Source organism: Suncus etruscus, chromosome 1 (assembly GCF_024139225.1).
Source record: "Suncus etruscus isolate mSunEtr1 chromosome 1, mSunEtr1.pri.cur, whole genome shotgun sequence".
NCBI lineage: Eukaryota > Metazoa > Chordata > Mammalia > Eulipotyphla > Soricidae > Suncus > Suncus etruscus.
Genome location: NC_064848.1, coordinates 188,886,326 through 188,955,491, shown reverse-complemented (window position 1 = coordinate 188,955,491; position 69,166 = coordinate 188,886,326). Strand labels below are relative to the sequence as shown.

General features: G+C 52.0%; 3 protein-coding genes across 3 annotated transcripts; all 3 read left to right on the top strand.

Annotated features, from left to right (window-relative positions):
• Positions 1 to 28,766: 28,766 nt before the first annotated feature.
• Positions 28,767 to 37,005, top strand: LOC126018218 (keratin, type I cytoskeletal 42). Its single transcript, XM_049780367.1, has 8 exons — positions 28,767 to 29,231; positions 32,254 to 32,336; positions 32,461 to 32,617; positions 34,000 to 34,161; positions 35,087 to 35,212; positions 35,404 to 35,624; positions 36,783 to 36,820; positions 36,903 to 37,005. The coding sequence occupies exons 1-8, from the start codon at positions 28,767 to 28,769 to the stop codon at positions 36,998 to 37,000; spliced, it is 1,350 nt and encodes a 449-aa protein (XP_049636324.1). The 3' UTR covers positions 37,001 to 37,005.
• A 1,630-nt stretch (positions 37,006 to 38,635) lies between these two features.
• Positions 38,636 to 43,603, top strand: KRT17 (keratin 17). The gene is made up of 8 exons (XM_049780434.1): positions 38,636 to 39,085; positions 40,183 to 40,265; positions 40,657 to 40,813; positions 41,507 to 41,668; positions 42,199 to 42,324; positions 42,416 to 42,636; positions 42,731 to 42,756; positions 43,509 to 43,603. The coding sequence occupies exons 1-8, from the start codon at positions 38,636 to 38,638 to the stop codon at positions 43,601 to 43,603; spliced, it is 1,320 nt and encodes a 439-aa protein (XP_049636391.1).
• Positions 43,604 to 50,174: 6,571 nt separating this feature from the next.
• KRT16 (keratin 16) lies at positions 50,175 to 52,736 on the top strand. Its single transcript, XM_049780034.1, has 8 exons — positions 50,175 to 50,687; positions 51,050 to 51,132; positions 51,260 to 51,416; positions 51,528 to 51,689; positions 51,789 to 51,914; positions 52,162 to 52,382; positions 52,479 to 52,534; positions 52,636 to 52,736. Exons 1-8 carry the CDS (start codon positions 50,175 to 50,177, stop codon positions 52,734 to 52,736), a joined length of 1,419 nt encoding a protein of 472 aa, XP_049635991.1.
• Positions 52,737 to 69,166: the final 16,430 nt, after the last annotated feature.

The following is a 69,166-nucleotide window of genomic DNA, read 5'->3' as shown; positions in this document are numbered from 1 at the left end:
TCCTCTATCCCAGATAACTTTTTGTTCTCCCTGGGCCAGATGGCTCGAAGATTGCAGTGAGTGTGTTCGTGCCTTTTATGAACTTTTCCTTCTCCACTCCTCTCTGCCCCCCAATCTATTCACTCAGTGGTGATTTTTTCCAGGAAATCTGGTTGGTGGAAGGGGCACTGGGCAGAGAGTTGGCAATTGAGGCTTTTTGTTTCATGCCGCAAATGGCATTTGTGTCCCAGGACAGGGCCAGCAATGCTCTTCATGTCCATCATGCTGTCCTCCTTGCCCAGATCCTTGCAAGTATGACCCGAGAGTCACCACACACTCTCCCTTTCTGAGATTCTGTGTGACTCCTCCATGAGGGTTTTCTGGGGGCTTTTCAGAATCAGGACAAGGATGAGAGGTAGGTGCCAAACTCCCAGTTCTCGGTCTTTGTGGCCATAGCCTTATGTTTAACTCTTCCCTGGGGGCTGCACTTGCCTGTTGGTGGGGTGGAGTCGCACCCCTCAAAGTTGGAAGGTTGTACTTGTACTTGTACAGCCCTGGCAAATGGATGCTGTGACGTGATCGTCTTTATTATGCAGTAATAGTAACCACCATCGACCTCATGGTGGCAGCATAGACTAGGCTTCGAGAGACAGAGCACCTGATGATGCATGTTTCATAAATTTAGAAAGAAAAAGGCCAGACAGTGCTTCTCAAATAGTGGGGCGTGTCCCCCCGGGGTGGGGCACAAGGCTCTGTAAAGGGGAGCGCGTTTGACCTCGGCAAACACTGTCCTAACAAGCTAAGCCCCGTGTTTATGTCTCTGTATGTCTCTGGAGCAGAGTTGCTGTGTCCTGCTTCCAACCCCGCTTTCGAAAAGCTATGCATTGCAAAACGTGCTCATTGCAGCCATGAATCCAGACATCACCTCTAATTAAAAAACCAGCTCAAATTATTTTATATATTTTTGTTTTGCAGGTTAAAGGTTTTTTTTTTTTTTTTAGTAAAGATACTATTTACAGTTGCGTGGGGGGCTTGAAAAATGTTTTCTTCTTCCTATGGGGGCATTACAGAAAATAATAGAGAAGCACTGGGCCAGAGCAATAGCACAGCGGTAGGGCGTTTGCCTCGCACGTGGCCAACATGGAATGGACCCGGGTTCAATCCCCGGCATCTCATATGGTCCCCTAAACCTGCCAGGAGCGATTTCTGAGCACAGAGCCAGGAGTAACCCCTGAATGCCACTGGGTGTGGCCCCAAAACAAGCAAATTAAACAAACACCAAAAAAACCACCAAACCTAGAAAGAAAATGCCTCTTCCTGGAGGCAACCAGGCTAAACTGAGACCACGGCAGCAGGCAGCAGTGGGTGCATGTGCCTCTTGGGATGCTTGATGCAAGGGAGTAGAGAAGGCAGGCTGAACTGAGCCTGGCAGAGACAGAGATAGACGTCTTCTGGAACTTTCCTATTCTAGATGTGAAAGCAAGGTAGGGGAATGCAGTGAAGGGTGAACCTCTCCCGAGTAAGGGGTAGGCCAAGACCCCCCTGCACGACCTTGTGTGTGCAGAAATGAGCAGAGGTGCACCACCAGCAGAGGGCGCCATGAGCTCACATGGTTCAACTTGAATAGCGATGGTGGTGATACAGCCCCAATACAATTGTGGGTTTGTCTGTAATCACAACGGTGATAGTTCATTTTTTGTAACTAATACCAAAAATCAGGCAAAGGAGGAAGAAGGGTCTTTGTAGAGGGAAGCCCCTCTAATAACATCCAGGTACTAGGGGGAGCCCCTCTAATCACAACTCTTTGTTTTCTTTCTTTGGGGGGTGGCATACCTGTGGTACTCAGGGCTTACTTCTGAATCTATGCTCAGGAATCAATCACTCCTGTTAGGCTCAGGGGACCAAATGGAGTACGAAGGATCGGATTCTGACTAGTTGCCTGCCAGGCAAGCACCTTTCCCACTGTGCTATCGCTCTGGCCCCTCCTATATGTTCATAAACTTTGTGCACAGAGGAAAGAAGTTAGGTTTAGTGAGGTTAATAGGCCCAAGGCCACACGTCTTGGATGTAGATGAACTGGTTCCTTAGTGTCCTTCGTCTGCCACTAGCCTGTCTTTTTCAGGCACTAGCCAGTGAGTCTGGAACAGGTTAGAGCTGTCTTGGGGTGATACCCCTGTGTAGCTCCAGAGGACCCTGTGTTCAGGAAGGTGATGGAGAGGTTAACATCTTTCCATCAATGAGAGATGTCCAGACACAAAATGGGTGGCTTTAAGGGGGTAAAAGGTGATTCTCATGGCTTCTGGGGGACTTGGTTTTGCCAGCAGTACTTGCCTTGTCCTCACCAGATTCCCTTGCTCCCCACTACCCATTATCTCCATGATTCTACCTTTCAGACCACTTTCAGTAACATAACTGAATGATTTGTTGGGCAGAATCTTGGTCACTAGCGTGGCACACAGCATGGCACATACATGCACACACGGATAAACACACATGTTTACATACATACGCACACATGCTCTCCCTCTCCATCTGGAGAACCCTTTAAGAAACATGGGTTCCCTCTGTCATGGTTCTCTCCAATGGTTCATGGGCTCTCAGTCCTTGAGGATTGGAAAAACAGAGTCAACTGACATTAGTTAAGCAACTTCCCAGGCTGCCCATTTTCACATGAATTCTCATGCATCAAATAATAAGCCGGGACAAAGTGAAACATTTTCAGGGGACACTAGCTTGGAGGCTCTTTTGCTTCTCTGCAAAGACCCTGCTCTCCCTCTCCCACCCTTGGACCGCTGTGATTCCAGGGAAGGTCACTAGGTGGCAGCAGAGAGTAGAACTCAAGACTCAGAGGGCAGCCTTGACCGCCGGCAGGGGGCGCTGCTGCTCTGCCAGGTACTCATGGCCTGGGCTGGGTTTTGCTGCTGATTGAGGGAGGTTGGGTGTCCGCCCCCCTTTTCTGTAAAGATCCTTCTGTAAAGGATCTGAAACATATTCAAATTTTGCTGGCCCTTTGGACTTGGACCCAAATGCTCAACTCTGTTCTATTCCATGGAACTTGATATGTTCAATTTGTTTTTATTTACCAAAAAATACAACTACTTAAAAATCTAAAAACTCCTTGTTTTTTGCATGTGGTGACTTCTGATCCAAGAAAAGTCTAGGGGCCGGAGAGATAGCATGGAGGTAAGGCGTTTGCCTTTCATGCAGAAGGACAGTGGTTCTAATCCTGGCGTCCATATGGTCCCCAGAGCCTGCCAGGAGCGATTTCTGAGCGTAAAGCCAGGAGTAACCCCTGAGCGCTGCCGGATGTGATAAAAACAAAAAACAAAAAACAGAGGACATGGAGCAGGAGCTGGTGGGATTAGCCATCCCAGACAGCCATGGGGGCACATTGAAGCCATGACAGCTATCTCCTAAATTCTGGTTGCATCACCTCAATCTTACTAAACCCCTGATTTTTATTTTCCACAGCCACATCTCCTGGGGCTCTTCACAAAAATCTAGATTTATCTGGGCACAGAGTTTCTCAGATATTTTACAAGCAGAGTTTATACATTTTGGCCAAACTACACACCCAAGAACCCCCATCAAGATGGGGAACAACTCCTTGGCTTAAAATAAGTCTCCTCAGGCCAGAGAAATAGTACAGGGACAGGCACTTGCCTTATACATGACTAAACATAGGATTTGACCTCTGGCATCCCCATGGTCTTCTGACCTTAACCAGGAATGAACTCTGAGCACAGAACTGGGAGTAAGCCCTGAGCATAGTTGTGTGTAGCTCACAAAACAAAACAAATAAAAAAAAGGTCCCACTCTCAGGTACTTGCATGTCCCTGTGAAGTTTTGGGGACCTGGGAGGTTGAGGATTGTGTAGGAGCCCCTGAGTCTTTCTGCCATTATGAGTTGAAAAGCGGAGCTGGTGTTTGATCTTCTCTAACAAGCCCCAATTGACCTCTTCCCTCCTCTCGTTCCAGCCCTTCCCAGGTCATTTGGTTCCCAGGGGAGCCCATCAACTCCTGCCTGTGGCCTGGGACTGTCTTTTGGGGAGCTGGGCAGATGCATCCTCTCAGTCAGATCCCTTATTGGGTCCCCAATAAAAGTCCAGATCATCTGACCGCTGACAAATGCTGTCCTGAGTTCGATGCCCAGCTGTGTCCCTGTTCCAGATGATCTGAGCCTTCAGGGGCCCACATAAGGCTCCCCTAATCTCCCCTTGTGCAGAGGAGCAGCAAAGCATTCTTTTTTTTTTTTTTTGGTTTTTAGGCCACACCTGGCAGTGCTCAGGGGTTACTCTCGGCTGTCTGCTCAGAAATAGCTCCTGGCAGGCACGGGGAACCATATGGGACACTGGGATTCGAACCAACCACCTTTGGTCCTGGATTGGCTGCTTGCAAGGCAAATGCCGCTGTGCTATCTCTCCGGCCCCGCAAAGCATTCTTTATCTGGGGTGGGGGTTCAGGGCTGAATCTCTCTGGAGTAGTGTGAGGACTGGCCCTGTTGGAGCAGATGCTGCAAAATAGGTTTAGTTGCATATATTTGCATATACCAGCACACATTATCATCCCCCTCCAGGGGTTCTTAATGTTCTTTTCTCATTAAGCAAATTTCCAGGAAACAGGGCCAGAGCCATAGAAGGTACAGCAGATTAGTCATTCACCTTGCACAAGGCTGACCCAAATTTGATTCACAGTATCCCATAGTTCCTCTGAGACCCCAGGAATAACCCCTGAGCACCAATGGGTGTAGCCCCAAAACAAAAAAATTATATTTTTTAATAATTAGCTGATCAGGTACTTTGCTTTGCACGTGGCTCACTCCTGTTCCATCCCAGACCCCAAAACTTTCAGGTGTGGCCCAAAATCCAAGAATAAATTTTTTTTTTTGGTTTTTGGGTCACACCCAGCAGCACTCAGGGGTTACTCCAGGCTCTACGCCAGAAATCGCCCCTGGCAGGCATGGGGGACCATATGGAATGCCAGGATTTGAACCACCGTCCTTCTGCATGGAAGGCAAATGCCCTACCTCCATGCTATCTTGCAGGCCCCCAAGAATACATTTTTTTATCTCTTCCTTTCTCTTCCCTTTGTCACTGCATGATCAGGTCACATACATGGACTGGAGTGCATCAGCAATCCCCATCCCCTTCATGGGGCAAACAGCATCATGTGGGATCACAGTCAGCCTTGGGGTGGTGCTAGGGACCCAACTTGAAGCCTCATGTCTGCTGAGGCAGATGCTCAGCTCGAAGTCATCCCCAGCCTTTCTGCTGCTTGTTGTTTGGTAGAATTTGGGTTTCGGGACCATCGCCTGTGTGGCTCAGGGGCTGCTCCCAGCTTCGTGGTTGGGGATTGTTAAGTGGATTTGGGCCCTCTATAGGCCAAGCCTGTTCTCAGCCTTCTGAGCTCTTTCTTGGCTTTGAATTTTGCTTTGTTTCATTTTGGGGCCACACCCAATGGTGCTCAGGGTTTACTCCTGACTCTATGCTCTAGAGAGCTCCTGGCTGGGCTCTAGGGTGCTGGGGGATCAAACCTGGCTAGGCATATACAAGACAGACTTTTCTCTCTACTGTCTCTCCAGACCCCTGGAGCTTGTTTTACATAGGAGGGTCAGGCTAGATTTGGGGAGCAGATAGGATAGAACACTAGGTTCTGGGATGGCTTCGGGGATTTAAGAGGCTTGGATACAAGCAGATCTATGGGGAAGGCACGGACTTCTGTGTGGGCTTGTGGGGCTTTGAAGCCCTGGACACAGGACCCAGACTGTACTGGACTCTTTCCTGCACCCTACTTCCTGTCATACTCCCCTGCAAGGAGCCCGGTCTACACAGAAGGATCCAGACTCAACACCCCACTCAAGTGTGTCTACACAGTGGGTTTTGAGGTCATCACCCCATGTGTATCCACACAGCAGGCTCCAGACCCAGTTCCCACCCATGTCTGCACACAGGAGACTTGGGGATGGTGGGGACTCTGAAGGGTGCTGTTGACCAGTCCCTGAGGAGGAACCACTCTGACCCCTGCTGAAGGGTCACCAAGGGAGTCCAGACATTAGACCCTTCTCAGTGAGATGCCCAGTCATGTGGTGGTAGGTGGACAGCCACGCACCCCTGCAAATCCAGGGTGCAGTGATGGGCGTGTCTGCTATCCCACCAGAGCTAATGACAGAGGCACTCCCCGGGGTGCCTCCTCCCTGCCCTGGACTGTGGCTGTCTGAGGGGGCCCAGGCTCAGAGCTAGTGATTCCTTAGTGTCTCCTCTCCTATCTGCCCCTTGAAGCCAGTGTTAACACCTAGGCTAAGTGTGAACCAGAGTGGGCTTTGGGACCCCACAAATGCTCAGGGAAAGGGACTCAGGCCTGATGGGCTGAGGACGAGGATTAGGATCTTTAGCACCTCAGTCATGCACATGCCAGCTGGGCTTCCGACAGTGAGTAGGGGCCCATTAGTGGGCACAGTGGCTGTCTGGAGGGGCCAGGGGAGCTCCCGGGTCTGGCCTGTTAAGCTGCACATTCTCCCTGTCATGGAGGAAAGGACAATACCAATCCCTGATAAGTTGGGGGTGTAGGGGCTGTAGGACACACAAGATGGGGATCAAAAGCCTTCAGGGAGGGGGTGTCCAGTAAGGACCTATGCCCCCCTTCAATAGGGCTGGGGTCTGCTCACAGAGGATAAGGGGGTGCTAGGGGAGCTGAGGGGAGAGTGGGGACCTGTCTGCTGGGCCATCTTCACCCCTTGTCAGGGGATCCCTCATTTGGGACCTCTCCCCTGTTCCATGTGAGATCTGGGGTGTTTCTGCCTGGATCAGCTCTTCTGTGTTAACAAGCAGGCTAGCCGCTAGGTGACCTCACTTATAGGCAGTAGAGCCCGAAGCAACCTGCTGAGACCCTCAATCCAGATCCCTGGCTACCCCATCCCTCCACACCCCCTCCCTGGCTGGTACACACAGTCCTTTCTCTGTTCTTCTGCCAGCGCTGACTCGAAAGAGCATGAGCTCATGTGTTTATGCCACAGAGACCCGGCCTGGGATTTCCGGGGTATGTGCAAGCCTCTTTGCAGGGAGAGGGACCCCCATTCCAGGCTGCTTGCGAGGGTCTTGGAGCTCTGACCTGTCTGCTGGGGCTCTGGTTTCACTTTTGGACCCCCCAAATCCCTCACTGTGTTTTTTTTTATGGCACCGCCTGAGCCCCTTCAAAGTTCTTAATAGCCCCCCAAGACTCAGCCTTTTTCTGGGCCCCAGTGGTGTCTCCGAGTTGTGGCCTTCACAGAGTCACACTTGGGACTTAGGGGGTGTGAATGAGTGAATGAAGCAGGGGGCTTGTGACCAGGACGAAGGCATTGGGGAGGTGGTGGGTCCCCTCTAACCTTTCCAGTTCTCTGGCCTCAACCATACTTGAGCACTCCTGAGTGCCAGCCCCCCGCCAGTCCGGCCTCAGGTGCCTCCTTCTTCTGGGTTCTGACTGCAAGCACAAACCAGGGATGCCCCCTTACTGGGTCAGCACCCCGCACTAAACAGATGGTGAGCTTGGGATGAGGGTTGGTGCTGTTACTCGGGGTTGGGAGCCTGTCCTGGGGAGCCTGAGTTAGTCTGTGACATACAGTGGTCCTGGGGCTAGATTGTGGAAGACCCCTACCCCGCACCCCACCTGGCCTTCTTTTTCCCCGGAGCCAGCAGAAAGAAAGGGAGGTACCAGGAGCAAGTCTGAATGGGCCTGGGCAGAGGCGAGTCCTGGCCGGTCCTCCCTGCCCGCAGGCGTAGGGAGCAGGAACCAGGGCGTCACACCCCAAATCCTCTGCCCGCCCTCCCCACCCACGCATCCTGCCTGGGGCCCAAACATGGCAGGGAGCCAACTCTGCCCTGCTTGGTTACTGGGCACAACACCCCACACTGGAAACTGTTTGTCCTGCCAACGCCGCACCCCAGCCCCAGCCTGGCTTGCCCGGGGTGCTGACACCATCCCCCACCTTTTGACAATTCTCCCAGCTACTCTGGCCTGTGGTCCCTGCTAGCCCCTGTCCCCAAAGCTGTCCCTAGGAGAGAAGCACTGTCTGGGCCACAGGACTAGCTGTGGGAGCTATGGAGGCTGTGGGGAGGGTTTGGGGACTCAGAGGTGAAAGGGTCTGTGAGGTCTTGTAGCCCGCTGGGTGCTACAAGGCTTGAGGTTGGAGGTTGGGTTGTGGGGTGCTGAGTGTGGCTTCTAGGGCCTTGAATTGTGGGGGATAGAGAGATACGGGGGGGTGTCTCTGTACCCAGGTAAGTGGGAGTTGGGTCCTGTCTCAGTCCTGTGTGAAGGAGATACAGGGACTCTCAGTCCCTGTATGAGGAGGACATGAGAACTTTCTGAGTCCCTATGTGAGGTACACTAGGCCTGTCTTAGTCCCTGTTTGAGAAGGATATGGGAATTTTCTGAGTTCTTTTGTGAGAGATGTGGAACCTGTCTCAGTCCTGTTTGAGGGACCTGGGTCTTCTCTTAGTCCCTGCTAGAGAGGGACAAAGGCCTGTTTCAGTCTGGTGGGAAGGAACATGGAACCTGTTTCAGTCTCTGTGTGAAGGACCCAGGGCCTCTCTCAATTCCTCTGTAAGGGGGACATGAGGTTTTGTCTTCAAGAAGCTGTTGTCTTGGGCCCGGAGAGATAGCACAGCGGCATTTGCCTTGCAAGCAGCCAATCCAGGACCAAAGGTGGTTGGTTCGAATCCTGGTGTCCCATATGGTCCCCCGTGCCTGCCAGGAGCTATTTCTGAGCAGACAGCCAGGAGTAACCCCTGAGCACTGCTGATGTGACCCAAAAAAACCCAAAACCCAAACCCCCCCCCAAAAAAAAGAAGCTGTTGTCTGAGTGGGGAGACCCAACTCCTATTTTTGGAAGCTGGGGACTGTTCTGCAGATGACTGAAGGGAACTGGGAGATGTTTGGTTTTATGGAAATCAGAAATCACAGGGTCTGAAGGTAGGGTGTCATAGGGCCTGAGAGAATCACAGGACCTGAGGGGAGGTAATTGGGTCTGAGGGGGCAGTAATAGGGTTAGAGTGGGGTAACAGGTTCTGAGAGGGTTATAGGCTCTGAGGCGGATAACAGGGCCTAAGGAGGGTAACAGGGCCTAATGAGGGCTCACAGAACCTGAGGAGTGTCATAGAGCCAGAAGGAGTCACAGGGCCCTAGACTCTGTGCTTCTCTTTTCTCAGGATCTTTGTCCTAGGGCTCTGGTCCCCGGTTCCAGGCCTGGCTGGACTCTATGGGGTGACATTACAGCACAGCTGCTTCCGGTCACAGGCCTCAACCCTAGCTGTGGGGTTACCACATGGGCCCACTTCTTGGGAAGAGGAGACAGGCCCCAAGAGGCTCAGGCCAGAGGGCTTGGGTTACCAGGGTGAGACCAGCCTAACATTTGGGCATTGCTGGCTATGGAGGTGTCCTAGGTAGAACAGGAGAAGGGCAGTGACCATGTGTGCCCCCAGACCTGAAGCCCCTCTTTCCTGTCCTTGCTCTGATCCCTACACCCAGGACAGGTGTCGGGTGGGGCAGGGCGGGCGGCTGAATCCGCTGAGACTGCAGCTTCCCGGCCCACCCAGGCTGAGTCAGGCCGGGCGGGAGCCAAGGGGGGGCCGCGTTCCCAGGGCCAGTCCCAGCAGCACCCACATTCCTCACCAGTGGGTGTGCCACTTCGGCTGGGGGCCCCAGGTGGATGGAGCCGCCCTGCCTGCCACCACTCAGCACCTTGGCAGGCAGCAGAGCCAGAGGTTAGGGCGTGGGAACTGCTGGCCAAGCACCTATGCAGAGTGGGGGTGCAGGCTGGGGGGCTGTTCTGAGAGCAGCGGGGTGGGGGAGCCCCACTGGCCCAGCAGGACACTCACTTTGGTGGTAGCCCCCCAGTTTGTGGGCTGTCTGCACTTGTCCTGGGGCTGGATGAGGAGGTTTGAATGTGGGGGTCAGTCGAGGTGTGACCCTTCTCCCTCACTCTCACCCAGGGCCTCTCTGGACCATACATTCTCCCCTGGAGACCATCAGGGCCTGCCCTGGCCAGTCCCCAAGTCTCTCTGGGATCTGCAATGGGATATTTGGGTAACCCACTCCCCATCTCCCAGGTCAGGGGACCCTTGGCCCAGCCCACGATAGCTCTGTAGCTTCAAGTCTGGGATTGGGGATCCTGCTTTCTCTGAGGAATGTTGGGGGGCTTGAGAGGGGGTACCCCTTGAGTCTTGGCCACTTAGTTTTGCAGCCTCAGCAACTTCGTCTGAGCTCATGGAACAGGTCTGGTTCCCAGATCAAGCTCCTGTGTCCTAGGCCTGGAGCTGAGGCTGTGGTGGGAATTCTGGGGTGGGTGTGGGAATTCTGGTGGCAGCAGGAGGTCACAGAGGGGACAGCAGGAGACAGCGGGGGGACAGCCAGGGACAGCGGGGCTGTGGCTGAGACAGGAGAGGCTGAGGCAGCAGTGAGCTGTTGGTCCTGCCTAGGTAGGAGAACCTAGCTGAGGAGTAGGGGGCATAAGGGTGGGTCTGGCTGCACCAGCTCGAGAGAGGCCCATAGTTTTGGGCTTCCCTCAGCACCCCTCACTTTGGCTTTCTTTGGGGTGAGCCGATCTGTTGTGAGCCTGTACCCAGGGGTCCCTCCTTTCCCTTCCCAGGCCAGGACTTTGTAGATGGAAATGCCAAGAGCCTCTCTCTGGCTGGTTGCAGGTGTGAATGTGGTCCTGAGGGTGCATGGTAGGGGGGCAGCTGTCCCACGGAACTGGATTTGGGACACCCAGGCTGGGCGCCCTGTGTTGAGACTGTAAGCCCCGGAGGATTCTGGGAGATGGCATGGAGAGCTGGGCGCAGGGCAGCCTGGGAAATGGTGCGGCCAAGCCTGGGCAGCAGGGTGTGGCCAGCTGGAATGTGTGGGCTGGCCCGCTCCACCCGAGCACATGCAGGCACCACATGCAGTCACTGGCCCAGCTAGGAACCTCCTGCCCCCTGCTCTGCTCCTCCAGACTTGTCCCTGTTCCCTCTACCCTCCTTGCTGTGGGACACCCCCACCTCTTCTCCCAAGAAGCTGCACAGGTCCTGAAGGTCTTGTGTTTGCTGCATTTTTCTGTCCTGTGAGGAGACCAGTTGCTCCTGGGCCCTGTCTCTGTGCTGAGCTGAGTCCAAAGGTCCTGGGACCAGCGGGGGTCATCTCTGTTCCAGGATGGGGTGTTGGGCTTGTCATGGGCCCATGCTTCCTGTCGGGCATGGAGCAACTCTCTTGCAGGCCTCTGCCAGCCTAAGTGCCTCCCAGCTCCCTGTAACTGGCTCATGGAGTCTTTGAGAGTGCCAGTCCCTGGGCATCCAGGCCTTCATGCCTGCCAGTGCCGGGCCTTGGGCCCTGACCCTTTGCATTGAGAAATGTCCTGGGCACTCCAGCTACCACCAACCTGGTGGCCTGTTCAGTCCACTTCTGAGGTCCCCTGGAGATGGCTCCTTGAGATCCAAGCCTGGGCCTGCTCATCTGGCTCCTGGGCAGCTCAGGGAGTGAGAACAAAGACTTTTGGGGGCACAGAAAGTTTGGGGAAGCCCTGAGGGCTGCATATTGCAAAGGGCTTATACAGGAGCTGGAGGGTGTGTGGGGCCTGTAGTCTGGGGAGAAACAGCTCCACTGCAAGGGATTGCTCAGTGGAGATGCCAGACATCTCTCTTGAAATTGAGGGGTTCAGGCTCCTCCTTCCCCTGTGGGGTACAGTTAATGGGCCTGTATGGAGATTGAGTGTGGGTATGGGGCAGTCTGAAATGTGGGTGCGGGGGAGGTGGTGCAGGGACCAGGTCTGTGGGGTGTGCCAGAGAACGGGTGTCAGCAGGGGAGTCTTTCTGGGTTCAGCTGCTGTGTGAGTGTGGTTTTGGGTGTGTGTGTGTGGGAGCTTGTGCATTTAGGGCTGTGTGAGCAGGTCACCTGCACACGTGTGTGTGTGTGTGTGTGTGTGTGTGTGTGTGAGATACGAATTGTGAAGCTTACTGTGAGAGTGTGGGTATCTAAATATTGGAATCTAGGTGCATGGCTTGTGGGTAAGAGTCCTAGAATGAATGGCAGTGTGTAAAGGTGCATGTGAACGAGTGGAAATTGTGTGTGTTATTCACAGTGGGTGATGTTGGTGTCCGTGAGTAAGTACTGTGTGTGGTCGGCATGGCTGTGTGTGTGTGTGTGTGTGTGTGTGTGTGTGAGTCTGGTCATGTGAGTGCATGTGAGTTGTATGTGAGTGTCAGTCTGGAAGTGTGTGGATATGTGTCAACTGTGTGACAATGTGTGTATAAATCTGTTTGCGGGAGCCAAATAGAAACACATGAGTTTGTGAGTATCGATGTGTGGGAATCTGTGTGGAAATGTATGAATGTGAATCTATTTTTTTCCCCCCATATCTTGCAGTCTTCAGGGCTTACTCCTTCTGGTTTTGTTCTCAGGGAGTAATCCTGGCAATCTTGGGGGACCATATTGGGTGCTGAGGATAGAACCCAGGTTGGTTAGCTGCAAGACAAAGCGCCCTACCCACTGTACTATTGTCCCAATTCTGAATATGTGTGAATTTGTGTGTGTATGTGTGTAAAGCTGTGTGAAAGTGCATGAATGGTGTCCGTTTGTGTGTGCTCATAAATGTGAACTTCATGGAAACACATGAATGTGTGTGTATATCCCCGTGTGAGAGGTTAGGGACAGTGTGTGTATCTGTGTTTGAGCTGTGCGAAAATGCAGGAGTATTCATGTAGGGTGTGTCTCTGTGTGTTTGTGTGCGAGTGAGCTGAGTGGGGATATGGGGGGGGAATGTGTGTGGGTGTGGACATGCTGTATATAAAAGTGGCTTATCCCCAGGGGACTGGCAGGGACCCAGGGCTGTAAGAACAGTTGGACGCTGCATGCGGGGAAACCTAGGACCTGCCAGGAGTTCTGGGGGGAGATTTCAGGAGTTCAGACTCGTTTGTCCCTGGATATTACTTGTGTGTGTCTATATGTGTGTGTGTGTTTGTATTGCATACACACGTGGCCATTTCCTGTCCCAGAGAAAGCTTGGAAGTTTTTTTTTTTAAATTTGTTTCATTTTGTGGCCATTTTTTTTTGGGTTTTTTGGGCCACACCCGTTTGATGCTCAGGGATTACTCCTGGCTAAGCGCTCAGAAATCGCCCCTGGCTTGGGGAGACCATATGGGATGCCAGGGGATTGAACCGAGGTCTTTCTTTGGCTAGCACTTGGAAGGCAGACACCTTACCTCTAGCGCCACCTCGCCGGCCCCAATTTGTTTCATTTTGTTTAGTTTTTGATTGTGCTCAGGGTTACTTCTGGCTCTGAACTCAGGAATTACTCCTGAGTGTTTGGGAATGCTGGAGATGGAACCCTGGTCAGCCATGTGCAAGGCAAGTGCCCTCCTGGTACTATCACCCAGGCCCTGGAAGTAAATATTTTTTTTTTGGGGGGGGCCACACCTGGCAGTGCTCAGGGGTAATTCCCTGAGCTTCTGGGAAGGCTCAGGGTCCTACTGGCAGGCTTGGGGGACCATATGAGATGCTGGGGATTGAACCTGGGTACGACCTCGGTTAGCTGCATACAAGGCAAATGCCCTACCGCTGTGCTATCGCTCCAGTCTCTGGAAGTAATTTTATTTATTTATTTATTTATTTATTTATTTATTTATTTGTTTTTTGGGTCACACCCTGCAGCGCTTATGGGTTACTCCTGGCTCTATGCTCAGAAATAGCTCCTGACATGCTCGGGGGACTATATGGGATGCTGGGATTCAAACCACTGTTTTTCTGCATGCAAAGCAAACACCCTACCTCCATGCTATCTCTCTGGTCCCTGGTAGTAATTTTTTATGCTAAAAAAATAGTTTCATTGAAGAGAGAAGATACCCATAAAGCTTTTGCCTCACATGCAACTGACAAAAGTTTCTTCCCCCGGCACCTCATATGATTCCATGAGTCCAGAACCAGGAGTAAGACCCGAGCACCACTGGCTTACCCCTCCCCTAAAAAGCAAAAACAGAAAACAAACCAAAACCCAGAATAAAAATAAACATCAGAAATAACATTTACAAGATTTATGTAATGTTTAAGAACACTGGGGCAGGGAAATAAATAGCTCAAAATGTTGGGATCCAGGCTTTGCACCAAAAGTCCTGGGCTCTAGTCCCAACACTTGCATGGCCTCTGAGCATTTCCATGAGTGATCCCTGAACATTGTACTCTGCCTGTGTGGCCCCAAATAAAGCAAAGCAAAAACAAACAAAACAAAACAAAACAAAAAATACAACGAAAGAATGAACACATAATAATGGGCTAGAGATGTGACTCACATGGTGAAGCCAGGGCCTAACAAGGGCCAGGCGGCGTGTTGGCTCTTGGGAGAGGCATCCCCTTCTCCCCATCATCACTGGGTACAGCCCTGGTGGTACCCAGCACTACCTGTTTTGTTAGGAACCATCCAGTGCTAGAGCCCTCAGTCCCCCGCAGTGGAGGACCAGCAGGTTGGGGTGTGGAAACCCTGGCTTAGGCCGCCAGCAGGACACAGACTTGTGGCTGGGCCGGGACAGCTCAGTGCTGCCCTCTGGTGGTGCAGGACGTGGCCACCTCCACTCCTTGTAGCCGCAGTTTTGTTTTGTTTTTGGTTTTTGGGTCACACCCAGCAGCACTCAGGGGTTCCTCCTGGCTCTACGCTCAGAAATCGCTCCTGGCAGGCACAGGGGACCATATGGGATGCCGGGATTCGAACCACCGTCCTTCTGCATGCAAGGCAAATGCCTTACCTCCATGCTATCTCTCTGGCCCCATAGCCGCAGTTTTGTACTGAGTTCCATGAGCATCTCCATGCTGGACCTTTCAGCGGGCACCCTCTTTCTGTGCACACACACAAGCACCCTTTTCGTGTGCCCTGGTACCCACCAAACTATGCACAGGGATGAATACTCCCATTGCCAAGGGAGTGGAAAAAGTCTCTGGCTGCCAGAGACACCAGCCAACAGGAAGGGGTGGTCGGTGCCTTGGACTTAATCGCACCTTAGGGTCTAGGGGAGCTGATTTTGGGGACTTCAGAATGGCTTGCGTGGTTACTTGAGTGGGGAGAGGAATCTTGGCAAGGACAGGCAGGTTATATGAGATGAAGAATTGGGGGTGCAAAGATGCTTAATGCACAGTCTTAGAAAGACTGAGTCCATTGGATTGGAGGCAGGGAATGGCCACAAGGGCCTGCCTGGGACACTACTATGATGGGGCTCGTGATTCTGGTGGGAGACAGGCCCCTGAGCGGCCCCCCCCCCCACCCCATCCTACTCAACCAGCCTCTCCCGGGCCTGCAGGGCTGAGGCGCGACCCAGAGTGGCCAGCAGAGGGTGCTCCCAGTACGCGTTTGTGGCTCCCGCCAGCTGGCAGCAACGTTTCTCCAGGGATTTTAGGTTCTTAGAAAGCGCCCAAACTTGCAATGGGCTCAGAAGATAATCCTCGGGGACTACCAAGCACAGGAGGGATGAGTTCCTGAAGTGGAACTCCCAGAGTTTCTTTCTCTCTGTCCCTTGCTCCGAGCTCATGCTGGCTGGTTCCTCTTTTCACCCCCTTGTATTCATGAAGGCCCCACAGAAATAGAATTGTGGGGTCTGGAGATATAGCACAGCTGGTAGGGCATTTGCTTTGCTTATGGCCTACCCAGGTTTGATCCTCGTCATCCCATATGGTTCCCTGAGCACCACCACGAATGATTCCCGAATGTAGAGCCTAGAATAACTCCTGAGCACCCCAGGGGTGGTCCCAAAACAAAACAAACAAAAATTAGGACCACTCTGCAAGACCTGCCATGGAGATGCTCCCCTAAGCCGACTGGCCTTCTAGAACCTTCTGGTGCTTCAGCTCCAGGCTCTGTTTCCCCAGGGTAGAGGACTTTCTGGAGGCTCAGATTGCTGAGTCTGGAGTTCCCAGGGCCCGGAGCCAGCCCAGATTCTTCTTTTACTTCATTCCTCTCAGGCAAAATCCCTTCTTGGGGACGCTGCTGCTTGCCTCACCTAGGCTGGGACTCCCCTTTCTCATTCAAAAGCATCCAGGGGCTCCTTCCCTCCCTCCCTTTCCGCATGCCCCACCCTGCCCAGAGGAATGATAAGGGCGAGAATGTGAACAGTTTTCTTTACACTGGAATCTGCTTGTCCCTCTATCTTATCTGTCCCAGACAGCAGCAGAAGGACACACCCTCTTGCTACACCAACGCAGCCAGGGCTGGGAGAGGGCTCAGAGCTGAGGGTGGGAGATCCCAGGGTCCCATCTTGCACCATTAGGCGTGCCCCTGCCCTATTCTGTGTCTAGCCCCAGGGGCATTTCCCATGGTGAAGTCCTTCTTTACAGATAAATGCCCAGATGCATAAAAGACACAATGAGGGTTGGGGAGCAAGCGTAGAAAAGCTGATGCAGGGCTGAAGAGATAGTATAGTAGGTAGGGCCTTGCATGCCTTGCATGGTGCTGATCTGGGTTCGATCCTTGGCATCCCATACGGTCTCCTGAGCACTACTAGGAGTAATTCCTGAGTGGTTTGAGAAAGAAACACACTAAACAAAGCAAAACAAAGCTGTTCTAAAGAAAGTTGCAAGATCAATGGCCCCCGGAGAGATAGCACAGCGGTGTTTGCCTTGCAAGCAGCCGATCCAGGACCAAAGGTGGTTGGTTCGAATCCCGGTGTCCCATATGGTCCCCCATGCCTGCCAGGAGCTATTTCTGAGCAGACAGCCAGGAGTAACCCCTGAACACTGCCGGTGTGACCCAAAAAACCAAAAAAAAAAAAAAAAATCATGGCCCCACAGGGTAGCCCTTCTTCCCTGCTTCTGTAGCTCATAGTCAAGAAGGAAAAATCCCAGAGGGCCAAGATCAGGAATGATAGTGAGTTCATGGACTGAGAAGGGAAACAGGAAGGACTGGCCTCAGGGATGGATGCCTCATCTCCTCCTGGCCCAAGCAATGGACCCAATGATCCCAAACAGCTGAGAGATGATCTTCAGGTACAAGCAACCCCCACAATAGACAAGACTGCAAACCTTTAAAAATAATAAATTTGGGGGCCGGAGAGATAGCATGGAGGTAGGGCATTTGCCTTGCACGCAGAGGATGGTGGTTTGAATCCCGGCATCCCATATGGTCCCCCTAGCCTGTCAGGAGCAATTTATGAGTGTAGAGCCAGGAGTAATCCCTGAGTGCTGCCAGGTGTGACCCCCCAAACAACCCCCCCAAAAAAAACCCCAAAAAGAAACAAAACAAAACAGAGAAATAGACACATATACACAGAGAGAGACAGAGACACAGAGAGATACAGAGAGACACACAGAGAGACAGGGACAGAGAGACACAGAGAGAGATGGAGAGAGAGAAAGTATGTGGGGTATTGATGGGAGGAAAGTTGTTTGCAGCCTGGAGGTGGTAGGAGCAAATATTGATAAGACTTTTCAAGAAGATCATTAAATAGAAAAAAAAAAAAACAAAACACATAAAACTGTGGACCACTGCTAGTTCCCCCAAAGTCAAAAAAAAAAAAAAAAGTCCAAAAGAAATAAAAGAACTTGCACAGAGTTGAGAGAAGCCTGTAAGCACCCCAAATGTGGATGAAAGACAAGCAAAGAGACTCTCCAGGGATGACTCAGGAGTCAGCCATGCATAGGGCAGAAAGCGGTGGCACAAGTGGTAGGGTGTTTGCTAACCACGCGCTAACCTAGGACGAACTGCGGTTTGATCCCCCAGCATTCCATATGGTACCCCAAGCCAGGAGCGATTTCTGAGCACATAGCAATGAGTAACCCCTGAGCAGCGATTTCTGAGCACATAACAAAGGGGGCTGGAGAGATAGCATGGAGGTAAGGTGTTTGCCTTTCATGCAGAAGGTCATTGGTTCGAATCCCGGCATCCAAGATGGTCCCCCGAGCCTGCCAGGAGCGATTTCTGAGTGTGGAGCCAGGAATAACCCCTGAGCACTGCCGGGTGTGATCCCAAAACAAACAAACAAACAAACAAACAAGAACAGAGAGATAGAACAGGGGTTAAGGCAATTTTGCCTTGAACATGGCTGACTCTGGTTTGATCCCTGGGATCACATATGCTTTCCTAGCCCTGGCAGGAGTGATCCCTGAGCACAGTCAGGGGTCAGTTCTGAGCAGTATTGAGTGTGCCTTCTTCAATGCCAAAAAAAGTCTAAAGAAGAACTAAGTAAATTCTTGTGCCCTCCTGAATAGGGCATGTTTTTAGAGAACTGTAGTTTCCTCATTCTCAAAGAAAATTTGACAAAAGGCCTTAAAGAGAAAGGCTTTAATCTAGGGGTCTGCACTGTGACCCTCAATCTGCAGAAATTCTGGGACCTTTAGGAACTGAGAGGCCCAAACTCTGTGTGAAGAAACATTCCCCCTCTCCCAACAGAACAGAGGAAACAGTCCTAGAGGGGAAGGGAGGAGCAGGGCCCCCAGGGATTAAGAAGGACTGTGGTGGGTCTCCAAGAGCTGTTATTAGTTATTAGCAGGTACTGAGGCAGATCACAGCTTTCTTGGTAGAAAGTCTCCATTGTGATGTTAAACCAAAACAAAGCATCATAGTGAGGTGTGAGTGGGTGGCTGTTATTATAGGACCCTGGGACTCCCTTACAGTGGCCTTCCTGTTCCCATCATCCCACCCACTTAGAGGTACTCAAGCTACATCCCCCTGGATCCTCCTGGATGTGGCCACAGGGGAGAATCCATCGTGGAACCTTCAGCCTGACACCCTCCCTGGAAGGACACAAGGGTTTCATCCATGGTCTGGCTGCCCTGGCTCCAATGAGTGGTCTAGTTTGTGTCCCAGGAAGGCTCAGCTCCCTGCCCTGTGCATGGCTGACTCCTGAGTCATCCCTGAAGAGTCTGCTTCTTTTGCACCAACACTTGGGTGCTTAATTCTGTGCAAGTTGTGTCTTGGAGGGACTTTGTGTTGCTGGGGTTGAACCCTGGCATCTCATGCAAAGTTTGTGGACCATTCTTGATGCCATTTCTGTGGTCTCTATTCCTGTATATTCTTTTTTTTTTTTTTTTGCCACACCCCTTTGGTGCTCAGAGGTTACTCCTGGCTATGTGCTCAGAAGTTGCTCCTGGCTTGGGGGACCATATGGGACTCCGGGGGATCGAACTGCGGTCTGTCCTAGGCTAGTGCTGGCAAGGCAGACACCTTACCGCGCCGGCCCCTATTTCTGTATATTCTAATCTCAATTTTTCTTACCTTATTTTGGGGGTAGGGGCTCTATACCCTGTGATGCTCTGGGGTTACTCCAAATTCTGTGCTCGGGGGTCTCTTCTGGTGGTGCTCTGGAGATCATGAGGGTCAAGTCTGAGCCTTCTGCAATGCAAAGCTTGTGTTTAGCTTGTTATTTTTTGGGGGGAAGTAAAATAGTTTTATTTAGGAAATAAGACAAGAGAGGGGATGAGAGGAGAGGAGGAGAGGGAGAAAGAGAGTGCGCTAGAGAGTAAGCTAGAGGGGTGAGAGTAAGAGAGAGAGAGAGAGAGACAGAGAGAAAGACAGAGAGAGAGAGAGAGTAAGGAAGGGAGAGAGAGAGAGAGCACACAATACTCAAGAAAGAATGTGGCTTCTCCGGAGGAGAGATGCCAGAGGAGCTATGGAAACAGCAGACAGATGGGGACCTGCCAATACCTTCTTGGGAAGTGAGATGTGATTTGAAGCAGTTTCTCTGTTGCCTGCCCTAAAGAAACCCAAGACAGATGAACTCCTTTGTGGCTAATTGAGGCTGATAAGACTTTGACTGATGCCATTGCTAGAGAGAGAAGGCTGGACCCCACCCCAGAAACTCTTCAGAGGAACCAGAGGGCATAAGGAACATGAAGATGTGAAGGTGGGAAGGTGGGAATGTATTATAGTGTGACTGTGAATTGGGGAGAAAAACTATAAGATTAAACGGGCAAATCAAGTGGGGGTACCTCCTCATTCTGGGGTTTGTCTACATCTCATCTTGGGATGTATAATTCTTTTATGGAGTCCCCTTCATTCTTTCTTTCTCGGGAAGCCCAAATTGTCTCTCTCTTGTACTCATCACTTTATTTCCTTCATAATCTCCAAATCAAACTGTCTTCTTTTTTATTTATTTATTTTTGGCCACACCTGTTTGATGCTCAGGGGACCATATGGGACGCCGGGGGATCAAACAGTGGTCCGTTCCAGGTTACCACTTGCAAGGCAGACACCTTACCTCTAGTGTCACCTCTCTGGCCCCTGAAATAAAACTGTCTTCTTTGTGGATCTTCTCCTGAATTTCTTTCTGCAAGGGCAGACAATAGAGCACCAGGCAGAGATCAGATCTGGCCTTTCCTCACAAGCTAAAAGCAAACCTCTTGCCCCAGTCTGAAACCTACTGCAGTTTTGCACAGTGTCCACGGAGCAGAACTCAGGAAGCACATGGGGGCTGCAGGTAGACAAAGGTCCACCCTTGTGGGAGCTTCCGATCCTGACAATTCCCATCCCCGTGTGCAGGCACGTCCCTAGTACAAAGGTGGGGTGGGGGCTGGAGCGATAGCACAGCGGTAGGGTGTCTGCCTTGTACTCAGCTGATCCAGGACAGATTCTGGGCGTCCCATATGGTCCAGCAGCCTGCCAGAAGCGATTTCTTTCTTTCTTTTTTTTTTGGTTTTTGGGCTACACCCGGCGTTGCTCAGGGGTTACTCCTGGCTGTCTGCTCAGAAATAGCTCCTGGCAGGCACGGGGGACCACATAGGACACTGGAATTCGAACCAACCACCTTTGGTCCTGGATCGGCTGCTTGCAAGGCAAACGCTGCTGTGCTATCTCTCTGGGCCCCAGAAGCGATTTCTGAGTGCAGAGCCAGGAGTAACCCCTGAGCGTCACCGGGTGTGGCCCCAAAACCAAACCAAACCAAACTAAACCAAACCAAACCCAAACAAAACAAAGGTGGGTCCAACAGGAAGGCAGTAACAACTCCCTGGCTCCCACTTCTCCCACATACAACACAATCTTCCCTGCTCCTCTGTTTTCTCAAAAACCCAAATCCATTCATCTCTGGCTTCATTCCAGCCTCTTTCCTTCTGCAATGTCTGTTATTCTTATGTAAAAATTTGCTTTGCTGGAGAGATAGCACAGCGGTAGGGCGTTTGCCTTGCACACAGCCGATCCAGGATAGATGGAAGGTGGTTCAAATCCCTGCAATCCAGATGCAATCCCCCGAGCCTGCCAGGAGTGATTTCTGAGCGCAGAGCCAGGAGTAACCCCTGAGCGCCGCTGGGTGTGACCCAAAACCAAAACCAAACAAAAATTTGCTTTGCTTTGGGGCCACACTTGGTGGTGTTCAGGGATTACTCCTGGCTGGGCATACAGGAATTACAGTGCTCCTTGTGACCTGAGGGGGTCCATATGGGATGCCAGGGATTGAACCCGGGTCAACCATATGCAATGCAAAATATGCCCTCCCTGCTGTACTACGGCTCTAGCCTCAATCATTCCTATTCGGTCAGAGCCAAGTCTTTGCTGGGGTCTGTTGTGGGGTGCATGCAGGCTGGTGCCCGCATTGGCGCCTCACCCACAGGAGGTGCTGCTCATGGCAGAGTGGAAAACAAAGGGTTTTCTTCGAGAGGCGTTTTCCCTCTTCTTCACCTCTTACCCCACTGTCCGCCCCCACTTTCCCAGCTCCTCCAGCTTCGCGTTTCCTGCTATTCCCCAAACACAGCCGGCGCACCCCCACCTCCGCCTGCCTCCTTTCTCTCTCGCCCAGTCTCCTCGAGCTGGCAAAAGCCTGCCTGGGCTGGAAAGCTGGCTTTGTTGTCCCTCCTGCTGAAACCATCCTCCGCAGGCCGGGCTGAATGCGGGGCCCCTCCCAGGTGCTGGCGCGCACACATTCCTTTCCCACCGAACACAGAATGCTGCGCCCAGGAAGGTTGCCTTTGTGCGTCTGTGCTCTTGGCCTCCGACTCTCTCCCGCCTGGGCTCAACCTCCGGGCAGGGCCCTGGCTGACTCAGTCCTCAGCAGCATGATGACAGTGAGGGAATGAATGGTGCTGAGTGAGGGGCAACTTGGGCTCAGAGGGTGCCCCGCAGCCGGCCCCTGCCTTGCACACCTTGCAGGCCCAGAGAGCTGAGTTAGCACTCACTGGACTGAGAGAACAGAGCAAGGATGGAAACGTGCCATTGCATTTCCAAATTATTCCTATGGGAAGGTGCCAATGCAACGAGCCATAGGTCTAGAGTTAAGGCTACGTAGTGTTCTGGAAGTCTGGGGGTGCAAAGACATCTTCTGAGGTTGGAATCAAGGTGTTGATGAGCCTGCACACCTCCCCGGGGGCTTCAGGGGAATCTCTTCCTTTGCCTCTGCTGACCTCAGCAGGCTGGTGACTGCCAACTGCACACTCTGACCTCACACCTCCCCAAACTTGACCCCCTTGCCTCTCTCTCTGCCAGGTTTTGTTTCACATTGGCTTCCAAAAGCTCCCACAGAACAGTCTCTCCGTGGCATGCACGTTAACTGTTTGCGTCTAGAGTCATGTTTGCAGGTTCTGTGTATCAGAGGTGGACATAGTAAAATCCAATGCACCTTATTTCCTGAATCAGGGTCGCACAAGAAACAATGCAGACCAAGCTGAGGGTGAAACACGTGTAGTCTGGCAGTCTTCTACCTAGTATCACGTTCCTCATGCCTGCCAGAACTACCGTTTTATTTTATTTTATTTTATTTTTTTACTACCGTTTTATTGAGTATGGAGATTACCCCTGGTTTGGGGCAGACTTACAAGTAAGACAATCTTTGTTTTGGGTGAAACCAAGTTATAAACAAACAGACACAAAGAAACCAGGGATAAGCTTTGTTTTAGGTAAAATAAGGTGTAACCCAACAGACATCATTGGGGTTCTCTTTTGGTGGAGTTTGGGCCATTCCTGGTGGTGCTCAGGGTTTACTCTTGGCTCAGTGCTTAGGGATTACTCCTGGCAGTACTTAGGGAGCCCTATGTGGTACCAGAGATGGAACTGGAGTCAAATGCAGGACAAATGCTTCAACCCCTGTGTACTATCTATCTCTTGGAGGTTTTTTTTTTTGGAGGGGGTTGGTTTTTTGGGTCACACCCTGACCAGGGGTTACTCCTGGCTCTGTGCTCAGATATTGCTCCTGGCAGGCTCGGGGGACCATATGGGATGCCAGGAACCTATCAGGGTCCGTCCAAGGTTGGCCACGTGCAAGGCAAAAGCCCTACCACTATGCTATCTCTCCAGCTCCTCTTGGAGGTTCTTAATTCTGCCTAGTCAAGAAACAGAATTGGGGGCCGGAGAGATAGCATGGAGGTAAGGCGTTTGCCTTTCATGCAGGAGGTCATCGGTTCGAATCCCGGCGCCCCATATGGTCCCCTGTGCCTGCCAGGAGCAATTTCTGAGCCTGGAGCCAGGAATAACCCCTGAGCACTGCCAGGTGTGACCCAAAAACCAAAAAAAAAAAAAAAAAAAAAAAAAAAAAAGAAACAGAATTGGGGGGCCGGGAAGGTGGCGCTAGAGGTAAGGTAGCCAAGGAACGGACCGCGGTTCGATCCCCCAGCGTCCCATATGGTCCCCCCAAGCCAGGGGCGATTTCTGAGCACATAGCCAGGAGTAACCCCTGAGCGTCAAACGGGTGTGGCCCAAAAACCAAAAAAAAAAAAAAAAAAAAAAAAAAGAAGAAGAAACAGAATTGGAGATGACTTCTCTCCTCTGGGAGCCTCCCCCAGGTGGCTCTGGAGTCCTCAAAACTTCACTGGATCCCTACTGGGGCAGGTAGAGTGCCAGCGCTGGACAGAAGCCCTTATCCCAGCCTCATCCAGTGTTTGTCCTGGAGGTTTGCTTTATTTAGCAAACACACTGAATTAGAAAAGAGACACAGCATAGCCCCAACCCTTAGAGTCCAGATGGCCCCAAGCTCTGTCTTGTGGGAGCTGGGTCCTTGTATGGGTGGGTCAGTGGGCCAGATAAGAGATGGGAGTGAGGGGTTTTAAAAGCCGAGGTTCCTCCTTATTGGTAAAAGTTAAGCACCCCTGTAAGGTTGGGAGCCTGAGGCAGGAACAATGGCGGGGGTGGGGGTTGGGGGGTGGGTGAGGTTCAGCTTCAGGGATGAGAGGAAGGGGCTTGGGTGGAGCCTGAACCTCTGCATAAGGTCCTTTCCTCCCTGCTCACTTGGAAAGAACTGAGACACCCCAACTCCATTGTGGTCCTCCCCAAACCTCCTCCCCTGGTCCTCCTGCTAGTCCTTCTACTGGTTCTCTTGGTCCATCTACCTCCTCTCCTCACCTTCTCCTTCCCTGATCATTCTGGGCTCCTAGTCTTGGTGGTTCTCTGTTCTCCCTCCTCCCTGAGCTCCTCTCCCTTCTCCTCTCCTGTCCTCCTTCCCTTGTGCCTCTTCACACCCAATCAAGACTCTGGCTCTTGCTGATCTCATCTCAGAGAAAAAGTCAAGAGCAGTCTCTTTTCAGGGCTGTGACAGGCAGAGAGGGGCTGCTTTGCTCAGAGCCTGCTCAGGCTCACTAAGACAGGGAGACCACCTACCCATAACAGACTCCCAGTCTGAGGGGGTGGGGAGAGACACAGCAACTCCCTGGAGATGGGAGAGGAGAGGCCTGTCTCAGTTTCTGAGTCTGGGCCCCACCTGCCCTGAATGATAAGAGTTCTACAAGTGAGTGTGAGCAAACAAGCTGAAGGGTATGGAGGGTGAACATGGGATGACAATTGGAAGGCACCCCTGAGTGCTCTATCTGGCTCCTCAGTGAGTTTGCAGGCAGAGTGTAAGTGTGTGAGTGGAAAAGCCCCTGGCTGGCTTCCTGCTGCCCCCTAAATCCCTGCAGCCTATCTTCCAGCCGTGGGCTGCAGTTCCCATACATACTCCCCTTCCAGACTTCCTCCCCGCCCAGTCCTAGGGCTCTGGCTCCTCCCTCCTGCCTTCTCCTCCTGCCCAGGGTAGTGGGTGTGGGGGGGGGGGACACCCAGCCTGGTGTCCTTTGGAGGGAGGTGCTGGGCAGCTGACTGGGCTTTGTCTGAAAAAGTGGAATGTCCTCTCGTGACTGTGCTTTGGGTCCACCCCAGACTGGAAACCGTTGGTGGGGCCCAGCTTGCCCGTCTGGGGAGGGGATGTGTGTCAGGGCAGGAGGCCCCACCTCTGTCTCTTCTATTCAGGATGAGCCTCCTGGAGCCCCAGGAATGTCGTCGTGTGCCTCCTACAGCCCTGGGAGGCGTTGGTGGGGCTGGGTGGGCCCTCGGAGCCAGACGCAAATCATCGGTGGGCGGATCTGGGCTGGGCCAGGGCAGAGGCTGAAGAGCCCAGCAGCAGAAGGAGCTGGCCTGAGGGGCCACATCTGGGGATGGGCCAGGATGCAGGACCCACAAGGTTGTCTGTTGGTCTAGGGAGGGGCCAGGTCTAGGGGTCCCCGGGTCTCTGGGATTCCCTGAAGAATCTGGGGTTCTTTTCTCATCCACCAGGGCAAGGGCCAGCTGGGGGACTTTCCTGGACCCCACTGGATGGGTCAGACGACATGTGTCACCTTCTTGGAAACCCCCCAAGAATCCTGTCCCCCACAGCTCAGTCCATATCTCTGGTTGTCCAGCAGCTTCCGGCTGTGCTGGGTTCTTCTCTCCTGGGGGGGGGGGGGTCAGGTAGTGCTGGGACCTGCAGGAACATGGTCAGCTGGGAGAGGGGCCAATCCACCCACCTGACAGTGACATAGCCCTGGCATGGGCCCTGTAGCCTGAGGCTTCCCCAAGCTGCTTGTCTGGGGATCCCTTACCCCAAGTTCTGCTTCAGTTCCTGCCCCAGCAGCCTGCTCCCCTGCTCTCTCTCTCTTTATTTATTTATTTATTTATTTATTTATTTATTTATTTATTTATTTAGTTTTCGGGCCACACACGGCAATGCTCAGGAGTTACTCCTGGCTGTCTGCTCAGAAATAGCTCCTGGCAGGCACGGGGGACCATATGGGACACCGGGATTCGAACCAACCACCTTAGGTCCTGGATCGTCTGCTTGCAAGGCAAACACCGCTGTGCTATCTCTCCGGGCCCTCCCCTGCTCTCTTTATGGTTTCCAGCAGCCTCTGGAGAGGTGCTCAACAGGTTTTTGGCTAGCTGGATATGTGGCCCATGTGGATGTGTGCTTGTGCCTATATTTATGTGCACAACGGTGTACCTATGCATGCATGCATGCATCTATACATGCACCTACATGCATATAACGTGTTTATGCCCACATGCATAGGGATCTACGTGTATGTTTATGCATGGGAACATGTCTACAGGTCTACCATATTCATGTCTACCCAATGCACTGGTGTACATGTATAGATGTACATGTGTGCGTGCATATTCATGCATGTGCATGTATGTATACATACGTATCTGTTTTTTTTTTTTTTTTTTGTGTTTTTTTTTTTTTTTTTTTTTTGGTTTTTTGGGCCACACCCGGTAATTCTCAGGGGTTACTCCTGGCTATGCGCTCAGAAGTTGCTCCTGGCTTGGGGGACCATATGGGACGCCGGGGGATCGAACTGTGGTCCGTCCAAGGCTAGCGCAGGCAAGGCAGGAACCTTACCTCTTGTGCCACCGCCCGGCCCCATACATACGTATCTATGTGTGAATGCTGGGAGTGGTTCCAGGCATTTTCCTAGTGCCTCTCTAGCTCCTTCCCCTCACTGCAAACTTCTAGCAGCCTCTGGGGAATAGCTGTCTCCCTCCCAGGGCCGAGCCGCTGATTTTTGCCTGCTGCCCCTCTGGCTGCCAGGGGTCTCTCCCTACTGGAGGTGGAGGGCAGGTCTGGGCTGGAGGACCGTGTGTCTTTGGCTTGACTCTGGACTCTGGACTCTGGGCCTAGGCCCTGGCTCTGTGCTGCCGGGTCATCCCTCCCAATATCCTGGGCCCCCAGCCTCAGTTTCCCCACAGCATTGTTAGTCCTGCGAGACTACCCTGCCCTTGGATGGAGAAACACTGAGTGGGCCTTGCCTCCAGCCTTCATAGGCAGACACAGGTGGGAGAATATCCAAGGGTAAAAGGCTCCAAAGGAGAAACTGAGGCCCAGACATGAGGTCAGGGTAAAGGGGAGATGGTGTAATTGGGGGATGGGGAGGTTTTTAGTGATGGGAGGATAATGAGAGATTAAGAAATTTCCTTCAAAGGGCCCCAGACTTTGTGTTTGTGTGTGTGTGTGTGTGTGTGTGTGTGTGTGTGTGTGTGTGTGTGGTTCTGTACAGTGTAGGCTGGACTGGGGGCTCTGGGAGGCTGTGCAAGGCTCAGAGCAGGAGGACATGGCTCCCCAGGGCTGAGTAGGGCAGGGGGCAGGCAGGGCAGGGGGAGAGGGCTCTGCCGTGGCCATTCCAGGGAATGGCCAACTAATACAGGTCATTTGGGGCCTCCTGCCTGACTGGAGACCCTCTGTCCACCTCACCCAAGAGCTTGTGCTCATCTGCCTCCTTCCATGGCCTTCATCAATCCAGGCAGGTGGGAGCAGGTGGGAGCAGGTGGGAGCTTCAACCCTGCTTTCCCAAACACTCACTCTGCCCTGTCTCTTTTTGAGGGGGCCACAGTCAGCTTTGCTCAGGACTTCCTCCTGACTCTGCACTCAGGGGTCACTGCTGGAGGGCTCAGGAGACCACATAGGGTACCTGAGATCGAACCTGGGTCAGTCGTGTGCAAGGCAAATGCCTCTCTGCTGTGTTATCTTTTCAGCCTCACATCATGCCCATCTTTCAGAGGGGACAGTGCCCTTCTACTTTCCAGGTGGGAAGTGCTACCTCAGAGCTGCCTCAGTGGAACCATCCTGTGCCCCGTGTGTGGGCTCTGGCCCTTGCACCTCCTGCTTGGCCCCGCCCTTGCCCAGAGCCCGTTCAGACAGCGGCTGACGCCAGAGCCTGGCAGTGCCTAAATCGTTAGCGCCGCTGAGATTAGGCAGCTAATCTCTGTACAGGGCAGCACCAGTGCAGGAAGTGGGGTGGCCCTGCCCCCCTGCAGGCAGTGAGCCCCACACCAGGCCCTGAGGCCCAGATCCTGTGGCGTCTGCCTTCCGTGGCCACTTGGGGGTCCTTCCCCAGTGACTTTCCTCAGATTGAGGGGGATGCGTGTGGGGTGATTTTATAGATGAGCAGCGGTTCTCCACTCCTGCTTTCTCAGGGGTTCTTAGGCATAATCTCACTAAATATTAGAGGAAACAGGCTGGTGAATCGACTTTCTAGAAGGTTCCCAGCTGCCCTGGTGGGAGTATCTCTGCCCATTTATACAAGGTACCCCACACACTTGGGAGGATCCCAGTAAAAGGGAGATGCCCTCAGGTCAGAGACTGTTTCTCCCCTATCAGCAGGGGGTGTGTGGTGGGGTCTCCCTCTGAACCCCTGGTTATCTGGGAGCTGTGTCACCCAACTTCTCCACCCTCTCTGTGGGGGCCAGATCAGCCTCGAGGTGCAGGGCCTGTGCAGCCTTGTTCCAGGCCTCTCAGACACCCCCCCCCAGGAATGAGCTCAGCAGCCTAATTGCGTCTGAGGATTGAGAATCACCCTGGCCTGGGGCTGTGCTCCAACACCATCTTTGTTCCCCCAACACGTGCCTGGGCCACTGGCCACTGGCCACTGGCCGCTGGGGCAGGGAGGGCGAGGGGAGGGCGAGGGGAGGGTGAGGGGAGGGTGAGGGGAGGGCAGGGGCCACGTGTGTCCTGCCTGGGGCCCTGGGCAGCTGGGGAGCAAATTACATGGCTGAGGTTTTGGCTCTGACTTCAAGGGCCCAGGGCCCAGCCCCACTGTGTCCTGCCTATAAAGGGCCAAGCGGGGTCTCCATCCACCAGGACCCTGCTCTGACCTGTGAACGCCATGGCTGCCACCAGCACTAGCCTCCGCCACTTCTCCTCCTCTGGTTCTGTCCAGGGCCTGTGTGCACCTGGCAGTGGCTTCTCCCGGATGTCCTCTGTCCACATCGGGGGAGCCTGCAGGGCCCCCAGCCTCCTGGGAGCTGGCAGCTGTGGTAGCATGTCGGTCACCTCGTCCCGCTTCTCCGCGGGCTTGGGAGGTGGTGTTGGGGGAGGCTACACCTGCAACCTGGGCGGGGGCTTTGGTTCCAGCTTTGGGGTGTCGGACACCCTGCTGGGGGGTGGTGAGAAGGAGACTATGCAGAACCTCAACGACCGCCTGGCCTCCTACCTGGACAAGGTGCATGCCCTGGAGGAAGCCAACGCTGACCTGGAGGTGAAGATCCATGATTGGTATAAGAAGCAGGGCCCTGGGCCAGCCCGTGACTACAGCCACTACTTTAAGACCATTGAGGAGCTGCGTGGAAAGGTGGGGGTGCCCATTTCTCTGCTCTCTGCCTCCATTCATCCCAACTTGAATGTTTGAGTGTTTCCCTCTGTCTTAGGCCTCTAGCCCCCCATCCTTCATATTCACAGATCCATAGACCATCCATCCATTCATCCATCTGTCTTTTTATTCACCCATTAATCCATCTGTCTGTCTACCCATATGTCTATATGTCCACCTGTCCTCTCATCCACTCATCCATCCATCCATCCTTCATTCATTCATTCATTCATTCACTTTTTCATTTACTTTGAAACCCAGCCCTGTGCCATCACTCCCTGGCCTGGAGGAGTTTCTCTGCAGGGAGTTTCTCTTTTTATGGAGGGAGCATATTTAGGGTGGGAGATAGAAGAGTTGTCAGAAAGGTGGTTGAAAGTTGGGGCCGGAGAGATAGCACAGCAGCATTTGCCTTGCAAGCAGCCGACCCAGGACCTAAGGTGGTTGGTTCGAATCCCGGCATTCCATATGGTCCCCTGTGCCTGCCAGGAGCTATTTCTGAGCAGACAGCCAGGAGTGACCCCCTGAGCACCGCCGGGTGTGGCCCAAAAACCAAAAACCAAAAAAAAAGAAAGGTGGTTGAAAACATTTTAAGTCATATATCTGTGTGGGTAGGCTCACATAATGAGAATGTCTCCTCACCAATGCATTTCCCTCTGGGTATGTATTCTGTCTACCTCACCTCTTCTAGGTGAGACTTCCAAGATGACATTTGTCTTTCATCCAGGGATTGGGGCTCCTTCAGGACACTAAGGTTCAGTTTCTTTTTCTTTTCTTTTCTTTTTCTCTTTTTGGTTTTTGGGTCACACCTGGTGGTACTCCGGGGTTATTTCTGGCTCTGTGCTCAGAAATCACTCCTGGGATCATATGGAAATGCTGGGAATTATACCCAAGTCTGTCCCAGGTTGGTAGCACTCAAGGCAAATGCTCTACCTCTATGCTATCTCTCTGACCCCTACGGTTCAGTTTCCATTCTGTGCCTTGTTATGTTTTCACTGAGTTTGGCATATTTTCTTTTCTTTTTTTTTTTGTTTTTTTGGGTCACACCCGGCGGTGCTCAGGGGTTACTCCTGGCTGTCTGCTCAGAAATCGCTCCTGGCAGGCACGGGGGACCATATGGGACACCAGGATTCGAACCAACCACCTTTGGTCCTGGATGGCCGTTTGCAAGGCAAACACTGCTGTGCTATCTCTCCGGGCCCAGTTTGGCATATTTTCAAGTTGCTTTTTGTGGTGGGTCTTTCCCTTTTTTCTTTCTTCATGATGGTCACTGGGAGGGGTGTCCCTGAAGGGCTATGCTTCTTTTTGCAGAATGTGGGGTCAGGGATTTTTCAAAGGAAATATCTATGTCTTCTAACTACCACTGGAAGGATTTCTTTTTGGTGGCGCCAGGAATTGAACCTAGGGATCAAATCTTAGGATTAAACCCCAAGCAAGTGCTCTACCACAGAGCCACATCCCTGCCCTCAAGGGAAGGAGGTGCTGTTATCTGCTTGAGGAGTCCTTGCATATACACACAGAGATACACACATTCATATGCACATAGACACAGTCATATTCTCACAAACATATACACTCATATTCACACGCATTCTCACACACATACACCCATGCACACACTCTCACATCCATACACAAACATACACACATTCTCACATACATACATACATACATATAAAGCCTGACCTTGATGCTTCAGTGAGGAGCCTGGTCTGTGGTACGTGTCTTGTCTACCTCACCTGGTCTGTGTGCATAGCCGTAGGCTGGTGGGTCTTGCTCTGCAGCACCTCAGAGACAAGGGAGCGGGGGTGAAGGAGGCTGGGTGCCAGGTATAGAGGTGGGGGTGGCAGCGGGCAGGTTGGCTTTATTTCCAGGTGTAGAACCAGGCCTGGCACTGTGCTGTGATGGCTTTGCCTGCTCCTGCCCAGGACCTCCACTGAGTAGGGAACTCCTATAATTTCCTTGGAAGCAGACCCTGGCCTGTCTCATCAGATAGGTGCTGGGCTCTGGCTGGGCTGTAGGAGTACAGGGGAGCCCTGGTGAGTCAGCGCGCCCAACTCCGGGGTCAGCCAGCAGCTCACCACCAATCCCCTGGGCACCTTGTGCCAGGCCTCGCCCCTCTGAGTCACTCCCTCAGGAGTTTCCACAGCTGCCCTGGACCCATCAGCTGAAGGGACTTCATTGCTCTCTGGGGACTGGGGAATGGGGAGTGGTGGGTGGAGACCTCAATGGGTGCTTCTCTGGGGGGGTCGCCTGAAAGTAATAGTAATATTACCACTAATATTGAGAGTAATAGTGGCATTGCAATGAGAACAACAGCAATAGTACCCATCACTACCCCTCCCAGAGCCCCCACCCAATCCTCCGTTCTCATGTCAATCAATCACCTCGCTGTCCCTGTGAAAGAAGAAGAAAAATAACTGGGCTGCAGCTGGGGCCAGTCAGAGGCTCATTAATTAGTTCATAGCTTCATTAAACAGATCTTTCCTAGAGGCTAACTCTGGGTCAGGCACTGTGCCAGGCCTGAAGAGTTCGAAGCTCCTGAGACAGCTCTGACCTGGCAGAGAAGCGGTCTTGGGAGAATGGCTGCAGGAGGGAGACAGGGAAGAGTGATGAAAAAGGGTGGAAGGCTCAGTTGGACAAGGAATCCAGAAGTGCTTTCTGGAGGAGGTGGTATATGAGCCTGGAGGAGACCTTGTTTGGTTTAGGGGTCGCCACGCCCATGCATCTTGGGCAGTGACCCCACTGTGGGAGAGGGGGTGCATAGGGTTCCTCTTCTGGTATCCTAGTACCCATGTCCCCTCCAGTTGGTACCCATACTCCTCAGAGACTCTGCTGGCCCCTGGGACTCGCAATGGAACCCCTGATGGTCCCATTGTCCTCAGTGGGACCTTGGGAACCTCCATGTTTCCCAGTCTGGCCCACACTCCCAAGTACTGGAAGGGGTGTGGCAGTGCTTTCCCAAGTTGCGAGGAGGCTTGTTCACTGATCCCACTGTGTCATCCAGATTTTGGCGGCCACCATTGACAATGCCAGTGTGGTGCTGCAGATCGACAATGCCCGCCTGGCGGCTGATGACTTCCGCACTAAGTAAGTCTGCTCTGGGAGTGCCCTGGTTAGGGGAATGGTGGGAGTGTGTGGCTCTGCAGTTCACTGTTCAGAGCCTCTTCCCTCTAGGGCACCCCGTGACTCATGTCTCCATTCATTCTTCCAGGTATGAGACGGAGCTGAACCTGCGCATGAGCGTGGAGGCCGACATCAATGGCCTGCGCAGAGTGCTGGACGAGCTGACCCTGGCCAGGGCTGACCTGGAGATGCAGATCGAGAACTTGAACGAGGAACTGGCTTACCTGAGGAAGAACCATGAGGAGGTGAGGGAGCACGGGGAATGCAGGAAGGAGAACACCCCCTCACCCCCAATGTGGCACAAGCAGACTGAGAACATCCACATTCCATTCCCTTATCTCCCCAGTTCAGGGTCAGACTATCTAGCTAGGTCCCTACTGGGGAAAGGGCCTCAAAAAGGCCCCCTTGGGTGAGATCTGGAGTGATTTCCCCCATTCTGTGGGCACAGAAGAAGCCGAGTACATGGTTAACTCATGAAGGAGCGAATCACTCTAAGCATCAGTCCAGGAACGCGCATGCTAATTACTATAATGAATTACAATAGTGACAGTCATAACAACCAGGAACACCGCACGTTACTGGTGATTCACCGATGACCTCAGCTGATACCGACAGCCCCGCTGTGGCCGGATGCTGCTCCTCTCCCCACAGGGAAGGGCCAGAGGTGCAGAGTTTCATCAAGGCAGCCCAGGGTCCTTGCTCTGGTCTGTCGGACCCACGTGCATGTCCAAATCCCATGCTATTGCTGTCATCTCTCTTCAATGGAGTTCTGAGTTCCAGAACACACAAAAGGCTTGAGCTAGGGATAGGGGTGTTCTTCAGCCCTGTGAGCCCTTCCTTGGAGAAGTGCCAGGCTGGCCTGAGCTGGGGGACCCTAATTCCTGAGGGGTGGGAACCCAGAAAGTATCTCTGGTGCTGAGGCTACCCATAGCCAGTCTCTTTCTTTTTATTCTTTGCCTTTTTTTTAAAGCCACACTTGGGGATGTTCAGGGGTTAGTCTTGGCTTTGTGCTCAGGGGTCATTACTAGCAGTGTTGAAGGGACCATGTGGGATGCAAAGGATCAAATCCGATCAAATCCGAGTCAGCTGTGTAAGGCAAATGCTCTACCTGCAATATCATAGCTTCCACACCACCTTTGCTTTTTTTTTTTTTTTTTGGTCCCTCTTACATTTTGATTGGAAGTGGGGGTGAGGGAGGATGCTCCAAGTTCTGTGCTCAGGGGATGCTAGCAATTGGACCCAGGCCTCATGCATGCAAAGCATGAGCTCAGCCCTCTGAGTTCTCTCTCTGGCCCAGGAGCATTGGCTTGGCCACACTGATGGGCCAGAGGCAGGGAAAGCAACAGTGAGAGTTGTAATTGAGGTAGTACCGGCACACTCCAGAAATCATGAGCATTTGTTGTCTTTCTTATGCCAATACCAAGGGAGGGTGGCATTGGGGCAGACTGTGGACCCCCCCCCCAGCCCCACACCATTGAGATGGGATGAAGCCTGCCTCATTGGCAGAGCTGGAGGCTGCTGGCCTGTATGTTTGCATCTCTGTTTCCCTGAGGGAGTGAAAGCAGGGCTCAAGTCTGGGGGTACTGCCAGGTGAGCCCGAGTATATCCTTGCTCTCCTCTGCTCTAGGAGATGAACTCCCTGCGGGGTCAGACTGGCGGGGATGTCAGCGTGGAGATGGATGCCGCTCCTGGTGTGGACCTCAGTCGTATCCTGAACGAGATGCGGGAGCAGTATGAGCAGATGGCCGAGAAGAACCGCAAGGACGCTGAGGACTGGTTCTTCAGCAAGGTGGGTGGCCTGGTGAGCAGGTGTGCCTGCGTGTGCCAGCCTGTGCTGGGTTCTGGAAAACCTGTCCCTCTGTGGACTTCCCAGTTGGAAGGACCTTTGGAAACCAGTTGGACCAACCCTTCTGCCAACTATAGACAGTAAAGCATAGTGAGGCCTCGACACACAGAACCAGGTCTCCTGGGCCCAAAGGCCGTGTGTGTGTGTGTGTGTGTGTGTGTGTGTGTGTGTGTGTGTGTGTGTATGTGTGTGCGCGCGCAGAAGTCAAGCATATTGAAAGCTCCCTGGACATCCACAATGCTCTGGACAGAGGGGAACGGCTGCAGTGTGCCACCCCCCTTTTATTGCTTTTGGGCCTCACTCAGCAGTTTACTCATATTCAGGGTTTACTCCTGGCTCTATGATCAGAAATCACTCCAGGAGGCTCAGGGGACCATATGAGATGCCAGGGATCGAACCTGGATCTGTCACATGCAAGGCAAATGCCCTACTGCTATGTTATCTCTCCACCCTCTGCAGTGCTCTTTTTACTGCAAGGGGTAGGGAGTACACTTGATGATGCTCAGGGATTAATTACCCCTGGCTATACATTCAGGAATTATTCTTGGCTTGGCTTTTGGGGAGCATGTGGGATGTCAGGGATTGAACCTGGGTTGGCTGTGTGCAAGGCAAGAATCTTACCTACTGTACTCTCGCTCTGTCTTCCATGATGCTGTGCTTTGAACTCGGTCTCGATAATGAATAAAAATGACCAGGTAACATTCACTGAGTTCCTGTGACAGGGCAGAGGGAGTAGGTGGGATTCAGTGAAGGTCAGGGAGGAGTTTGGGAAATTGGGTCTGGGAGATCAGGGTTCAGAGCTGGTTCCTATCCTGTGCCAATCTCGTCCTCAAGCCTCTTCTGGCCCCTTATTCCATCTACCTTGCAGACTGAGGAGCTGAACCGACAGGTGGCCACAAACACGGAGGCACTGCAGAGTGGCCGAACCGAAATCATAGAGCTTCGCCGCTCGGTACAGAACCTGGAGATCGAGCTGCAGTCCCAGCTAAGCATGGTAGGGACCCTTGTCGTCTTCTCCCACCTTATTCTCTCCTGTCTCCCTTTCTCAGCAGTGGGACCTCGACCCTTCCTGCCCCAGCCAGTAGCACACACCACCTCACTTATTGCGGGGCTCTTCCTGGGCACCCTGCAACAGGGAAGTGCCCCGGCTCTGTCCCGCCCAGACCCCCATGCCTCTGCCCACAGAAAGCCTCACTGGAGGGCAGCCTGGCAGAGACGGAGGCACGCTATGGGGCGCAGCTGGCCCAACTGCAGGGTCTCATCAGCAACATCGAGCAGCAGCTGTGTGAGGTCCGCTGTGACATGGAGCGGCAGAACCACGAGTACCAGATCCTGCTGGATGTGAAGACGAGGCTGGAGCAGGAGATCGCCACCTACCGCCGCCTGCTGGAGGGCGAGGATGCCCAGTGAGTGTGGGCCCCCTGGGGTGAAGGAGGCTGGGTGCTTTTCCCCAGTGATAGATGTGGGAGCAGAGGGCCCAGCCTGGAGGCTTGCAGAGGATGAAGCTGAGCACATTGACTGCCAGGGAGACCGAGGGCAAACTTTGCACTTTGGTGCTTCCCAAAGTGAACCATATCGGCCACCTTGAGCTCTGGAATAATCTAGGGGGTACTAGTATCAGATGCAACTGTGGGAGATACTTTCTGTATGCTCACTTCAAAGAAGGGGACTTTGACTGGGGACATGACTCAGCAGTGAATGTACATGCCTTGCAAGCAGGAGACCTGGGTTTGGTCCCAAGCATTGCAAAAAACAAACAAGCAACCAAAACCAAACCAAAACACCAAACAAAGCAAAACACAACAAGCACCAATAAACCAAAAGGCAGACAGATTTGCAGCAGGGCAGGGACTGAATTCTTTCCTGGAAGGGGCTAGCTGGAATCCTATACTTTGCATTAGCCTAGACCCTGGAGAGCCATGGAGGGAGAGAGTAAAGGAGCTTTCTCAGGCTCTGTTAGAATTTCCCTTTGGGCTGTAGGGTCTTGAGGGTAAAAGGTGGGCCAGGGAGACCCCTGAGGGGGCTGGAGCAGGGAAAGAAGCTGGGCAGAAGAGGGAGTCCATGCTGCAGACGCGGTGTGATCGCATGCTTGCACGTGGGGGTGGAGGATGCGATGACAGGTGAGTGGGAGAGATGACCGGTGTCTGGCTCTGGTGACTATGGCGAGAGACGCCATCCCTGGGCTGGGAGCCTGGTGGGCGGCATGTGGAGTGGGTTTGGAGAGGGACAGGTTTCGGAGCCCTTGAAGATAGGGCTGGGAAGGTGCTGCCTGACCCAGCTATCCCTCACTGGGCCTGTCCTTGACATAAGTCCATCTGAGCTGTAGCGTGAGGCTGCTAGGGCTCCTCTTAAGCCCTGGTTAGCCACAGTTTTCAGGGCTGGGCTGGGCTGGGTTCTTCCTTCTTCTTGCTGCATAGCAAGCTGTGCCCTCTGACCCTTGCGGCTCTCCCTCTTTTCCCTGAGATTTTTCTCCTCTGACCTGGGGCTCCTTAGCAGCACCTTCTCTCAGCAGGGGTCCCAAGGGTACTAACATCTCTGGGCTGACAATATCCCCCCTCCCACAGCCTGTCCAGCCAGTACTCCTCCCACCCTAGCCGCGAAGGTAAGTGCTGCTTTCCCCTGCCTGGTGGGAGTCGGGGAGTGGGTCCCCCTATGGGAGACTGAAGCCCCTCTCCCCCCACCAGCCTCAGTGACTAGTCGCCAAGTGCGTACCATTGTGGAGGAGGTCCAAGATGGCAAAGTGGTATCATCTCGTGAGCAGGTGCACCGCTCCACACACTGAGCCTCCTGGCCAAGAGGCAGCCATCGCCCCTGTGCTTAGCTGGCCACTGCTGCCCCTGGACACCCCCTTCTGCTCCCCACCAACAGCTGCTGCTTCATACAGCCCCTTCCAAAAGGACCTAGTCCCCAGTCACTAGCATTAAAGCTTCTCTTGAATCCAGTGCCTTATAGTGTGATCTGGTCATTGACAAGGGCATGAGGGGCTGAGGGGTGGGGATGGGGCAGTCTGTGGAGCATCTGGGGTGTGTGTGCTCCACCTGTCCACCTCTTCTTCCACCACAAGCTGGTTGGGGCTCCTAGGAGCACCAGGGAAGGAGTTAAGAATAGGGCAGTGCACCGGACTCTGGGTGTTCATAGAAGTGGCTGGTGGTCCTGGCTGGTGGCGGGCCTCTGGAGCATCCTCTCATCCTTTCGAGCCACGCACACCCTTTCTGGAGAACCCCAGCCTGGGAGGGCGGGTTCAGAGTAGTCAGCCAGGGAAGGGGGGCTTTCCGAGGAGCTGTCCAGGCAGGCAGGGGAGGTGGTGGCAGCCCCGGAAACCAAACTGGCTCTACCCAGCTCTACCCGGCTCAGGGGGTGTGCTCAGGGCGGGGTGAGTGAGCGTGGGGGGCGTCCTGTTTGCTTTGGTGGCTTGGCAGCTGCCAGGGCTATTGGGGAACTCTCTCAGCTGCTGGCAGGGGCTGTCCAGGCCTGTTTGGAAAGCCAAAGCCACCAGCAGTCTGAGACTCAACCACATTCCGCCCAGCGTGCCTGCGGGGACCCTGGGACCCGGGGCTGGGCAGGCGGGGCCCTGGCACACGTCAGGGGCTGGGGTGGGGCCTCTGGGTGAGGCTGGGGGAGCAGGCTGGTGTGGAGTGCTTAGGAAAACCCTCTTCTGAAATTTCCGGCTGACAGGGACCTGAGGTGTAGACTCCACCTTGCCTCCAGGCATCTTGGGGGTACAGTGAGGGGAGCTAGGTGAAATAGTGTCTCCCTCACTGATAGTTTCATTGGGCCTGGATGCTCCTCTCTGCCCCCAAGTTCTGGAGCTGGGGGGCACCCCATTCCTACCTCTGAGAGATGGGGGTAACCTCCATCTTCCCTACCTGTCTAGACTGTGTGCAGATCCGGGCGGGCACAGCGCCAGTTTCCAGGATATGATGGGGCCCGTCCTCCCTGTCTCCCCAGCATCCAGGCCTTCTGTGGGGAGGACAAAAGCTCAGACTGGGGTCTGCCTGGCCCTTCCAGCAGAGATGGGGTTCCACAGGTGGGCAGGGAGGCTGGTGTGACCGTCATATCCTGCTTCCCGTTTGTCCCTATTAGGTCATGGGAAAGCGTAGCTGCAGGGCCTGCCTGAATCACAGCGGCTCCTTGGGACCAAGCACAGCAACACACACATGCAGACGGCCAGCATGGGGGTTCGCAGCCATGAGGCAGAGCCCCAAGGTGGGAGGGGAGGGGGTGCACAGCCACCTGGGAGCTGGCTGGCGGCCAGGAGTGATGAAAGCCCAGGGGAATGGAAACCCAGGAGCAAGCCTGTTGTAATCCGCTACGCCCACTTGCCGACCTATAAAGGAGGCGGGCAGGCTGCGGCAACCACACGCACCTCGCGCTTCTTTCCTCGAACCCTGGTGCTCTGTGCCTGTCTGCCACCGCCATGACCACCACCATCCGCCAGTTCACATCCTCCAGCTCCATCAAGGGCTCCTCCGGCCTGGGGGGCGGCTCGTCCCGCACCTCCTGCCGGCTGTCGGGCAGCCTGGGTGGCGGCTCCTGCCGTCTGGGCTCTGCCAGTGGCCTGGGCAGTGTCCTCGGGGGCAGTGCCCTCGGGGGCAGCAGCAGCTACTCCAGCTGCTATAGCTTCGGGTCTGGCGGGGGCTATGGCAGCAGCTTTGGGGCTGTGGATGGGCTGCTGGCGGGTGGGGAGAAAGCCACTATGCAGAACCTCAACGACCGCCTGGCATCCTACCTGGACAAGGTGCGTGCCCTGGAGGAGGCCAACACCGAGCTGGAAGTGAAGATCCGTGACTGGTACCAGAAGCAGGCCCCGGGCCCTGCCCCTGACTACAGCCACTATTATCATGTCATCGAAGACCTGAAGAGCAAGGTGGGACGAACTGACAGAATTCTCCTTTCCCTGCCCCGGTGGGCTCAGTGCTCCCAGGATAGTTTGGCTTCAACTTGGGAGCCAGAGTCTGGGAGGCCATCTTAGGGGACCACCATGGTGGTCCTGTGGTCCCATTTTTGGGGAGGAGGCAGCAGGCTGAACCCCAGACCTACAGGCTTTCAGCCTCAGGGCCCTACTCATGCAGCATCTTGCCACCTTGCATGTCTGGGCCAAGAGGAGTGGATGCATTCAAGGATGAGCCTTTTGGGCCCCCCCTTCTTCTTGGGGTGCTGTGGGTGAAGGTATCTGTGTTAGCCTTCAAAGGCATCATCTAGAAGAGGTGATGGGAAGGGCGGGGCCTTAGAGGACTTGTTGCCTTATTTGGGAATTTTCTGCTTCCTCATCACCTCTGCTGCCCCTTTAAAATTGGGGGTTCCCAAACTTTGGGGCCTGAAAATCCCCTAGGCAGAGCCCTGAATTCTAATTTGGAACTCAACTCTTTGTTGAGACCTCTCTTGTCTCCTTTGGGGAAATTTTTCAGGGGTACCCTCTCCCCAGTGGTGAAAGAAAGGGGTACCCCATCTTCACCTCTTTGGAGGATTTTTTTTGGGGTTTTTGGGTCACACCTGGCAGTGCTCAGGGTTACTCCTGACTACGCTCAGAAATTGCTCCAGGCAGGCTCAGGGGACCATATGGGATGCTGGGATTCGAACCAGTGTCCTTCTGCATGAAAGGCAAATGCCTTACCTCCATGCTATATCTCCAGCCCCTGGAGAATTTTTTTTTTTAATCACATCTGCTCTCCCCTTCCTCTCTGGGGACTTCAGCCCACAGCCTCCTCTTGTTGAAGGCAGAGCTCAGTATGGGGATGTGGATGGAGGGGCAGGTGTGAGGTAGGGAAGGCACTGCTTGGCTGGCTTGTAAAAGTGGAGGGTTTACCCGTGCCAACTGTGACTTGCAGTAATGGGTAGGGAGGAGGTTTCCTGGAGAGACAGCCACATCCTGGCCTCAGGGAGGTGAGGGCATCGAGAACCTTCCCTGAGCTCTGGCAGGATGGAGCTTCCCTGATTAGTAACTGATTTTACTGTCTCCCCTAGATCCTCACGGCTAGCGTGGACAACGCCAGCATCCTGCTGCAGATTGACAATGCCCGGCTGGCGGCTGATGATTTCCGCACCAAGTGAGTCCAGCCAGTGTGCATGAGCAGCCTAGATGGGCTGGAGGGCATCTGGGGGGGGTCTTCTAGTCAGGACCCCCTGAATGCTGGTGGCAAGATCCATGAGCTGTTGGTGGGAAAGTTCTCCCCTCTGAGTTCAGAAGGCAGCAGATTCTGAAGGTCCTGGGCTTTGGCAGGTGGTAGAAAGTGGATGGGGAGCAGAGGTGACAGAGGGGATAGAGATCAGAAAGGTGAAGGGGTCCTGGTCCTGTGTGGCCCCAGCATCAGGGAGCTGGAATTGCTTCCTGCCTCTCCCCATCACTGATTTCCAGGCCTGATGGAAGCAACGCTCTGGGCCAGAACTAAGACCTGTCAATCCAGGCTTCTAGACCAGTGTTTTTGGTTCCTTTTGCAGGTTTGAGACAGAGCAGGCCCTGCGTGTGAGTGTGGAGGCCGACACCAATGGCCTGCGCAGGGTGCTGGATGAACTGACCCTGGCCAGGGCTGATCTGGAGATGCAGATTGAAAACCTGAAGGAAGAGCTGGCCTACCTGCGCAAGAACCATGAGGAGGTGAGGGCAGGGCAATGGAACTCAGGCCCTCCATGAGGAGAGGGTGGCAGGGCTGTGGATTATGCCTAGGTGGGGGAGAGCAGAGCAGGTGGACAAGACAGGAGCAGGGCAGCCCCCTTCAGGCAGTACCTGCTTTGCTGCATCTGGGCCTTCCCAGGGACCTGAGGAGACCTTCTCTGCCCCCCCTGAGAGAGTTAATGAGCCAGGAGGGCCCTTGTTTGCCTTGACTCCAGCCCTACAATCAGGCACCATGTAGAAGTTTGGGAATTAGAGATGATATTTTGGAAGCATAACTTACAAAGTTGGTTTTGGGAGCCAGGAAGATAGTGCAGCAGGGAAGGGACTTGGCTTACATGTAGCCAACCTGGATTCACTATCCAGAACCACATATGGTCCCACAAGTCTCAGCAGGAGTGATTTCTGAGCACGGAGACAGGAGCAAGCCTTGGGTCAAAATGGGGGTTTATCTTCAGAAAGGTATCTCTCTGCTGAGGGAGGTGCAAGAGCTGTCCTTAGTCTGTCCACCTGTCAGATGGTGGAGGAAGAGTCCACAGTCAGCAGGTGATTGGTAGGGTCAGAGGGCAGAGAAAAAGCAGACAGAGGACCCCTTGGGAGGGGATGGAGATTTCTCGATGGAGGGCAGGGAGGGAGGATAGGCTTGGTGCTCATCACACACCCCTTTTTCCCCACTAGGAGATGAGCGTGCTGAGAGGCCAGATGGGTGGCGAGATCAATGTGGAGATGGATGCGGCCCCTGGTGTGGACCTGAGTCGTATCCTGTCTGAAATGCGTGACCAGTATGAGAAGATGGCTGAGAAGAACCGCAAGGACGCTGAGGACTGGTTCTTCAGCAAGGTGGGGACCTTGGGGTCCAGAGACTGCTCCCAGGGTGGAAAGCAAGGGTTGTTCTTGGCAGTAAGCCCAGCACCTGGGATGTGGGGAAGCAGGGGTCTTCTCGAGAGCTGCGGGGCCGCTAGGATCGAAGGTTATTGTGTAAATACAGGCTGGAGCTATCTCAGCTGGGGATTTTTGGTGGTGTGTGGTGGGGGGGCTCCTGCGGAAAGCAGGCAGAGTCAAGACTCTGGGGGCTTCCCTAGCTCGCCCATCACAAGCACCCAAAGACAGTTTGCAAGTTCTGATTGGTTCCTAAGCTTCCTTTTCTCCTTTCACTTGTCAGGCTTAAAGGGCAAAGTGAACACTGCAGAGATGCTGGGGTAACCCCAATTACTCCCACAATTATTTGGGAGATAGCCGAGAGTCACAGGGAAATTCTGGAAGGTGGTTATGGAATTCACTGGGTATCAGCCTGGGAAGCCAGTGGAGTAGTCTGACTTGGAGAAGGGACCCTCAGGCTCACGCCACCCTTTCTTCTGTCTCTTTTGCAGACCGAGGAGCTGAACCGTGAGGTGGCCACCAACAGTGAGCTGGTGCAGAGCGGCAAGAGTGAGATCTCTGAGCTCCGGCGCACCGTGCAGGCCCTGGAGATTGAGCTGCAGTCTCAGCTCAGCATGGTAGGAGCACTGACGGGCCATAGGCACATTCAGGGCCAGGAGGGACACTGCCCATCTGTGCTTGACCCCTGACCCTCCTGCCTTTCCACAGAAAGCCTCCCTGGAGGGCAGCCTGGCAGAGACGGAGAATCGCTACTGCGTGCAGCTGTCCCAGATCCAGGGGCTCATCGGCAGCGTGGAGGAGCAGCTGGCTCAGCTGCGCTGCGAGATGGAGCAGCAGAACCAGGAGTACAAGATTCTGCTGGACGTGAAGACTCGCCTGGAACAGGAGATCGCCACCTACCGACGCCTGCTGGAGGGCGAGGATGCCCAGTGAGTGGGGGACCTTGGGGCCAGGGATGGGGCCAGCAAAGGGGTGGATCTCTGAGATGTACATCTAACCTATTTTTCTCTCTTTTATTTTCAGCCTGACTCTGTACAAGCCCAAAGAACGTAAGGATCTCTTTCGTAGCTGAGGGTTGGGGGACTGTAGGGGACCAGGCAGCCATCTGGTCACTGCTAGAGGAGGGACCCCAAGAGTTCCTGGGAGGGATGGGGAAAGGGACCTGTTTAGGCTCAGGGGAATCAATCTGATGAGGGAGGCATACACTCTGGCTTGATGGGGTGGGACAGTGAATGTTCTCTACTCTGGAGATGGTAGTCTGATGGGAGAGACCTGGTCTTGACTTGCAGCTGATGGGGGAGATTGAAATAGTCTGATGGGGCCTTGCTTGGACATGCTCATGTTTCCATAATCTCAATCTGAGGGAAAAAGGGATAGTTCCCACTCTCCAGATAGATACCAGTCTGATGGGGCATGAGACTGGGGTTTCCAGTCTTTTGGGACGTTTCAGGACCTGGTCTTGGAGATTTCAGGGTCAGTGGGTAGGGGCACGATCCAGGCCCTGGAGACTGAGGAGGAAGAGGAGAAGGAGAAGGAGGGAGACCATTCCCTGGAGCACCCCATCTGCAGAAGGAACCCTTTGGGTCAAGATCAGGCTAGGCAGCTGGGATGGGGGACTCAGAGGAACACCAATAGAGAGGATAGAGTGGAAGGGAGCCAGCAACTAATGTAGTGGGGTGGGACATTGGCACTTTGTGAGGTTGAGGAGCTGTAAGGGTGAATAAGTAGTTGAGGTTGGGGGATTTAGGGGCTGGGAGCTGAGCCTGGCTCTCTCTTCAATCTCTGCGTGTGTCTCCGGCAGCCGTGACCACCCGCCAGGTGCGCACCATCGTGGAGGAAGTCCAGGATGGCAAGGTCATCTCCTCCCGGGAGCAGGTGCACCAGACCACCCACTGAGAAGCTGGCACCCCCAAACCCACAGGCAGGAGCCTCCCTGCAGCCGCACAGCCCCTCCCTCAGTCCCTTCCACTTTGCTGCCTGACAATAAAGCTTGCCAAGTCTCACACAATTGCATCCTGGTGGCAGCCCCTGGGAGCTTCTGGAGGGATGGGAGAAGTAAGAAACGGAAAAGAACTGGGGGGGGGGGGAGGGACTCACTGTACTGATGGAGAGGTCAGGGACCACTTTAGACCTGGGTGAAGATGCAATCTTTCAGGAGATCCTGGAATGGCTACTTTACACTCAGAGCCTGGGTTTGATCCTCCAAAATGGTCCTCAAAGACCACTAAGAGTGGTCTTGATTACAGTAGCCCCTGAGCATCTCTGCATGTTGATCCCCAAACCCAAACACCAAACAAAGAATCAGTGTGGGTTGAACTTTGGGGTGATTTACATCTCCTAAAAGATAGGGAGAGCTGGGCGGGATAGCACAGTGGTAGGGCATTTACCTTGCAAGTGGCCAACCCAGGACCGACGTTTGTTCGAATCCCAGCATCCCATATGGTCTTCCGTGCTTTCCAGGAGCGGTTTCTGAGCACAGAGCCAGGAGTAATTCCTGGGCACCGCTGCCGATGGGTGTGGCCCCAAAACAAAAACAAAACAAAACAAACACATACACAAAGATAGGGAGAGCTGTGGAGAGTGGTCCAGCCCCCAGCCCCTTCAAGGTGGGCTCCATGGGCTAGGGGCTCTCTTGGGGCTGGCCTTCTTGACAAGTGGCTCCCCATTACTGAACTCACATGATCACCCAGAGCCCAGAGATGGTCCATCCCAGCAACTGTTCCAGGTGCTGAGTCTTTCTCCCAGAAGGGAAAAAGGGTGGGCAAGGGATGAGCTGGAAGTCAGGACCATCCTCGGGGAGGGATACTGGGAAGGGATGCAGGCTTAGTGTTCAGGCCCAGGTTCCTGCCTGCATCTTAGGAACCCATAAAGGGGCTTGTGTGTCCTCAGAAGTATCCCCAGTGTCCTGTGGGACATTGGAGCAGGAGCCCCATATGGACCCCAGGGAATGGTGAGGGAGCTGTGATGCAGCTGGGGCTACAGATGTGGCCTCTGAAGGTGTTGGGGGCAGCTGTATTCCAAGCTTTTCTTTATTTTTCTTTCTTTTTTTTTTTTTTTGCATCACACCTGGCAGCGCTCAAGGATTACTCCTGGCTCTATGCTCAGAAATTGCTCCTGGGGGCTGGAGAGATAGCATGGAGGTAAGGTGTTTGCCTTTCATGCAGAAGGTCATCGGTTCGAATCCCAGCGTCCCATATGGTCCCCCGTGCCTGCCAGGAGCAATTTCTGAGCCTGGAGCCAGGAATAACCCCTGAGTGCTGCTGGGTGTGACCCAAAAACCACACACACACACACACAAAATAGAAATTGCTCCTGGCAGGCTCAGGGGACCATATGGGATACCGGGATTCGAACCACCATCCTTCTGCATACAAGGCTAACACCCTGCCTCCATGCTATCTCTCCAGCCCCAGTATTCTAAGCTTTCTAAGAAGTGAGTGGCATTCTGTTTCATCCCTTCTTGTTCCCAAGGCTCTGTTCCTTTTCCTCTAGTGGAAGCCCTGGGTGAGAAGGAGACACAGAAATCTTCCTCTGAGCCCACTTGGCTGGCATGGAAGGGGAACTGCTCTGTGTTTCCTTAGCAGGTGGGCTGAGAGGAGAGAAGCCCACATCTCACTTCATGGACAGATTTGGAGGAAGTGCTGCTGCAAAATCAGACTCTCCAAACTCCCTGTTGTTAAGATGTCCAGAAACTACAAGGGTTCCAGGGAAGGGACAGGGGGTTACCTGGGAGATGGGCAGAGGGCATGGGGATATGGGTCAAGGAAGGGATGAGATGCACCACAGCTAATGGCTGGGGAGGGTAGCAGGGGGCAGAGCATGCTGGGAGGGTGGTTGCATGAAGGGCAGGGAAGGTAGGCAAGGGGGAGGCCTCCCCCACCCCCATTCTTCACATCCGAACATCCACATCCGGCTGTGACCAGGAGAACCTGCCTGGGGCCAGGGTGGCTCCTCCCATGGTGATCTCAGTACCTACCTGAGAGCAGCTCAGGAAGCAGGGAGGGTCTTAGAGAGGAGCCCTTTGTGTGATGGGGACACTGAGGCTCCAAGGAGCCATGACTCAGCCTGTCTGGCTCCTGGCATGCAGTGGGTCTGCGCAGGAGAAAAAGAGGCGCCTGGGCCCTACCTCCTGCCCCACCCCAGCTCTTGTATGGAATCTTGTATAAGCAGGCTCTGGGGTCCATCCTATGGGGGCATCACAGTGCACAGACAGCTTCAGTGAACCCACTATTGAGGAAGGTGACCACAGAATGGGGGCATAGAGGAGTTGGGGGCCTGAAGCTGAGCTGGGAGTGTGACTGCCTGTGGCGATCTGTGGGTGCAGAGGGAAAGTCCCTCCTTTTTTGGGAGGATAGGGGATAGGGGATAGGACAGGGGAGCACAGGGAATGCTGATGGGGATCTGGGACCTGGGCTTTCTTTAGGGATGCTTCCGGGAATTTGAATGGTTTTGTGCCCCGCCGGACTGACCCAGACTGTGGCTAAACAGGGAACTCAGTGGTGGAGCTCTACAGAGGGGCTCTCATTCACCCACACCCACCCCTGATCCCTGACCTGACCCCTCTGTGCAACGGACACATGAATCTAGGGAAATGAAGTGTATGTACCCCCATGTGATGAATGATGTATTCCCTGTGATAGATGCCCCACACCCCACAGCATGTGGTGGGTGCAAACCCTGGTCCCACTTGCTTTAGGGCCAGCCTGGGATCTTCTCTCATTACCTGGAAGCGCTATGGGAAACGCTTCCTGCAGGGGGCGCCTACGAGGCAGGGTCCAGTGCACAGTCCACATGACTCTGCCTGGTTGGTGCTAGGGAGGGGAAAATAGTTTTTCCAGAAGAAGCCCAGTCTAGGGGTGATATTCAGTTTTAGGGTGCAAACTTCCCTCATGCTCTACAAAGTGTGCTTTTGTAGCACCCCAAGCTTCCTGCCCCAGACAGAAGGACCTTTGGAACCTTGCCTTGGAGCAGAGACTGGAATAAATGTTTGTTTTTTGTTTTTTTTTTGGGCCACACCCGGCGGTGCTCAGGGGTTACTCCTGGCTGTCTGCTCAGAAATAGCTCCTGGCAGGCACGGGGGGCCATATGGGACACCAGGATTCGAACCAACCACCTTTGGTCCTGGATCGGCTGCTTGCAAGGCAAACGCCGCTGTGCTATCTCTCCGGCCCCGAGACTGGAATAAATGAGGGCTGGCCCAGCTGGGGGCTTCTGGGGTAGGGAGTGGGAGGGGACTAGGACCACTGGAGTGCAGAATTCACCCTGATCCGGATGGTTATGGGGCCAGAGCCCAGTCAGCTACAGGGTCTGCCCACTCCCAGGGAACCAGGATCTGTACTGTTGGACCCTGGATGGGGGTGGGGGGAGGTCCCATCCAGGATGCATCCATCCCATGGATGCAGATACCTCAGCAACCCAATTTGTCCTGAGGAAGTCCTTTGAACTTTAGGCTCCAGCAGTTTGTGACACATGGAAAGTGCTTTACCATAGTTGCTAAACAGACCCAGTGAGTGCCAGGAACTTGATCTTGTTCATATCCAGTTATCCGGCATTTGTGACATCAACAAGTCCTGTCTCCCAGAAGGAAACTGAGGCTCACACAGTGGAGGGCTGGCCCCATTCTGGCCCTGTATGCTTGACTCCAGGGGACTCTGTTCTGATTCATCTTGGCTCTTTTCTCTATCTTTGTCTCACTTGGCTGCCATCAAGCCATCAAGGACTGGGTTCCTTGTAGCAGACACCCCCTCAATTTCTCTGGGGTCTCATTCCCTTGCTCCCACCCCAGGCTATGTCCTGAGTTCCAGCTTGGAAGGTCACCAGAATTCCAAGGAGCTTGTAAACCACCCCCACGACCAGGCTTGCCCCGGCAGTGCTGAGGCAGGGGCTGGGAGGAGGGTAAGCCTCTGACGATTGCTAGTTTTGGGAACTGGGCAAGTTGCAGCGTGCATTGGCCAAGAATATTTCCCAGCCAAGGCAAGTACGAAATGACCTCACACTCACTAGGGGGTGGGGTGGAGGCAAGAAGAAAGGGGGGCTGGGGAAGGAACCCACTGCTGATAGAGGAGCTAGCTAAGGTGATGGTCTGTGTTCTGGGCCCACCAGGCTTAGTGATGGGGCAACCTCGGGGTACTTGTGCCTGGAGGAATGACCCTTGCCCCACTGCCCAGGGGATCCCTCTTCAAATGACCAGAATCCTCTGGAGAGGAGTTAGCATTCCGTTGCCGTGTCCTATGTGTTGAGCACCTCAGGACTTCCTACTCTGTATCCTTCTCCCTTCACTTGGGGGATGAAGCCCCCAGATCAGACCCCAATTTAGAGCTGTCTAAGCCAGCACACCTAGGGGAGTGCAGGCCTGAGGTTCCAGCCTGGCTAGCCACATCTATCTCTCAGCTGTTTACCCACGCAGGCGTCCCAAGCTCCAGGGATGGGTCTGTGTATGATCCCACCCCCAATGTCTGCAGGAAGGGGGCACAGGAGGAGCTGGGGTTGTGTCTTTGCTCTGTTTGGAGAGACTGACCCTTTGTCTTCTTTCCTGCCAAGGCCTTATTGTCTACTGGTTCTCTGAAGGGTCATTTCCAGTTCCCAGCATGAGGAGCTGAAGTGGGGCCTGAACTCCACATCTAACCCGACCCTGGAGATCCCAGGTCTTGTCTGGGAGTCCAAAATTCCTATTTTATTTAGGGGGCTAGAGAGGGCAGATGGAGCTCTGTCTCCAGCTCTGCCCTAACCTCTGGGCCTGATGCTTTTAGAACCACTCACAGTAGCTAATATTGCTCAGGCTGAGGGGGAGTTTTCTGCCCTGGGTTCAGTGCTCCAGGGAGTCCTCATTGGGCCCTTGAACCTCCACAAAGTGCTTCTGGGCTAGAATCTTGGCTAGGATCTGAAGTGCAACCCCAGAGCACCCTGAGGAGGTTCAGCCCCTGCTCCCATTCTATCCTCTGTCTTCAGAGGGCCAATATCACAGCTTCCTATGAGGAGTGGGGTGGGAATGAACATACAAGGTCCAAGCTGCCTGTAAAGCATCATGGGACAGCGAAAAGGAGCCTTGTTGAGATGGGATGCTTCCCCCCTTTCCATCCTTCCATCACCACTACTCACTTCCCAGGTGTGATTTAAGATGGAGGTGCATGTTTGAGACACAGAGAAAGTGGATCGAGAGGCAGGAAAGGGTTCATGCTGTCAAGCCAGCTGATAGAGGCAAAGTCTTAGCTCTTCTGAAGGGGTTCTTAGGAACCCATGAATCTGTCCAGCAAAACTGGCTGTGAAAGGAGGGCAGAATGACACTCCTTGAAGACCTGAGGACTGTGCCAGGGCACCCTGCTGGGAATAAGCTCTCCCCATACCAATGTTTGATGTTTGCTGTCTGAGGACTGGAAGTGTCAGGGCTGACCCTTAGCAGGAGCATAGTATGGGGACTTTTAGGAGAAGCATAAAAGAAAGGGGTGACAGAGGGAGAGTGTCAGTATCATGGGGGGGCTGGGGAGATGGCTCAATGGGCAGATGGCTCTGTGCCTCTGAGGGGTTGGGCTTAATCCCTTGTACAACACAATCCCCTGAATGGAGCACTGATCCCTTGAGCACTACTCTGTGGGGGGCCGTAAGGGGGGACCTGGAGAGGAAGGAGTGGGGGGAGCTGAGGCAAGACTGGCTATGGGGTGGGCCATTGGAATCCATCACACGTGCTGCCGGTGTGTCCTCGCTCCTTCCAGGTGGGGAAACTGAGGCCCATCAGGTCTGAAGGAAGTGTCTGATTGTGTTATACCTGCTGTCCCCCTCCCCACCCCCAGAGGCTCAGTGGCTCACAGCTGCTTCTGAAACTGAGATCGAATGTTACAGGAAAGAGTGGAAGAATCTTCAGAATCAGGAAGGACTTTCCCAGTCCAACCTAGTCATTGTGGGGAAATAGGTCCAGAGAAGGTGGGCAAGGGGCTTCAAGTCACACAGCAGGCAGAGCCAGGCCAGCCAATGTGGAACGGACACAGAGACCCCCACCCCATAAAAGCCTCCCATAGCCCTGGGATGAATGCCAGTGCTGGGGCCCCTTCTTACCAAGGTTATCCTCTGAGCAGGGAGGGCATCCTGCCTGCGGCTGACTCACCGCCCGGGGACGCGGCTGCCACAAAGCTGCCTGTGTCAAGGTGCTACTAGCTTGGGGCTCCAGGAACCAAGTCGGATCCCACCGCCCATTCTGAGTCACGCTAGATTGGTGCTTGTGTATTTTCTCTCTCTCGGCCCCACGCCTCCATTGCTGGGTGGGAACCAGCCAGCACCCAGCAGGTGAGTCGACCCCAGGCTGAATAATCCTGAGCTAGTGATGAAATCTGAGGAGCCCGAGTCAGCATTGGGGATGCTCCACCTTCTTCAGGAGTATAATATAAAGGCTCCTGGGGTTCAGGCAGCATCCACAACCTCTCAGCCTTCTGACATCTCTCTCTCTCTCTTTGCTTGCTCACTCGCTCTCAGCACCATGACTTCCTGCAGCCGCCAGTTCTCCTCCAGCTCCATGAAAGGCTCCTGTGGCATCGGTGGTGGCTCCTGTGGCATTGGCGGTGGCTCCAGCCGGATGTCCTCTGTCCTGGCAGGAGGCTCCTGCCGGGCTCCCAGTGCTTTTGGGGGCCTGTCTATGTCCTCCTCCCGCTTCTCCTCAGGGGGTGCCTGTGGCATGGGGGGTGGCTTCAGTAGCAGCAGCTTTGGGGGTACAGGATTTGGTGGAGGTTTCGGAGGAAGCTTTGGCGGGGGCTTTGGTGGAGGCTTTGGTGGGGCCCTGGGTGGTGGCGATGGCTTGCTCTCCGGGAACGAGAAGGTGACCATGCAAAACCTCAACGACCGACTGGCCTCCTACCTGGACAAGGTGCATGCCCTGGAAGAGGCCAACACCGAGCTGGAGGTGAAGATCCGTGACTGGTACCAGAGGCAGCGCCCTTCTGAGACTAAGGACTATAGCCCCTACTTCCGGACCATCGAGGAGCTGCGCAACAAGGTGGGCCCATCAAGCATCCTTCACAAATGGGGAGACTGAGGCCTGGCTAGGGAGAGTGCCCAGGGCCACCTAGAGAACAGGTGGCAGAGATCTGTTTTCAGCATCACATACTTGGAACTAGGCAGTAGCTGAGTAATTTGTGCTGACAAGGAGCATTTCTCAGTTTTGGGTTCAGGATGGGGTGGAGGGAGATGTGGGGGTCCATCCATTACTCACCCAGAGCTAGGTCAAGAAGGTGGACCTCAGATTGGCTAGGGGAGGAGAAGGCCTGACTGGCTATTAAGGACATTCCCCACATTTGGGGAGACCTATTTCTTCCCTCTTTTCTCTCCCTTGTGACTAACTCCTCTCCCTCCCTGCAGATCATTGCTGCCACCATCGACAATGCTCAGCCCATTCTGCAGATTGACAATGCCAGGCTGGCAGCTGATGACTTCAGGACCAAGTGAGTGGGCAGCAGGCAGGGTGCAGGAGGGTGAGCAAGGGGCTCATCACCCCAGCACTGAGGTAGAGCTTGAGCCTCAGCAGTCTCAGCAGGGGTTGAGCCTGATCCCTGATCTCTGTCCTGCCAGGTACGAGCATGAGCTGGTCCTCCGCCAGAGTGTGGAGGCCGACGTCAACGGCCTGCGCAAGGTGCTGGATGAGCTGACCCTGGCCAGAACCGACTTGGAGATGCAGATCGAGGGCCTGAAGGAGGAACTGGCCTACTTGAAGAAGAACCATGAAGAGGTGAGGGAGGTGCTGGCATAGGGGCAGGCATACAGGGAAGCAAGTGCCATGGGATTTTAGGGACCCTGAGATGGGGCTGCTACATTGACAACTTGGGCCACCTCTTCCTAGGAGATGCATGCCCTGCGTGGTCAGACTGGCGGGGACGTCAGCGTGGAGATGGACGCCGCTCCCGGCGTGGACCTGAGCCGCATCCTGAACGAGATGCGTGACCAATATGAGCAGATGGCCGAGAAGAACCGCAGAGATGCTGAGGCCTGGTTCCTGAGCAAGGTGGGCTTTAAGTACCCGGCCCTGTGCCCGAATTCCAGTCCAGATAGGGGGGCTGGGGAGCAAAGCCTCATTCTCGGCTGTTCTTCCTTCCTCTTGCAGACCGAGGAGCTCAACAAGGAAGTGGCCTCCAACAGTCAGATGGTGCAGAGCAGCCGCAGCGAGATCTCTGAGCTTCGCCGGGTGCTTCAAGGCCTGGAGATCGAGCTGCAATCCCAGCTCAGCATGGTAGGCAGAACTGGGCTGGCTGTATCCCCCCAAGGGCCCCTTAATTCACCCCTTCCCTCAATACTCAATACTGCATGCCATGATGCCACAGAGATCAGGGGCCCATGTTGTGAAATGGAGAAAGGAAGGTCAGAGAGTGGAAAAGCTTTTCTCCATTAGAGTCACCCATGCTCCTCTTGGAAAACATGCTCAGAGACTAAGGTGATGGGGTGACTTCTGCCACTGATTTTCTTTCTCCCCCTTACAGAAAGCCTCCCTGGAGAGCAGCCTGGATGAGACCAAGGGTCGCTACTGCATGCAGCTGTCCCAGATCCAGGGGCTTATCAGCAGCGTGGAGGAGCAGCTGGCTCAGTTGCGCTGCGAGATGGAACAGCAGAGCCAGGAGTACCAGATTCTGCTGGACGTGAAGACACGGCTGGAGCAGGAGATCGCCACCTACCGGCGCCTGCTGGAGGGCGAGGATGCCCAGTAAGTGGGGTGCCTTTTGTCCCCACAGATAGACACCCTTCAGCCCCTCTCTTGCCCTGCATAGCTAACTAACTGCTCTGCCTCTCCTCCCTGCAGCCTCTCTTCTTCCCAGCACTCGTCTGGCTCTGGCCATTTCTCTTCATCCCGAGACGGTAAGAAAGTCCCTCTTCACCAAAGCCCTCCCTCCTTGGGTGCCTCCTCTCTGTCACCCCAAGACCTTTCTTACCTCCTTTTTTTTTGGTTCCTCCAACAGCTTTCACATCCTCTTCCTCCTCCTCTTCCACTGGCCGCCAGACCCGGCCCATCCTCAAGGATCAGAGTTCATCCAGTTTCGGCCAGAGCTCCAAGCACTGAATGGCTCTTCCAGAGGGTTCTGCCAGCCCTTGGCCTCAGCTTCCCCTGCGCAATTCCCAGCTGTCTCCCCTTCCCGTCTGCTGGTGATGGGCTAATAAAGCTGACTTTCTGGTTGATGCAAACAAACCCCTGTGTGTGGGATTTCTGTTCTGAAACTGGGCTGGGGACAGCTGTTGAAGGAATCTTCCAGCAGCCTTCTGGGGGGCATGCAATGAAGCAGAGCTCAGAAAAAACTTGGAGGAGCTCCAGGGAGGTGGGACACAGGAATGGGGAAACTCCACACCCTACGGGATGGTTCTTTTTAGTTTCTCCTTATGCTCCTGGTGGTGGGTGTGGTCTCTTCTCCTATTGTGGAGATGAGACACCCCGGCACCCTGGGAATTCAGAGGGGGGAGGATATTGTTTGGGTAGAGTAGTTGGGGTTACACCCAGCCCTACAGTGGCTACACTGTCCAGGCCTTTCTTTGGCTTCCTTCTAGCTTTAATTTTTTTAAAATTAATTTATTTTGGGGGGGAGTCACATTTAGCAGTGATCAGGGCTTATCTTGGTTTTGCTCTCAAGAATTATTTCTGGCAGGACCATTTAGGACTATTGGGGGACCATTTAGGGTGCTGGGGATTGACTCCTAGTCAGCTGTGTGAAAGTTAAGTGCCCTACCTGTTGTGCCAATTTTCAGGTATTTTAACTCAAAGGCTCCAAAGCTTGAACCCTGAGTTTTGCGCTTGGCAGCCTCACATCTGCCTACAGGTTCCTAGAGCTAAATGCTGGGAGGTGGTGAAGCCTCATATCCCCATTCTTCCTAGGTAACTTGACCTTACCTGCAAGACCCCGCCCATTTCCTGGGAGAGGTCTTGGAAAAGGTAGATAAGGTTTTGACCAGAGGGGATTAGGGGCTCTTTTGGTCTTTGGCCAGCATGGAGGTCAAAGGGAAGATGGCTGAAAGGAGTTAAGATGCAGGGCTAGCTAAGAATGGCTGAATGCTTAAAAGGTTATGATATAGGCCACACATGTGGTGAATAGGGTATGAATAAAGCTGATACTTCCTGATGCCTGTCTCTGGATGAGTCTGATTCCGCCGTTCACCTAAACCTGGGACCCGCCAGCTGAATGGGGATTGCGGAGCCACGTGGCCTGGGATGGCAGAGAAAAATCCCTCCATCTATCCACCTCTATCCAGCTCCATCGTTAATTATTTAATGCAACAGGTGGGACTCTGGAAACCTCCAATCAGGGCCTGATGTCAGAGCTGAGCTTCCCCTGCCCTGTGCCTTCTCATCACCCTTCTTTCTTCTTCCCTTTGACCTGGAAGTTGAATCCTGATGAGTTCCCTGGAAATGTCTGTGCCTCTTCTCATCCTGCACCCAGGTCTGCCCCTGTCTCTTTGGGACAGGCTACACTGTCCATCTCTCCTCTGTGGGAGCACCTGGGGCTCCCGTCTTCTTGCCAGCCCTGAATCTTGTGTCAGTCTGGATCGCAGTGTCCACCCTTCTCCTTGGCTGTGGGAACCTTTCATAGTTAACATTTATAGCAAAGAATGACAGTTATGGGTTTATAACATAATAACATACATTATGTAAAGGCCGTTTTCCCAGACTGTCTCCCTGAACTCCATTTCCATCCTCAGCCCTGACCTATCTATTGGCTTTGGTATTTGCCTTCTTATTTTTCAGGCTTATATAATCCTTTATGGAAATAATTTTTAGTTATAATTATTAATTTTTTTTTTGTTCTGGTGGGTCACTCCTGGAGGGAATTAACCGAGTGAATGGTTCAACATGAAGTTGAGGATGTGATGCTGTTTGGGACCAGCATAGCCACTGGGCAATATTTGGGGGCACTGAAATCAAACTAGGATCCTTGTGTGTGCCTGGTCTGGTTCCCCAAAACTTATTGGCAAGTACACACATGTGTGTACATGTTTATTATTGTGCATACATGTACATTTGTGTATACATGTGTTCATAGCAATAGCTTCCCAGCACGTGAGCCCCTCTCATAATAGTCTGGTGGAAATGAGCTTGTCTACTAGAGAATCCTGGATGTTAGTTGCGACCCCCGGGACCCTGGCCCGCAGGGTGGATGAGGGTCACGAAGTTATTCGTGAGTCACGAAGAGAATTTCGACCTGGAAAATAAAAGAGGGGCTGGGAGGTAAAGAGACTCAAGGCGAAAGGTTCCGATCAAGAGTCCCAAGTTTATTGAAAAGGGGGCTAGTTTTTATAGAGCATGAGAACGTTTTCAGACAAAAGAGGGGAAGGGGTGGTTCAGTACTTTTCCATCATAACATTCCCATACATCACATATTTTCAGGGGGGTTATTAGTGAGTTATACATTTACTAGCAGTGATCCTACTTTTACTATACTTCTATGAGTGATCCTGTTATACATTAACTATAAGTGATCCTGGGATGCTCTGTCCTGTTAACAATGCTACAGATCTAATCTCAACTTGTAGCCTTTACATAGCATGTTTGTTCTTTATCCATTTACCTCTGGTAAAAGCTTTTTTTATGGTCAGCTTTTTCTTTTTAGGTTCATGGGGGAAGCGCCACCAGTAACCTGTCACGTTCACAGACTTTTTGTCTTCTCAGGCATCAGAGACTCCATATTGCTCTCTAGTTAAAGGGCCTCCAACAGTTAGTCTCTTAAGTTTTGTCTTTTGGGTAATACCTCAGGAAGCAGGTATGAATGTGCTGAATGTTGAGATTGAAGCTGGTTGGAGTTTGGGGGTGGGGTGGGGTCAGTCTGAATGAATCAATCTGACTTGGTTCAGCAAGATACCCTGCTCTGAGCTGAGCCAGTGTCTCAGTTCTTCTGGGCAGTTTCTCCTCCTGAGAAAACCTCTCATTTGTCTCTGGAGAGACCTGGATTGGCTGATCTCAAGGGCGTGGAGGTAGACAGAGCCATGGGACTCTCCCTGGCTCCCCCTCCAACATATCCAGTGGTAATCAGGGACTTGCGCTGGTTCCATACTCAGTGATCACTCCTTGTGGGGTGTAGGGGATCCTATGTGGTACTGGGGGATGATTCTGGGTAGACTGTGTGCATAGCAAATGATCTACCAACTGTACGATCTTTCTGGCTCTTCTTCCTGCTTCTTGCACAGTATTCATTTGATTTACCCTGGTTCTAGATGTCTTGCTCCCCCTACTGTAGCCTTTCTAGTGTTCTGCGATGGGGATTCTCGTTCTTCTCTGAGAGAGCACTTCCAGTTCTCAACCTACCCTTTCACTGCTCTTCGATTCCACAATTTTGTTCCCATATCCTCTCTTATTCCCCCTGTTGATGATGAGCTTTATTCATCTATAGTAATTTTATTTTATTTCTAGTTTTTGGACCACACCTGGTGGTGCTCAGAGCATCCTCCTGGCTTTCACTCAGGAATCATTCCTAGTGGGGTTTGAGGAATCATATGGGTGGGATGACAGGGATTGAAATCTGGTTGGCTAAAAGCAAGACAAACACCCTACCTGCTGTACTATCACTCTGATCCTCATCTGGAATCATTTTAAAGATGTTTAGAATGAATTTAGTAAAACTGCCTGTTTTACTGGTAAAATATCACTCTACAAGACGGCTGAGCCCAGGTCCCCTCCTGCCAGGCATGACCATAGCTCAGCAAACACAACTCCCTTCCTCTGCTCATTACTCCTATCCTGGGAGCCTTGGATTGGGCTCATGTTGAAGACCAAGGCTGAAACTCCAATACTAGAAGGTAACTAGCTATCTTTTGATGTTCTTCCGTAGGAATAAAATATGTATGTGATAAACTACATATATGTGACTACAACCATACTGAATGTATATCTTCATCAACTTATTTATCTATTTCTTTTTTTTTTTTGTTGTTTGTTTTTGGGCCACACCCGGCAGTGCTCAGGGGTTACTCCTGGCTGTCTGCTCAGAAATAGCTCCTGGCAGGCATGGGGGACCATATGGGACATCAGGATTCGAACCAACCACCTTTGGTCCTGGATCAGCTGCTTGCAAGGCAAATGCCGCTGTGCTATCTCTACGGGCCCCATCTATTTCTTTTTTTTTTTTTTTTTTTTTGGTTTTTGGGCCACACCCATTTGATGCTCAGGGGTTACTCCTGGCTATGTGCTCAGAAATCGCCCCTGGCTTGGGGGGACCATATGGGACGCCGGGGGATCGAACCGCGGTCCGTTCCTTGGCTAGCGCTTACAAGGCAGACACCTTATCTCTAGCGCCACCTTCCCGGCCCTTTTTTTTTTTTTTTTTTTTGGTTTTGGGCCACACCTGGCGTGCTCAGAGGTTACTCCTGGCTGTCTGCTCAGAAATAGCTCCTGGCACGGGGGACCATATGGGACACCGGGATTCGAACCAACCACCTTTGGTCCTGGATCGGCAGCTTGCAAGGCAAACGCCGCTGTGCTATCTCTCCGGGCCCCCATCTATTTCTTGTTGCTTTTGGACCACACTTGAAACTGCTCAAGGATTTCTCCTAGTTCTGTGCTCAGGAATTACTCCTGGTAGTGTTTGGGGACCATATAGTATGCTGGGGATTGAACATGACTTGGCCTCAAGCAATGCAAACACCCTACCTGTGTACTATCACTCCGGCCCCACCTACCTTATCTTGAATTTAATTTTAATTAGTATTATAAGGGAGTCCTTCCCTGTGTTATTAAATGCTGTACTTTAAAAATAACATTTCTACTGAGTTATTCCTCCCTTTGGAAAGAATGCAATGAACATCTTCCTATGGAGTGCTTTAAATATACACATTTTTTTGGGTACTGTTTCTTTGGGCTAGAGTCCCAGAAAAGTAATTACTCGATGAGAAAAAAAATTAGATGAGAAGATAATGCATGTTTTAAGGTTCTTGGTTTGTGTTGCCAAATTGACGAAAGGGAACTTGTGCCAATTTACATATTTTGCCAGAAGGAAATGGGAGTGTCTCTTTCAAAGCATGCTCACCAACTTAAGTATTATCTTAGAAGAAATCTCTTTTGTAAATACATTTATCTGCATCTCCCATTATTTATCTATTTATTATTTGAGGGGAGCATGAGAGGTGCATTTGGCAGTGCTAGGGGGCTTTTTCCTACTCTGTGCTCAGAAGTTTCTCTAGCCCATGTCTTGCAGACACCTATGCTGGGTTAGTCAAAACTCTTGAAGGATAGCTTAACAGGGTGAACACAAGCATAGATAATTTTTGTGGGTGGGAGACCTGACTTGGATTTCCAGCTTTGCCAGAGAGCCATGAATGACTCCTGAGCACTGAGCTGGGAGTAATTCCTGAGTATCACTGAATGTGGCCACCAAACTAAAGAAATAAAACCGGAGGAGGAGGAGGAGGAGGAGGAAGAGGAATAGAGGAGGAGGAGGAGGAATAGAAGAAGAGGAGGAGGAGAAGGAGGAGGAGCTACCAGCTTCTTGGGAAGGAGGTGTGAAGATAGATGAGGCCCAAGCTACATCTAGTTCATGGTGATTTGCTGCAAGATTGTTCTCTGGTGTACCTGCCTGTAAAATAAAAATTAAAATATGTCCATGAGTTGGGTGAGGCCATCCCAGGCACCACTGTGTTTCAACCCTTCAGGTGGATGGGTCTGATGGAGCAAAGTAGCGTCAGAGAAATAATACACAGCAGTCATAAAAAGATATTCATTGGAGGAGCCAGAGCAGTGGTGCGGAGCCGTAAGACATCTGCCTTGCTGTCGATCCCCAGGCATCCCATATGGTCCCTCAAGCCAGGGGCAATTTCTGAGTGCATAGCCGGGAGTAACCCCTGAGCATCACTAGGTGTGGCCCAAAAAAACAAAACAAAACAAAACAAAAAGAAATTCATTGAAGTTAATCTGCTTTTTTCCCCTCATGGCTTTTCTCTGCATGAGTCTCTCTGCCATGTGTTTATTCTCTCTCATCCAAAACCAGATTCTCTATTATCCAGAACCCCACCCACCATGTTAGGGGGAGGTCCTATAATCCAAGGTGGGCTTTTACATACCAAAAGAAGAGATTCTGAAAAAAGGAAGTCAGAAGAAGGGTTCACCTTACACCTGCCAAACTATTGGTAGATGCTTGGAAAGTTCCAGGGTTTCCATTTTACGGATGGGAAAACAATGATGGGAAATCAGTGAAGGAAAATGGAACCACTTTCTGGGAGTCTCTCAGCTGGGTAGTTTTCTTGGAGGGAGGGCACATCCTGCGGTGCTCACAGCTTTTTCCTGTTCTGTGTGCAAAGATCACTCTTGGAGTCCAGGTTGGTCATATGGAAGCAAGTGTGTTACCCACTGCATTATCACTCTGGCCCCATCAGATAGGTCTTACTGAGAACAGTGTCCTGCATGAATGAATTGTGCATCATTTGGAAAGATGGTGTGAAGCAGTTTCCCTGTCAGCAAGGGGACTGGCCTTTCGAACCCTGCTGCCTAGATTTCTTTTCTTTTTTTTTTTTTTTTTTTTTGGTTTTTGGGCCACACCCGGCGGTGCTCAGGGGTTACTCCTGGTTGTCTGCTCAGAAATAGCTCCTGGCAGGCATAGGGGACCATATGGGACACCGGGATTCAAACCAACCACCTTTGGTCCTGGATCGGCTGCTTGCAAGGCAAATGCCGCTGTGCTATCTCTCCGGGCCCTGCCTAGATTTCTTCAGTCAATTCAGTTGGGAGTCAAATCCCAACTCTGACAGTCTCCTGCCCTCTTCTGGTTTTTCTGCATTTCCAGAGATCCCAGCAGATGCCTGGGATGACGAGGTGGAGCACTTGCAGATGAACATTCCCTGTATCATGCTTATGTTGAATACACCCACAGATTCTTTGTGCTTGAGTTGGTGTCAAAGTTTGTGAAATATTGTCTTAGATAATTGCATGAAGTGCTCCAACAATAGGCAGAGTGAGAATTAATGATAGTTCATAAAGGACTTTGCTGAGGCCCATGAATCAGTCAGTGGTTAGCGCCCAAGGTTTGGCTCTTTGAGCCCATTGTTCCCAGAACTATTAAAAAGTGGTGTCTCTGCTGGTCTGAGATAAACCTTGTCTTCTGCTGGCCTTCCCATTGCTGTGGCTTCTTTGTATAAGCTCCTGTTTGACTCCTTGGAATACAGCACCAGAAGATTTTTTTTTTTTTGGTTTTTGGGTTGCACCTGGCAGCATTCAGGGGTTACTCCTGGCAGGCTCAGGGGACCATATGGGATGCCGGGATTTGAACCACTGACCTTCTGCATGCAAGGCAAACACCTTACCTCCATGCTATGTCTCCAGCCCAGAGATTTTTTTTAAATAATTTTTATTGTGACCAAAGTGAATAACAAATCTTTCACAGTAATATTTAAGATACAGGAGCTGGAGAGTAACTGCTGAGTACTGCCGGGTGTGACCCAAATACCAAAAAAAAAAAAAAAAATTTAAGATACATAGTGACAATGAGTCAGGGCCATTCTCACCACCAGGGTTGTCCTCCCTCCACTCCTGTTCCCAGCATGTGTCCCAGCATTGATTTTTTGGGTCACACCTGGCTGTGCTCAGGGGTTACTCCTGGTTCTGTGCTCAGAAATTGCTCCTGGTAGGTTCAGGGATGCCAGGAAATGGGATACTGGAAATGGAACCAGGGTCTGTCCAGTGTTGTCTATATGCAAGGCAAACGCCCTAACACTGTGCTATCGCTCTGGCCCCAGCACCAGGAGTTTTAGGTTTTGCTCTTCACCTGCACACTTAGTGTCCTTCATGAGAGATACCCCCATAAAATTTTGCTGATCTAGGGGCTGGGGGATGTGACTCAGTAGTACAGTGCTTGCTTTTCACATATGAAGTCCTGAGTTTGATCTTCTGTGCCACAAAAATAAACAGAGATTTGTGAGTCAAGCCATGGCCTTGGGCAGAGGCTGCTGCTGTCTCTGGTCTCTGAGAAATCAAGCTTTCCCCCTCTTTTTCCTCTATGAATCAGGAACCCATTCCCCACTTTTTTTGAGGTGCTGGAGAATCAAATCTAGGACCTCAGTTTTAGAAAGTATATCTCACCGCCAAGGCATACTCTATGTGAAAAGCAGTCTTCCTGAGAAAGGGCTTCTTTATACCCCTCATTCTCCCTATTTTGCACCCTTTGTTAGGCTGACCCACTGCTTTGGAGGGTAAAGCGAATATCCTTTTGAGCCAGGAATGGGAGCTTTACCTGCTTGAGAGTAGCTGCTGAGCAAGTAGAGGTCTTGGTCTGTCCTTCCTCTGGTGTGCTGTGTTGTCAGTCATGGAGCTACACCCTTCTGGATCATTGCAGGGACTCTGAAGGGTATTACAGTCTGATGACAACTACTTCAGAGACTCCATTTCTGTGCAATTTCCTGATGACACATTGCTCCATGTACCAAGTGCAGTGGGGCTAGGTGGTATCCCAGTTACAAAATGAGGGGTGCTGGGGGCCCGAAGAGATAGCATGGAGGTAGGGCATTTGCCTTGCATGCAGAAGGATGGTGGTTTGAATCCTGGCATCCCATATGGTCCCCCCAGCCTGCCAAAAGGAGCAATTTCTGAGCATAGAGCCAAAAGTAACCCCTGAGCACTGCTGGGTGTGACAAAAACACCCCAAAAATAAGGGGTGCTATCTCTAGCCCACCAGAGGCAGGTGTGTGTGAGCACTGCAAATCAAATCTGTGACCCCCCCTTCCAAGTCAACTAAATGACAAAACAAAGAAGGGAAGGAAACAATGATAAAGAAAAAGACAAAAGGAATTGCTGGAGGTAGGAGGCATATGAAAGGTACCTTGAATAGTTCTAGCTGAGGAGTAGATGGGGGCAAGAAGTTCATCTGGGGGCTGAAGAGTTAACTGTACAGAGGGCAGGGCACTTGCCTTGCATGTAGATAACCCCGATTCTATCCCATAGAGTCCCCTTAGCCCTGCCAGGAATGATCTCTGAGCACAGAGCCAGGAATAAGCAACAATGGATATGATCCAAAAACAAACAAAAAGGTCCACCAAAGGTGAATTTGGAGTGTGAGCTTGAGGGGCCCTTCCTGTCTTTGTTTTGTCTTCTCTGGGAATAGGAGGTCTGTGTCTTACCTGGAGCACATGTGGGAGGGTGGAAGGTGGACAGAGTATGCAGAGGCCAGTCATGGGCTGCTCCATTTCTTAAGCATCTCTTGACAGGCTCCAAATAGTGTGACTCACAGTGGTATCCCCTCCCCCAGCTTTCTGTTTATCCCACCTGGATGGTCAGACCCACCCACACCTGGGAGGGGTCTGAGGTTTGGAATAAAGGTGTTGCCTGGGGGGAAGGGAGCAGATAAAAAAAGGTAGTTAGGTCAGATGGCCAAAAGTGGGTTCAGGTGGACTCTTAGTGGTCCTCAGGCTTCCCCCCTCCCTCCGTACTCAAGTGGGGAGGTGCATGGGGAGGAGGGTGGGCAGACATCTGGCTTCCGGTTTCCTCCTTGATTCTGGAGACCAGCTCTTGCCAGGTATAGGGTTTTTCTCCCCTGGACTTCAATCCTTCCCTGGGCACCGGTCTAGGTGGACTCTATAGGGGTCAACAGGCTTTCTCCCTATCTTTCCCTACACTAATGGGAATGCGCTCTGGGAGGAGGGTGGGCCGTTCTAGCACTGGTTTATGTTGGGACTGTCAGTGGAAATTTTTTCTCCTTGTTTTCATATTGATAGTATTTTATGCATATATTCTATATACCCATAATATCCATCTTGTATTGTGACCTTGATACTGCCCTACAAAGCTCATTTCTAATATTTTACTGCCTCAGTCCCAACTCTAACTTCCCCCCATCTTCCCATGTAGGTGCAGCTAATGACATGAAGCTCACCACATAGAGTGATAAGTGCAGTTAGAGAAATAACTACACTGAAAACTATCATAATAATGTGAATAAATGAGGGAAAAAGAAAGCTTATCTCGAGTACAGGTGTGGGTGGGGTGGGGAGTAGGTAGATTTGGGAAATTGGTGGTGGGAATCCTGCACTGGTGAAGGGGGGTGTTCTTTACATGACTGTAATCATACAACTACAACTATATTTGTAATCACGGTGTTTAAATAAAGATAATTATTAAAAAAAAAGATAGCTGGGCCCGGTGAGATAGCACAGCGGGTGTTTGCCTTGCAAGCAGCCGATCGACCAAAGGTGGTTGGTTCGAATCCCGGTGTGTGCCTGCCAGGAGCTATTTCTGAGCAGACAGCCAGGAGTAACCCCTGAGCAGGTGTGGCCCAAAAACCAAAAAAAAAAAAAAAAAAAAAAAAAAAAGATAGCTAGGGGGACCTGAGCGATGGCGCTAGAGCTAGCCTTGGACAGACCATAGTTTGATTCTCATTCGATTCCCGATTCCTGGCATCCCATATGATTCCCCAAGCCAGGAGCGATTTCTGAGCGCATAGCCAGGAGTAACCCCTGAGTGTCAACGGGTGTGGTTCAAAACCAAATCAAACCAAACCAAACCAAAAAGTAGTAAGGAACCTTGGAGATGAGCATGAAGGGAGAAAGAGAGAGAGTCCCTGAGAGAAAGAGACGAGTTAGACAGATATGGCTCAAAGTCTGCAATATTGTTTAGGGCCATGGAATAAACCTAGTTGACTCTGATGAAACTGTAGTGGACTGTTTGTAATTATTTCTACGCCATTATCTTGTGCTTTCAGACCCGCGGCCGAAGGGGCTACATGCACTGTGCCCTGCTGAGAAAGGCCTTACCTCAACCTAGAACTTTATATTTTATATTAATACAACAACCCACTGTCACTTCCTGGCATCATCAGGTCAGGCGGTCATAGGCAGGCGGCCATGAGTTGCCACATATGGCTAACCTGGAATTCGTCTCCTCTCCACCCACTCTCTGTGGGAATCCTTCTGAACCTCCCTAATTGCAGTCCTGGAAATAGAGGTCCAGAGAGTCTGACTTCCTTTGGGTACTTGGTAGCAGGTAAAGGTCAGTCACCCTCCCCCCCATTTCTGCATCAGTCTTCAAGATAAGTAGACCCTGAGGATCTTTGGATTTGATCAAATTCTTAGAGGAGATGAGCTCCTTCAGAGCCTTATGATATCCTCCCAAGGTCAAGCTTCAAGTTCAAGTTTGAGGCTGTCCTAGATCATGCAGAAGGTTGAGTGGTGGTTCAGGATGGATGGTCTCAGGTGTCAAGCTTGTCTCCCTTCCTCTCCTTTTCTCCTAGGTAAGAGGCAGATGAAGAACTAGGTGGTAATTTCTATCAAGTATATTGTGGTTTTTTTTCTTGCTAATCTAGACTTCAGACAGTCTTCACTTAGCCTTATAAGGAAAAATGTACTGAAGCATGTAGATTGCATGTCATCGCGTCACAGGATCTGCCATCCTTGCTTTGCAAATGGCAAACAGTGTGAGCAAATGCCATTCTGGGCTTGAACTCTGCTACCCAATTGGGCAACCACGCCCATCAGGGTGAGTGCCCTGAGGAAGGAGGGCAGAGGGCTTTGTTATTTCACTTGCATCTTATTCCATAACATAAATAAACATGCCAACTAGCTGTCATGCCAACGAGTCCAGTCTGCCTCCCTGGTCCCAGTCTGCACAGTGTGGGTGTGTGGTGTGCCCTGGGCTAAAAAGGCAAGTGGGAAAATGAATTCCTGTTTGCTTACAAATGATTGCTTGAGACTAGAAGTGTTTGGGGTCTTTATGTTTGGGTATTTGGGATGTTCTTGTCATCAGCAATCTGCCGTGGGAACTTGACTTGTTTGTATGAGCTAGACTTTGGTCAGTGGGTTTTGTTAAACATCTTTTACTATTTCTTAGCTTAAGCTCCCAACTTCCCAGGGCTATTAGTAATGTTAATAGAGGACTGACTGCACATAAACACACATATATTTCATGTATCTTTATTCCCCTCTTCTTTCTGGAAGGCTGACATGAAACATTTAATAACATGTATCTACTTAAAAGCTAAAATCCAGGTATCTGTTTAAATTTGGATTTGGGCTTTGGAAACAAACCCACAAGCAAAGTGTTAGTTTATTTTATATTAATACAACAACCCACTGTCACTTCCTGGCATCATCAACAACAAGTGTTAGTTGTGTTTGGGTGGGGACACACGAACAAGGAGGTAGGGGTGGGAGACTGGCAAGAGGCAGTTATGGAGCCTGCAGTGTAGACTATGTCTTGTTCCAATCTTTTTTTTTTAATTTATTTTTTTTTGTTTAATCAACTTTCTTACATACATGATTGTGTTTGGGTTTCAGTCATGTAAAGAACACCACCCATCACCAGTGCAACATTCCTCCCCACCCAACCCCTGCCTGTACTCTAGACAGGCTTTCTATTTCCCTCGTACATTCTCATTATTAGGATAGTTCAAAACGTAGTTATTCCTCTAACTAAACTCATCCCTGTTTGCTGTGAGCTTCATGAGGTGAGTTGTAACTTCCAGGTCTTTTCTCTTTTGTGTCTGAAAATCATTATTGCAAGAATGTCTTTCATTTTTCTTAAAACCCATAGATGAGTGAGACCATTCTGCATATCTCTCTCTCTCTCTCTCTCTCTGACTTATTTCACTCAGCATAATAGATTCCATGTATATCCATGTATAGGAAAATTTCATGACTTCATCTCTCCTGACAGCTGCATAATATTCCATTGTGTATATGTACCACAGTTTCTTTAGCCATTCATCTGTTGAAGGGTATCTTGGCTGTTTCCAGAGTCTTGCTATGGTAAATAGTGCTGCAATGAATATAGGTGTAAGGAAGGGATTTTTTGTATTGTATTTTTGTGTTCCTAGGGTATATTCCTAGGAGTGGTATAGCTGGGTCGTATGGGAGCTTGATTTCCAGTTTTTGGAGGAATCTCCATATTGCTTTCCATAAAGGTTGAACTAGACAGCATTCCCACCAGCAGTGGATAAGAGTTCCTTTCTCTCCACATCCCTGCCAACACTGCCTGTTCTCATTCTTTGTGATGTGTGCCAATCTCTGGTGTGAGGTGGTACCTCATAGTTGTTTTGATTTGCATCTCCCTGTTGATTAGTGATGTGGAGCATTTTTTCATGTGTCTTTTGGCCATATGTATTTCTTCTTTGTCAAAGTGTCTTCCATTTCTTCTCCCTATTTTTTGATGGGATTAGATGTTTTTTTCTTATAAAGTTCTGTCAGTGCCTTGTATATTTTGGAGATTAGCCCCTTATCTGATGGGTATATCTTGTTCCAATCTTGACAGCATCTTCAATGCAGGAACCAGCATCTTAGGCTTCTTCCTGGTGGGGAAGGGATCTGGGGTATGTCCTTCAATTCCCCCAGGGCAGGTAGAAGGAAGGCTTCCCCAGGTGGGGTGGTGGTCTTGGAGGTGATGGCAGGCCCATCAGCTTGTGAGCAGTCAGAATGGCTCTGGGACCTAGAGAATGTCCTCCAAACCTCTGGCATTAGTAGCTACACGTCCGGCCAGTAAGAGCCCATGAAGCAACCATAACTGCGTGTGTGCGGTGGGTTGGGACATTGCCAACTGGGCACCTGTTGCCTTTGATTGAAGGCACCTTGGAGATATCTGCAGGGTGAGTGTTAACTGGGGGGTGGGCTTAGTCATTGGAGGCAAAGACCCAGAGGGGTTTTCTTGCCTCTGCCTGTTTGAGTCCTAACCAGGTAACAGTAGAGAGGCTGCCAGAAGCAAGTGCTGGTATTGGTCTTCACGGCCAGATGGTCTTGTACCTTTTCTGTTGGCTCTTCCCATTTGTGTGGAGTAGAATTCACCAAGTAATGGCTTATCTACCTCTAGTTTTTACCACTGTGTGCAATTTATGGAAATCAAGTGTATACACAGGAGCCAGTGAGGACTCAGAGGGCTGAATATATGCCTTGGATGCATGACCCCTTGCTCTAGTCCCTGCTCTGTGTGGTCCTCCAGCACCACATGGTTTGCAGTGCTAGGTCTGCACTGTGTAGACTGATGGCCCAGTACCACCATGAATGGTACCCAATCTTCCTGAGCATTATTTGGGAAATTTCCCCCCATTCTCCCAAACTACAAAAGTGGATGAATAGACAAAAACAAAATAAAAATAAATGAAGGGACAATGACAACAAAACTGAGGTAACTGAGGGGGAAAGAGGTTGGATGATGGTGGTAATATTCTGGTGCTTATTTGAAAAATTAAAAAAAAACAATGAGTGATACCCTCCATGGTGGATGGACTCAGTGCTGACTGGACATCTCAATGCCAACAGCTCTTTCTAGAACCAGATGCATGGCTCTCCACAGCCTTAGTGAGACTTACAGATCCCATTGTGCTTCTCTTTTTGCCTTGGCTGCCAGGAAGCCAGGAGCACCCTCTTTCTTACTTCTGTGCTTAGGCCCTAAACAATGGGGCCAAGTCTTTCCTCCCCTTCTTGTACCAGCCCTTTTCTTCTTGGTCACAGGGGAGAGAGGACATAGATGCCTCTGAGTTGATTGGGTAGGATTGTGTCCCCATGACCAGCTGCTGACGTTTGAAGTAGGGGTACCACTCATGGTGAACCTGAGCCAATAGGCCCAGCATGATTCAGACATAGCAATGCAGTGCTGCTCAGACTCTGTGGTGCTAGGGCTCCACACATTGTGGGGATGGAACATAGAACGCTCACACGCACATGCAGAAGACTTTCTAAGTGTAAGTCCATTTTCAACTGATCCTCTGAGCAGGAGGCTGACAGGTGAGTTCAGTCATCTCAATCTTGGTTTCCTCCTGCGGAGGTGGCGGGGTCTGGACCAAGGAAGCCAAGAGGAATGGCCAGAGCAATAGTATAGCAGGTAGGGTGCTTGCCTTGCATGTGACCAACCCAGGTTGGATTGCTGGCATTCCATCTGGTCCCCTGAACCACCCAAGAGTGATTCTTGATTGCAGAGTCAAGAGTAACAACTGAGCATTGTGGGGTATGGCCCCAAAACACCCCCTAAAGGAAGCCAGAGGAACATTGTGTATGTGTGTGTATGACACATAGACATATTAGACAAAAGGAGAGTGATGAATCAATAAATTGCATCTTTTATTTTGGTCAGGAGTCCAAGGGCATCCATCACTTTCAGGGTACTGGTTCACCAGACCAGATATTTCATACCTAGTAGGACCTGAGGATACGTGTGTGTTAATATATTTTCTGGTTTGCTGGTGGGGTTTGAACTCAGGGCTTCATACAGGGCAAGCAAGAGCCCTATCACAGAGTCAAATCCCCAGCTAGGGCCTGAGGATATATGGATGTTCAGTTCCTGTAGAGCCAGGGACCATGAGGGCCATTCTGGTAGTGCTTGGGTGCCTCTAGGACTACACCTGAATGTCTTTTTTTTTTTTTTTGTTTTTTTTTTTTTGTTTTTTTTTTGGTCACATCCGGCAGTGCTCAGGGGTTATTTCTGGCTCTATGCTCAGAAATTGCTCCTGGAAAGCTCAGGGGACTACATAGGATGTCGGGATTCAAACCACCATCCTTCTGCATGCGAAGCAAACCTCCATGCTATCTCTCCGGCTCCACACCTGAATGTCTTGGAGTGTACCTTTGAATGTTGTGCTATATCCTTACCCCTAAATGTCATCTTTTTTTTTTTGGTTTTTGGGCCACACCCAGTGATGCTCAGGGGTTACTCCTGGCTATGTGCTCAGAAGTCGCTCCTGGCTTGGGGGACCATATGGGACACCGGGGGATCGAACCGCGGTCCGTCCTAGGCTAGCGCTGGCAAGGCAAGACACCTTACCTCTAGCGCCACCGCCCGGCCCCTAAATGTCATCTTTTAAAACAAATTCAAGTTGGGCTTTGTGACCAAAATACCAAAATTCAGTATTCAGTAAGGCACCCTCTGACCTCATTCTTCTTACCCTCCCATGTGCTGGCAATTTTTCAGTTCTATTATTCATGGGTCTTCTATCAGAAGCTGCTCATGCTCCCTCTTTTGGAAGTGAGTGGCTGAAAAAAATGAATGTGTGTGTATATGTCTATGAGCATGTGTGAGTGTCCATATTCGTGTGCATATGAATGTCTAGTTTGGGGGTCACACCGAGTAGTGTTCAGGGTTAACTCTTAGCTCTGTGCTCAGGAATCACTCCTGATAGGCTTGGGGGAACATATGGGATACTGGGGATAGAATCTGGGTTGTCTATGTGCAAGGCAAGCACATTATCCACTATATTATTACCCCAGCCCTGAATGTCTGTATGTGTGTATGAGTGTGACTGAATGTGTGTATCTGTATGTGTGTATGAGTGTGTAAATGTGAGAGTGTGAGCGCATGAGAACATGTATAGGAATGTACTTGTTTGTGCATGGCTGTTAGTATGTTTGTCTATAGAAATGTGTTTATATGTATGAATATGTAAGAATGCATACATGTGTTATGAATATACTTGAATATGTCTATGTGAGTGTATGAATGCAGAATGTGTGAGTGTCTATATGACTTGTCTGTCTATGAATATGCTGTGTGTATAAGTATTAATGTACCTGTAGGTGTGTGAATGTGTGTGTGGCTGTGTATATAAGTATGTATAAATG

Excerpts from the sequence above, each read along its gene's own strand:
- LOC126018218 (XM_049780367.1), top strand. The coding sequence starts at position 28,767 with ATGGCTGCCACCAGCACTAGCCTCCGCCACTTCTCCTCCTCTGGTTCT. Across the intron at positions 35,213-35,403 it reads TGCAGTCCCAGCTAAGCATG|AAAGCCTCACTGGAGGGCAG; the intron begins GTAGGGACCCTT and ends CTCTGCCCACAG. Across the intron at positions 35,625-36,782 it reads CTGGAGGGCGAGGATGCCCA|CCTGTCCAGCCAGTACTCCT; the intron begins GTGAGTGTGGGC and ends CCCCTCCCACAG.
- KRT17 (XM_049780434.1), top strand. The coding sequence starts at position 38,636 with ATGACCACCACCATCCGCCAGTTCACATCCTCCAGCTCCATCAAGGGC. Across the intron at positions 41,669-42,198 it reads AGGACTGGTTCTTCAGCAAG|ACCGAGGAGCTGAACCGTGA; the intron begins GTGGGGACCTTG and ends TCTCTTTTGCAG. Across the intron at positions 42,757-43,508 it reads TCTGTACAAGCCCAAAGAAC|CCGTGACCACCCGCCAGGTG; the intron begins GTAAGGATCTCT and ends TGTCTCCGGCAG.
- KRT16 (XM_049780034.1), top strand. The coding sequence starts at position 50,175 with ATGACTTCCTGCAGCCGCCAGTTCTCCTCCAGCTCCATGAAAGGCTCC. Across the intron at positions 50,688-51,049 it reads TCGAGGAGCTGCGCAACAAG|ATCATTGCTGCCACCATCGA; the intron begins GTGGGCCCATCA and ends CCCTCCCTGCAG. Across the intron at positions 51,690-51,788 it reads AGGCCTGGTTCCTGAGCAAG|ACCGAGGAGCTCAACAAGGA; the intron begins GTGGGCTTTAAG and ends TTCCTCTTGCAG.